This window comes from Papaver somniferum, chromosome 3 (genome assembly GCF_003573695.1).
Source record: "Papaver somniferum cultivar HN1 chromosome 3, ASM357369v1, whole genome shotgun sequence".
NCBI lineage: Eukaryota > Viridiplantae > Streptophyta > Magnoliopsida > Ranunculales > Papaveraceae > Papaver > Papaver somniferum.
This window is the reverse complement of record NC_039360.1, coordinates 131,545,792-131,617,880: the sequence shown is the minus strand read 5'-3', so window position 1 is coordinate 131,617,880 and position 72,089 is coordinate 131,545,792. Positions and strand designations below refer to the sequence as shown.

General features: G+C 37.7%; 3 protein-coding genes across 4 annotated transcripts; 2 read left to right on the top strand and 1 right to left on the bottom strand.

Moving 5' to 3' along the window:
* Positions 1-35,179: 35,179 nt before the first annotated feature.
* On the top strand, positions 35,180-41,438 carry LOC113357396 (ARM REPEAT PROTEIN INTERACTING WITH ABF2-like). Of its 2 annotated transcripts, XM_026600770.1 has the most exons (19): positions 35,180-35,580; positions 35,699-35,862; positions 36,476-36,648; positions 36,750-36,870; positions 36,952-37,026; positions 37,147-37,241; positions 37,421-37,496; positions 37,630-37,737; positions 38,177-38,305; positions 38,396-38,464; positions 38,653-38,712; positions 38,893-39,016; positions 39,113-39,252; positions 39,656-39,719; positions 39,889-39,968; positions 40,173-40,237; positions 40,322-40,439; positions 40,532-40,656; positions 41,064-41,438. In XM_026600770.1, the coding sequence occupies exons 1-19, from the start codon at positions 35,265-35,267 to the stop codon at positions 41,161-41,163; spliced, it is 2,202 nt and encodes a 733-aa protein (XP_026456555.1). In that variant the 5' UTR covers positions 35,180-35,264; the 3' UTR covers positions 41,164-41,438. The 2 variants fall into 2 exon arrangements, with proteins under 2 accessions (XP_026456555.1, XP_026456554.1); XM_026600769.1 differs by having other exon boundaries at positions 36,750-37,026.
* Positions 41,439-41,978: 540 nt separating this feature from the next.
* On the top strand, positions 41,979-43,098 carry LOC113361640 (2-hydroxyisoflavanone dehydratase-like; the record flags this gene model as incomplete). The annotated part of the gene is made up of 1 exon (XM_026604818.1): positions 41,979-43,098. A coding segment is annotated over one exon (1,005 nt), but the record flags the coding sequence as incomplete, so codon positions are not given.
* A 2,718-nt stretch (positions 43,099-45,816) lies between these two features.
* Positions 45,817-48,740, bottom strand: LOC113359994. Its single transcript, XM_026603548.1, has 5 exons — positions 48,335-48,740; positions 48,108-48,217; positions 47,104-48,040; positions 46,778-46,963; positions 45,817-46,682 (listed from the first exon to the last, which is right to left on the bottom strand). Exons 1-5 carry the CDS (start codon positions 48,738-48,740, stop codon positions 45,817-45,819), a joined length of 2,505 nt encoding a protein of 834 aa, XP_026459333.1.
* Positions 48,741-72,089: the final 23,349 nt, after the last annotated feature.

Genomic DNA, 72,089 nt, shown 5'->3' with positions numbered 1-72,089 from the left:
GTCTCTCCTTTCTTCTATTACGTTTTTTATGAGGTTTTGATCTAGATTCCTTTGTTGCAAGGAGGTTCGAAATCCTCTTTACTTGAACGATTTCCTGAAGAAAGGTTTCCTCGAGGAGCAAGACATGGACCTCTTGAGATTCGTTTCAGAGAGTCAGAATCACCTGGATTCCATTTTCTGAACTTAGATATCCCAAAATTACTTTCATTATTAGCAGAAGAGCTGATATTAGTAGTGTTGTTAGACAATTTATTATGAAAGATTTTATGCTTATGGAACTTTATTTAGGAATCACCCAGATTATTTCTTCCATAAGTTTTCTGGTTTTTTGCACCGTTTAATCTATTGTAGTCAGATTTTTTACTTCTTTAATTGCAAAGTTTAACAGTTTCTAAAGATCAACAATTTGTTTGTTTCTAGAATAACAATTCAGAGCAATATGATTTTTTTTCCGTAATGCGAGCATATTCTTAGTATACAAACTTTTGTTGTGTTATCTCTACTAACAACTTCTTTAGATGCTGGAAAACATTTCTTTCCAGACATCTTTTTGGAAGTAACTTTCTTAATGCTAGGTAATGACCACAAATTCAACGAGATTTTCAAACACATACTTCTTAGGTCTTACAGTGTTTTCCTGCTTTGATACCAATTAAAAACGCGTGGGGTACCAAAATACACAACCACTTTTTTCTTAGGCAATTTATATGGAAAAACTCAATACAACTCCGAGTTAAACTCAATCAAGGAATAATACCTAGAGTTATATCTCTCTCTCTCTCTCTCTTGCGATTAAAATGTTTACAGAATCAAATCCGTGAACCTAATCTCAAAGAGATTACTTGGACGGTACCTAAGAATAATGTCCAAAAATCAATCAAGTCATATCCAACAAACTAGGTCAGATGTATCTATTATGATTGATTAGTGTACGACCTATGATATTTCAATTATAAAGATAAACAATATAATGCGAAAAAGAAATAACGCACACCAGAAGTTTTGTTAACGAGGAAACAACAAACGCTGAAAAACCCCAGGACCTAGTCCAGATTGAACACCAAACTGTAGTAAGCCACTACACACACTATCCTTCTACCAATTAACTTTGTCCAAACCAGGATACTTCACGTCGTTTTTCAGGCGATAGCCTTTCCTCCCCTAAACGGTGGGAAGACTCTCTCATCAAATTTTGCAAATCTTGTTGTAGTGGCATATGCAGTGGAACACAACACGTCCCAAACAGAAAACATGACAATGATTCATGAGTAATAGGTTCAGAAATGCTTTATGAATGGAGTAAACAAAACCATTCAACGGATGCACAAGAACAATAATCTCGGTTCGATAACCACAATTCCAAAATAGTTTGCATACGAGTATGTGTACCGATCCGGTTCACGAATTAAACATATTTTCACATGATGTACATAAGAATATACGTACTTTTATGTGATGATACGATGCTACACAGATAATTAACTAATTATCTTCATGTAATAGTGATGTTGGTTAACTAAGTTAGCTTAAAGTGCCATGTACGTAGTGCTAAACATACAAACCACTAACTTTAGAAATAAGAAATTAAAAATAATTTTATTACTTCTCAATTTTCGTTACATCAAAAGGGAGAATGCAACTGACTATTTATAGCTAGGGAAAAGTGAGTCGGTAGAAGATTCTCGAATTCTTAAGGACCAAGATATACTAGTTGATCCTTATCTTGTCCGGTGAATGGGGGTGGAGAATTAACAGTAGTCTTCTCGAATATTTTTAGGCGGTAAATGGGGGGACATCCAATGACGTGGATACACAACACTCCCCCTTGGACCACCATTCTAAGACTATTGTCTCGTTAAAACCTTGCTGGTAAAATTCAGGAGAACTTTCTTGTTTAGTCCAGTAAACCCGACCCAGATTAATGGATAGCCCAGCGGGAAAACATATTTACTCGCTAGTCCAAAAAAGTTTTGAAAAGAGTAAAATTACTCTACTAACCCTAACATATAATATTATGTATATTAATACGTATGTAGTATGTAGTATACTAGTAATAATATGTAGTAGCTAGTAGCAACTAGTATACTAGTAGTAATATGTAGTATATTAGTAGTAATATGTAGTAACTAGTATACTAGTAACAACTAGTATACTAGTAGTAATATGTTATATATTGATACTACACATTAATATGTAGTATGTTATATATTGATACTACATATCAATATGTAGTATCAATATGTTATGTTCAATACTGTTATGTTATGTATTGATACTACATATTGATATGTAGTATGTTATATACGGATACTACGTATCAATATGTAGTATGTTATATATCGATATGTAGTATGTTATGTATTGATACTACATATCAAAAAATTGTTATGTATTGATACTACACGTTACTACTAGTACTAGTTACTAGTATAATATATACTAGTATATTACTAGTACTAGTAGTAATATGTTATGTATTGATACTACTACATATCAATATGTAGTATGTTATATATTGATACTACATATTGATATGTAGTATGTAGTATGTTATGTATTGATACTACATATTGATATGTAGTATGTTATATATTGATATGTAATATGTTTGATATGTACTATGTTATATATTGATACTACATATTGATATTATGTATTGATACTATATATCAAAAAATTGTTAAGTATTAATACTACATATGTTACTACTAGTATAGTAAAGTAGTTACCTAATTTACTAGTAATAATAAGATATTTTTGTTACTACTAGTAGAGTACATATTAATATGTAGTATCACCGTATTGATACTACTAGTATGTAGTAACATACTACTAGTAACATTTACATGAGTTGATACTAATTAGACCTGAAAGAGTGTTTTAGGCATTTAGAAAATACACTTTATAATCTCCACGAATTTTTTGGACTAGAGAGTAAATAATCTAGTCCAAAAACATGTTTTTGGACTAAGGAGTAAATCTTTTCCACGGGTGGACTAGCCATTAACTGGGTCATGAAAAAGTGGACTAAACAGTAATTCCTACAAAATTCAGTGGGACAAAATTCGGATGAAGGAAAAAGAGTACGTCCCTTGTAGCTTTAAAGTGAAGATAGTCTCCACGAATTTTCTCTGATCCCCTTGTGAAGGCTACGTCAGGAAAACCATTTAGGACAACGCCCGAGCTCCTACAATTTATAATGATGTCGACATAGATGGGCATGTTTCCGTGATAGATGGATATATATTTATTTAGATGGTGACCGCCGTTCTAAGATTGTTATCTCATTAAAAACCTCGTCAGGAAAATCCATTGGGACAAAAACCTGAACGTAGGAAAACATGAGTCCTCAGAACAGTGTTGAACCCGCAGATGTTGCCTCGTTAAAAACCTTGTCCGGAAAAACCCAGAGGAACAAAAAGCAAGACGAAGGAAAAAGAGTACATCATGTCGAACTACGGATTTCATTTGGCTCGCATGCCTCGTTAAAACCTTGACAAGGAAAACCCGGTGGGACAAAACCTTGACTAAGGAAAAAGAGTACACGATGTATGTCCAACACTCCCTATATTCATAGTATTCTATAGATTTTACTCCCCCTGTCGCCAGATAATACTGCATAAATATCACAAACCATCCTTTAATGTCTTCAGCGACTTATTTTGCTTGAGAAGCTTGGTCCAATTTTACCCTGTGCAATTTCTTAATGATCATCTGGTTGTTCCGGCCTTTATTCTCTACTAGCTTTGTCTGAACAATCATAAAAGATTGGAGGAAAACAAGTATCCTCTATTACCATACTAGTAGCTAGGAAAATGTTTAGCTGCCTTAACAAACCTGCCAAAAATCAAAACTTAAACAGTCTGATTAGATTTTCTCTGTGGGAGACATTCAACGATCTTTCATGCAAAAGATCAAGCTTAATGGTACCACGAAGATGAAAGAGTTTTCTTCGAACCAATGTCTTGATATTTGTGTTAGGTAGAACCAGGCTCACAAACCCAATATCAGCTATCTATAGCATATTTCAGCTAGTGAACCATTTACACATCTTTTGTGTATTGCAAACCACAGAGTGATGCATCTCTTTTGTTGAGATGTAAACCGATCAATCTTAAAAGTAAGAGATCGTGTAGCTGAAGTTGTGCCAACTTGTCCATTTAAATATGTCTAAACCTTTAAGGTTGAAAAAATTATGGACTTCCAGTTACAATGCTCAACCAACAGAATGAGACCATGTTTTACCGAGAATTCATCTCGAACTCCTGCTTTAAGCATTTTCGTGCTTTGGAGAACTCTTCGGGAGTTCCAATCAAATAGATGTTGTATAAATAAAATATAGTAAATGGCAAAATACATGGGCGTAGAGGATGGTTCACACATTCCTGGATAATGGCGTTCACTTAGACGTTTGGACACTCTCGTCTCTATTGAGCGAATGCATATGACATGGTAATTCTACTGATAGGGAAAACCTTCAGGAATTTGTATGCAATTATCTGTATCTAGTCTATCATACAGATTTGCAGTAACCACATCCACTAGATGCACGTCGAGTCCTTGAAGGACATCCAGACAAATACCAAAGAGGTAATTGCATCCATAATTGGGAATATGTTACAAATAGATCCATCTCATGTTTATGTGACAGATTTTGTGCCATTAGTTGATTTTTTGTATTCTCACAATGTGCACTCACCCAACTTTACATGTAACCACTAGGGGTTACATTATCGGATATTAGGAATGCAAACACCCGTGGCCAAGACTAGCTCACATTATCGAGTGTTCGGGATGCAATATTGTTATTCTGCCTTAATCTCTCTTTTCAAGTTAAACCAATCATTTATTTGATGACATTTGCTTATAGAGAGTGGTTTAACACCAACATCATCTATGACGATATCATTAGATACTTCGAGTATGTCATCAACAATCATTGTAATTGCGATCACAGATTTCTCAATTGCATGCATGCCTCATGGAGATCCCTTCATTTTGAAGTTCCAAAGCATTTGAAAAGATGTTCTCTTATCAGGAGAACTATATTCAGAAAAATCAGATCCACCTTTGATAGTCTCTTAAAGAGCTCTATCTTTTAATGATTGCACTTGGTTCTTTCCTTTTTAGGAGACATAGAATATTTTAAATCAATTAGTTTTCCACGCTCAAGGTGTGCTTCGAATAACACACTTGTTACTAGATACACAACTTCTCATGAAGAATCTTTATTTGCAATTTCTGAAGATATCAAATCTTCGGTATGTCTTACATTGCTGAAAACATCAAGATGAGATACGTCCTGGTTTATCTTTGTCCAAACCAGGATACTTCACGCCATTTTTCAGGCGATATCATTTCCTCCCATAAACGGTGGGAAGACTCTCTCATCAAATTTTGTAAATCTTGTTGTAGTGGCATATGCAGTGGAACATAACACGTCCCAAACAGAAAACATGACAATGGTTCATGAGTAATAGGTTCAAAAATGCTTTATGAATGGATTAAACAAAACCATTCAACGGATGCACAAGAACAATAAAATACTCACCATCAATGCCCAAAGCATCACTATAATGATACAACATCAACGACTGAATGCAAGAGTTTCTTTTAAAATCTATATGAGTATAGATACACAGTTACCACTCAGGTGAGATATTGAGTCATTTATGACTAACAGACCATACTTCTATCAACCTGGTTAGTATTTGTGGAAACACGTTGTCAAGGGGTGGCGCTTTACAACAAGCCACCTTATTACTCTCATTACGCTGGGACCAAGGTCCTGAAAGCGTATACAAGTGAGAGAACATCTTGATATGGACTGAGATCCATATTTGTCAATCATAGGAACTTTGTCGATAATTCCTTTGCAAAGGAGGGATATCCATCCACATCGATTTCAGTAGCTATTCTGAACATTATCGAAAGACAGTTTGTAATCAGCTAGTTAACGATCTTACATCATTCTCAAGAGAATGAGGATCTTTAATCCATTTGTACCAGATTTTGCGGATATTCTTCACCACGAGATATCAACGCAACTTTTATGGATGTGCTCCTCGTTATAAGATATATCAACTCATTATTCAAAGAGAATATGTACGTTATCTGATTAGATTGGCATACCTCAAAATAGAGGTTTTCGTCTATTCAATGGAACACTTTCAGACGAAACAATCGCTAGGATTCCATGGCATGCCTTGCAAGGACTTAAGTTTATCCCGAATTAAACAAGCGTGCTCTTGCTAAATATAGCAACAGAGTAATCTCCAACACCTCAGGCATTTCTCGGTGTAAGAATTTAGATGAGACATAATTGGTATAAACCATTATCGTCGACGATTCTCCCCCTGATCCTCAGGAGGGAATGTCTCATTTGCATAGGTACTGCTGCAAATTTAATTCACCAAACTCGTGATTTAGGTAGTAGGTCCAGGCGACGAGAAGGCATGATATTAACTCTAAATATCATTTAAAGAAATGCGACACTCATTATTGCTCAACATTTGTATATCTACGAGGCGCATTTAAAACATGCAGCTCTCGTTGTTGCTATAACAACATATACAAAGTAAAAATTAAGCACTATCTCTTTGAAGGTCGTCGGTGCATATAATAGGAGCATATTATGCATGACATAAAATTCGCGGAAGCACATAAGGCCACAAATATGCGGCTCTCCTTATTGCTCGGCGCAACATTTATATGATGCATATACCTTCTCTAAAATCAATCCAAACTAATTACCACGAAAATCAACGGTGAAACAAAAAAGAAAACATTCAAAAATATAATATACACGGTTCTTACATAACACCAACAAATATCTAATTTCATCTATCAGGATCGACGAAATATTAATCTATCAAAGTTGAAATATGAACACATTCTTTATACCTTAAAAGAATCTGTCTCGATATCAATTGTAGGTTGCTTCAAGGATCGTTGATAGATACTAGCTAACCTTGTTATCCCAGTGTCCATTTTTCATCATATTTTTACCTTAGGTGAAACGACTTTGAATTCTGGAGATTATTATAGAAAAAGAATATTAAAATTTTACTATCCCTCAGTATGCAACAATTTCTTGTTGTGCCAATATTAGAACCGTTAACACCACAAAACTCATTGGTGTACCAACAAATGTAATTTTACTCTCTGCGTTATCCAAAAGGACGCGGAAAAACCTTCTGTTGGTTGGATAAAGAGAAAAATAGCAAAAACGTTGCAAAACTCAAATATTTGGCTAAATTCGAAAATTGAATAATATCACAAGTATCAGTCGTTGCTATATGTACCGATTTTGGATATCTCTTCATATACCGCATAATTACCTGTGCTACAAATAGCACATATAAGACACGACAAGATGTCCAACTTTCTATTTAACAAGTCATAATTAAAATAGGAAACAAAGTTAGACAAAACAAGAATTTATGCATAAAACAACTTAACAATAGTTAAATAAAATATGAAAGCGTAGAAGAGAATTATCCATTTTCGTATCGCCAGCCCCACGTCGATTTCCAGAGAGAAATTTGTGTTGATAACGTTTTATGTGATGATACAATGCTACACAGTTAATTAACTAATTAGCTTCATGTAATAATGATGCTGCTTAACTAAGTTAGCTTAAAGTGCCATGTACGTAGTGCTAAACATACAGACCACTAACTATAAAAATAGAAAATTAAAAATGAGTTTATTACTTCTCAATTTTCGTTACATCAAAATGGAGAAGGCAACTGACTATTTATAGCAATGGAAAAGTGAGTTGGTAGAAGACTCTTCGAATTCTTAAGGACCAAGATATACTAGTTGATCCTTATCTTGTCCGGTGAATGGAGGTGGAGAATTAATCGTACTATTCTCGAATCTTCTTAAGCGGTAAATGGTGGGCTATCCAATGACATTGATACACAACACGTACCACAAATCTGTAAGTCGATATATAGCTACTCCATTACGTGTACTAGTACATGTAATACATGTTCATAATTATAACAGTTTCCCCAGTTTGTGTATAAAATTGTCTTGTATCCGAATATATAATAGTTCTATATTTCTCTCTCAATCTATTCGAAGCATTCCCGAATAACATTTATGACACATATCACTGTTCCAGGATATTTTCGAATGATAAAACTTGAATCATGATTTTGATTTGGAACAATTAATTGTCCTTAACCGAAATTCATCAAGTATGAACAAATTTACATTAAGCTTAGTCATTATATTTCGAGAACTAATTACCAAGATAAACTTGACTCGAAATTCTTGTTTATGCATGATAGTCTAATTAGTTATGCGGCATCGTCTCAAATGAAAGAAAAGTAAATATATCTTTAGAAATAGGTGGTCGAGTCTTCACATACCTTCTGTAAATGAAGTTCTCCAAATTCTTCGGTTGATCTTCGCCTTCAAACGATAGAACGCATGATAACTTCCATGATCCATTGTTTCTCAACTACATTTTTATGCTAGTCCGAGACTTGACTAATTGTGGACCAGAAATCAAGATATAGTTTTGACAACTAAATTTGATAACAAGCTTGAGATAACAACACTTGTGAATTCGACCGAGCAATGCTCTAACATGTATTGTGGTACCCCCGAGTAACTGCATGTGGTATATTTAATTGCATAACTATTTTTATGATCAATTTTCAGTTTGTCAAAGGTAAATCCAGTAAATAATGCATCGTTCTAGAACCCAAAAAATGATGTGTGTACAATATATATTGTTGAACTATTGAAATTTGTCATTTATTAGTCAAAGCACATGTGTGATGCACATGCTTGAATTCGACTCTTTTAACAACAACAAAATTGATAAAAATTGATTTCGTACATAGAAATTTGAGCATTCTTTTTTGTACTCACTATGTAGACAATTAAAAGAGCTTTACAAATATATTAATCTTACTAAACTCCAGTGTGTATTTTGAAATGTATCTGTTTTTTAACTATTATTTTTTTACTATTTTTCAAACAATAGCGTTTTTATGAATATTTAATATTGATTTAATGTACGTTTCTACCCTCGAGTACGTCGTAATTGATATTAATGACTATAATAGTAATATCAGTGTTACACCAATTACTTTGTCATTTTGTGAACAACCAACAATACCTCTTTCCTTATATTAGTTAGATGAAAGAACAAATGTGTTTTACTGTATTTCGTCAATAAGTCAGTGCCACCAGTGAAAATCAATCTGGAAATATTTTCGCCCCTTATGGCGGCATTACTTCTTTTTTTATGGGCCGATTCAAAGTGTAATAATTGGTTATAAAAGATCAGAGTACATTCAGTTCCTTAATGATAAGTATATATACCAAAAAAAAATTATATTTGAAAAATATGTTATACTGTACTGATACCAAATATTGTATTAGTTTGTGTATGTTTGAACTTTCAACAATTAAACATTTACTCACATAATAAATCAATTTTGTGGATTACAGTTTTATTTTTAATACCTTTACGGCATGGGATGTTCTGGTCGACTGGGACTTGTGGGGGGCATGGGGAAATGGGTCACCAAATCTTCATTCAATGTTGTATCACTTAGTTTTCTCCATCATCGTAATGGACTTGATTTCCAGAGCTTGCTGGACAGTCCGACTAGAAAACAAAAAGATACTTGCAGACTGCAGAATTATCTCTATAGAGATCCTAAGAAGATCCATGTGGATAATGATCAGAGTAGAAGTACACCTACATAACATTGAAGAACATGATCAAATTTAAGATAATGAAACCCACTTGAAGACTGTTATTAAGGAACATGTAATAATCATAGCATAAACCTGATATAAGATGCAATGACTAGGATATATGTAACCATGCATACTTGTGTATTGAAGTTCTTTGGTACGTACCTCGTGGTATTTATTTAAGAGCGACAAAGTCGTTTTTTAGGTAGGACATGGTAATTGGTCTTCCTAATCCTAAAAAATGAACGGGCAAAAAAAAAAAAAAAAAACTTTTCGGTCTTCCCTGAGCAGCCAATGATGTAAAATCTTCCACTTATAAAACAAATATAGATTTGTGCACAACATGAAAAAAATTCAGAGCATACATGATAGTTTGCTCCAACCTTATTCAAGCGTAAGGGAAAAAATGAGAGTCTATATGAATTCTTTGGCTTCTATCTTTTTTTCTTTTTTTTTTACGTTGTTATTTTGATTATTTTGGTTTTTTATGAATATATACTACCTTGGATTGTTATCTAGAATCATGAGGATGCGGAACCTCGGAATGAAATGTGTGACCTTGTATTTCCACATGTGTTAGAGCATAGCTCGGTCGAATCCATCAAGCGTTGATATGTCAAGTTTAGTTGTCATATTTTAGTGAATCAAAACTCATTTTAAGAGTCGCTTGATTATGTACTAGAGTCAACTTCGTATAAGTTAGCTTGAAAGTCTTAGGATACGAGACATTACAAGTATTACGAAGACTTGAAGAAGTGAAGAAGTAAGAAGCTACAACTCTACTTGGAATGATTACGTTGCTTTACCAAATATTGTGAGAAACGAGTATTAACTTCACACACCAAATAACTTTTCCCCAATTTTTCTTGGACCCACCTTAACGTTGTTGAGATTCTACTTATGTGTTGCTTAAACTCTACTTACCCGTTGCCGTAATAACAATAAAACCTATTGAAGCACCAGGTTGCATTAATTAATTTGTGCAACAACTTCATCCCTTGGAGTATTTGTAAATTCATTTGTTTTGTAACGAAAGAACGTCGTAGAGAAGCTTAAGGTTACTCCTATAGAGCGTGTCATAAGCGGATTTAAATAGTTGAATCTCACGTCTTCACTAACTGAGAGTTTAATGGATTATATTATTCATGCTTAAGCAAGGTCGACTTGGGCACCCAATTCCACCAATATGAGTAGAATAGTACAAATGCTCATGGACATCTTTTACATAACCTGAAGTTTATATTAGATAAGGATGTAGATTGTGTTTTTTACCCGTAAGATATTTGGTTGTTATACTAGTATTAACAGAAGTAATGTTTTATTTTACAACCTGAAGCATAGATGATATTGTACTCCCGTCGTTAAGGGAGAATGTAAATCCTAACATGTCTAATCGTTAGAAGAGCCAACAACGATTTCTGGAATATTTTATGTAGTTGATTATAAATCCATAAATTATCATGAGTAGGTGACTTTGAAATAAGTCAAACGTACGAAGCCGTAAGTTTCCAAAAATGAGATGCTGGTGTTTGTGCCAAGATATGGAAAACCAAAATGCCACTAGCAAATGGCCTGTGTAAGGTTGATAACCTTTAATTAAGGTTATCCCACCTTAATAAAAAAAAAAAGTCACCATAAGAGGTTGGTTGCAAATTATGTTGATAACCTAAAATACTTTCCTCACCTTGACCAGGGGAGAAAAACCGCCACCATAAGCTGGCACAAAATTATATCGACCAAATAAATGGTTCTCCATGAAGTTGGAAGAAGACAAACACCACCAATAGATTGGTGTAACCAATGTTGATAAATTAATATATTATCTGGTTCATTTTCCATCCTGATTGGAGAAGTTAAACTTCAACTAAATATCGATGTGAAACAATCTCATTTTTCTTTTCATACTGAGACATTTGAAATTGAGGTTTTGGATATTACACATGAGTGAAGCATACAGTTTCAGTAGCTACGAACAAATATTTCACACTTTCTTAAAAATGCCGATCGACACGTAAAGTTATATCAGTAGGGAAAGTCGTGCATCTCGGAATGGCCAAGTCGTTTGCTAAGACACGCTTAAAGCATGAACGAACATCTCATATACGCCTCATAAAAAGAGGATCCAACCACATTTATAATATGTAATGTTCTTGATGAGACTAATGATAATGCTCGCAAAAGACTACCAAAATATGATCAGCTTTCTCTAAGTTTATACCTCCTTATTAAAGACGAGGAGATGATAATATATTTGAGCGGCTAGTACTGGTATATTATAGAAATTTTATTAAACATCTATCCATAAGAGAAATGTGTGAAATCATATTTGGTTTTCGATGATTTAAAATGGTAGGTATGTACCCCTTTGCAGAGGAACATCGACATAGCGATTGGTATGTATATAATCCAAACTAAATTGGATTAAAATATCTCGAAAATCCCAAAATACGGGTTCCACTCACATCATAAAATTATGAAGCCTGAATATTGCGGTTAGTGTTTGAGATGAAGCGCAAATAGAGTAATATAATCGTTATAAGTACGATACGTGGGTTTCCTGCTGAACCTTTGGATTGGTACCAAGACTAAGTATTCTCCTGATATCAATATACATTTGTTTATGGGTGAAAACTATTTCTGCGATTTTGGTAATTTGGGGTATGTAGATGAGAAATGAATCTAAACACTAAAAAAGGCACTGCATGGGAGTGCTTGTGATTCGAGAAATCAATCTGTACAACTCTGGCCTAAACCAAGAAATGGCCGTTCCAGACTTGCTTCAGTCACAAAGTGAAGGAGATGGGGTTGATCTTAGGGAGGGAAGCGAAGAAGGTGTTGAGATTGTGAAGGTGTTGGCTGTGTATGACTTGTATCAGAAAGCTGAACTGGCTTGCAGAATGAAAGCTATCAGTTCTGGTGTTGGAATACGATTGTATCAACAGTTGGCTTCTGTCTCGTTATCATGTTCGGAAATAGGGAGGAGAACCTATTTATACAAGTGGAGTGATGGAGTAATCGAGTCGTGGTAATTGTTGCACGATCAGGTAAAGCCCACTTCTCCCATCATCACTAATCGTCCACGACTTCCTGACACGTTCTTATGATGTCGCGTTGTGCGCTGCACGCTGTAAACCGCCAGACCAATCCCCTAGTTTGTGACATGATTAATGTCTCGAGTATGTGGATCGTGGGACCCACAAAAATTAGCATGTGATGCTAGATTAAATAACTAAGTTATTTAGGAAGTCGATATTTATGAAATATTGTGTGTATTTTATGCATGTAATGCATCGAATATATTCAGCACGTATGAAGCATCGCTATTTTAAGGTTTAACAGAGTAAGTCACGATTAAGCGTCTTAAAATAACATCACGTCCGACCATCTTCGAGTGATCGTTTGGAGGCTGTACATGTAAGACCTGACTTAGACGATCACTCTGTGTGGAAGAGTGGTGGACGGTGATCGTGGTGATGCCTCACTGGTCGCCTAACTCCTGTCTTAGGCTGTCCGTCCAAGCTGACAAAGTTGGACGGACGAGATGATTTGCGACCCACATATGCGACCGTTGGATTAGGGTTTAGGAGGTGCTCAAACACCAACCTTTAGCTTGGTTGAATCCAAGCATGGGACGCGTTTCTGGCAAGACTGATTGGCTATGCGTGTAGACGGCATGCCAGTGTACACGTCCGTACCTCGTTGTCCCATGGATATGCGATCTAAGCCACTCAATTTTTCCGGTAAATTTGAGTGGTCGAGATCAGTCTGCAATAGAAAACCGCGCGACCATGCCTAGTTTGGGCGCACGAATCGAGAAACCTAGTCGTGGTTTGTCTTGTTCGGTCGGACATGGAGATAGATGGGTCCACAGTGATCATGTTGATACTCTCCGGACCTGCTTAGTCTATTCCTGGACCCTTCATCCAAGCTGGCGAAAACGGACGCTCGCGATCAATTTGCGACATGAACCCTAATTAGGGGTTCCGACCGGTTGCGTGCATGCTAGTTTGGCCGACCGAAATTGCACCCTACACTCCTCATCTGAAGAGGTCAATCGTGTGGGACCCACATTGGGCCAGTGGTGAACAATCCAATACATGTCTGGAGGTTATAGGTCTGATCTAAGCCATCCAATCATGCTGGTGAAGTTGGATGGTCGTGATCAATTTAAGACCTTTAGTGGAATTTCCTGCGACCCTTTGAACCTCACGCCGGCCGAACTTCGGGCAACTGTACATGATTATGTGGCTAGGTCAGGGGAGGATCGATTATACAGGCGTGAAGAGGGTCCGTCGATGTGCAGGACAACGCTTTTCCAACCGTCTATGGGACGATCTACGTCTTCCAACTATGCCGGTGAAGTTGGACGGACATGATGAATTTGAGACTGTCGTAGGCGGCCTTTGTTCGTACGACCCCTCCAAGCCGCTCCATACCAGCCAGGACATCCAACTTCAGGCTGGTGTTCGGTGGTAGTTTGGGAGGCATGGTAGGTATTTGACCAACCAGGGCATAAGCGGGCCCACTGGTGGTCATTAAGGTGGTAGCCTGCTCCTGTTGAGGATCGTCTAGGCTGGTTAAATCATGCGGCCAACTTGCGTGGTCGTGATTATTTCTGAGACTAAGATGGACAGTACAGATGCTCGATCGGGCTAGTATAGCACACCGAGAGATGTATGCTCAATCGGGCTAGTATAACACACCGAAAGTTGTAGCATGTACGAGTATTTCGTGCATGCCTCATTAGTGACACTTGGAGATTCGTGTTACTCTGCTGAGAGCAACACTCAATCGTCATGCCGCACCAATAATGAGAGTTCAGCCGGAACAACACAGGAAATACAAGGCTGGTCATGCATTAATTGATAATGCTATAAATTCACAGGGTATATGGGATTGTTGCCACATGATCCAACCGGGATGAATTTTGTGTATTTGATTCACAGAATACTGGGATTGTTGCCACATGATCCATTCTAGGTGAATTAGTAAAGTGAAGAAGTATTCATCACTTATCAGTGGTTTTATCCTTTGTAGGATGTCAGCGCATAAATTTGGTTTCACAATTTTAGCCCTGAACTAAAATCCACCATCTACATTAAGTCCCCTGCCTAGCACATAATGGTTGCACTATTGTGGGGTAGGCATGAGATGGTGACGTATACGTGTGAGAAAGACGAGAAAAAGAAAGCTTACCCGGAAGAATCTTTGACCGGCCACTAGAAATTCTCCATGTGAACCGCCAATACAAGCATGAAAATTTTGGTTGGGACCGATTTCCTTCCTTGGGCGTTCGAATCAAAAGAGGAATCCTTCTTCTATTTGTATTCTCCAATTATTTGTCTATAAATAGGGACCGACCCCTTTTCTTTCCTCACATATTTTTTTTTTGTTTAGTCAGCTCCCGTCCACGACCTTGCTGCCTCCCCCGCCGACGCTGCCATTAACGCCGCCGGACTTGCTGTCGCCGGACTTTGTTGCTGCTGTCGGACTTTGTTTCTGCCGCCGCACGTGTATGGGGTAGGTATTTCGTCCGTTCTTCCTTGCTCTCACGTTTTTTTTTTTGAAAGGTAAAACCCTAGTTTTTATGTATACCTCTTCGGATCTTGATGAAAACATCGCATCGTAGATGAAACTTCTTCGTATGATTAATTTCGATGAAGTTGATAGCAAAACCGCAAATATTGCTAGGATTACTTAGTAAAACAAGCTGTGAATCCATGAATATGTTGTTTTTGCTTCTTTTCCCATTGTTGCATGCAAAACCTAGCTTTTAGGCTATAGCTTGAAAAACCCTTGGCTTGAATTTCGTTGACACGATTCCCATGAATAAATAAAACTGTGTTATAATACGTGCAACTGAATGCGGGGCCCACCATATGCTCGGTTGAACGTGAGTCACACTATGTACGCCTGATTGAGCATCGACCCTATACCAGCTTCGTGACCTCGACCGGCCTTGCTTGCTGACGTGGCCTAATACCAGACTTGTGACCTTGATCGGCCTTGACCAATACCGTCTTGATGTGACCCAACACCAGCCTACTGACATGATATCAGTCTTGCTTGCGCGGCCCAATACCTGCTTGACTGACGTGATATCAGTCTTGCTTGCGTGATGGGATGTTAGCCTTGCGATCTCGACCAACACAAGCTTCGCGGACTTAACCAACACCTGCCTTGTTTCGTGACGTGGCCCAATACCGTCCTTGTTTGGACCCAATACCAGCATTGTTTGGACCCAATACCAGCATTGTTTGGACCCCAATACCAAACTTGCCTGCTTTTCCCAGCTTGGTATACTTTAACGTGAATGTGTGTCCTGCTCGGCCGGGATTATACATTCCATGATACCCGTTTTCGTATGAGTACTGACTCCCCTGCTTCTTATTTATTGTAGAATGAACAAAAGGGCTCCTGCTAAGATATCTTCTGGGGATAATGTTGATGCCAAGTCAGGGAGTGTTGACAGCTTCAAAAATATGCCGAACATAGATGATGAGTTGTTCACCGTGCCTTTTTTGAACATTAGAAAACATCCTTCTCACAAGATAGTCGTGCTATCTGGTTCAGAAAATATGGAAGATGATCCATCCACTTCTTCAGCACTTGTGATGAGATTCTGTCTTCGGAGAAATGAGTATCCACCTTCACCTATTGACTTCAAGATTTGTCATACCCCGCTGGGTCCTTATGAAGGATAGATGAGACGCATGCTGAATAATATGAGTATTAAGGCTAATTTGATCAAAGCGCAAATCCTTGATGCGGTCATGGCATCCGCCACTCTTCAAGTTAAGAAGGATGTTGCAGGCTTAATCACTTTCATTTCTTGGTGGCGTCCATCCACTCATACAACCATATGTACATGGGGAGAGATGACCATTGCTCTGGAAAGCGTGGTTGCATTGATGAACCTGCCTGTCGCTGGAAGCTTCTTTTATAAACTTTCCGATGCAGAACGTCGCGATTATAATGCTATACTTCGAAAGGCGGGAGAATTTGATGACCTGGAGAAGGAGAAGAAAGATACGAAATGCTTTTACACTTGGTGGGTGTCGGAGTGGTCTCCTGCAGACCCGAAACCATATCAGGAGCTGGAAGACGAGCTCAGCGTGATTGCATTTCTGTCTTTGTGGCTATCCAGAGACATATTTGACAACGGTTCTGGAAGGAAGACCATAAGAGGTGACCTCGTCATGTTTGCTATAAAGCTGGCAAAAGGTGAGGTCCTTCCCCTAGGTGCCTTGTTTCTTGGATCACTATATTCTCATCTGGACGCCTTAGCGACGGACATGCATGCTTCCAATGGGTATAAGAAAGTGGAGTCGCATATCCACATTGCTTTTCTTCAGGCGTTTTTGTGGGAACATTTCAAAATCTATGCTCCTGTTCCTGCAACTTCACTCAGCAGTTTTTATGGTGGTTCGAGAATACTTCGTTGCAGAAGAGACGTCCAAAAACCGGTGTGAAGCTTGTGGATGTCTTCGACAATGTATCCTCCATAAATTTTCGTCCATGGGGGCCGATACACCCTTCCATTGTTCAGTCAAAGACTTTTGTTACTGTTCCTGATGTTGTGTTGCGTACTGATGCCGAAACCGCGAGTCTTGGGGAACTTATTTACTTGCGAAGCTGCATTCCGGGATATATCCCATCTTTATTTGACGAAGCATTTATTGTGACTCCGTACAATATTGACGGGGCTGCTCGGCAAATGGGATTTGACCAGGGTGTTCCATTTCTTCATCCGTTGGAGGATCCAAAAGAACTTTTCCCGGACATTCTTAATGCTGACACATTTTCGTCAGTGCAGAGCCTTCCTTTCCTTCCTATCGGAAGAAATACGACGGTAACTAGCAAGTATAAGGAATTTTGAAGGACACAATTGTTAGCTTTCCAGGAGTTCTCGGAGGACGTTGTAACAGTTACCCGCGGCGAACCATCTTCTTAAACTTTTAAAAAGCATTTTCGGTTGAAGGCGCTCCCAGGTAAACGAACCAGAGCTGATGACTGCAGTCCCCAAGAAGGAGTGCGGTCTAAGAAGCAGGCATGTGGTTCGGTGATCCTAAATTCCTGCAATATGCAGGTATTTAAATTTCTTTCTGTTTGATCCCTTGGTTTCGTTCTTCCTGAGAAAATTTCACTAAAGGTAATCCTTTGTTGGTGATCAGGGAATCTCGAAAGAAAATGCTTTCGCAAGACTGGCTCGTAGTCATAACGAGAGGTCTGGCGATACTGGTCTTCATGAGAAATCTGGCGATGCTGGTCTTCATGAGAAGTCTGGAGATGCTTTTAAGGAGAGGTCTGGTGATACTGATCCTCTTCAAGATAATGACAAACATGGTGCAAGCTCGACTGAACGGAGTGGCTCCTCAAGTGGTAACCTTAGTGAGATTGTAGACGAGGTCGTGACGGAAATCAACATTCAGAGTGAAGTGGACATCCGGAGGAATGCAGGAGAGGCAACATCTGCTAATGCTCCCCTTAAAGATATTCCTGAGCAGGTTCCCATTGATAAGGCAGTCATGGTGACTTCTTCTGAAAGGCCTTTTGCAGCTGACAAGGTTCCTGATGAAGTATTGGCAAGGCAACCTGTTATTCCTGGGGTTATCTTCGATCCTCCCTTTGATACCCCTCATGCAGGTCATGTGTTGGTTGGGGGGTTTAGTGTGCCGGCTCAGTTCGAGGAGTTATACACGGTGATATGGAAGAAGCACGACCACATTGCTACCACTACGAAGCTCAAAAGTTGCCTTGCATTGGTCAATCGCGTCCAAGAAGCTTTATTCTCCATTCACGGGATGAGCGTCACGACCAGTCGCAGTGTTTCTGAGGAGGTGATTGAAGACTGTAAGTGCCACCGAGACGTGTTTGTGCAGTACGATTTCAACGCTCCTTGGTTCTTTAAAGGATTTTCTGAAATCCAAGAGCTTCAGAAACTGCAAGGCGAAGTTCCTTCTGTAGACTGTATTGCTCGCCAGGAAGAATAGGTTGAAAAATTGTCTAAGGAGTTGAAGTTGAAACAGGTCGCGCTCCAAAGGATGAAAGCCGCTCTTGCTCAGAAGGACGAGTTGGTGCTGAAGGACTTTCCTTGAAGGATTCGTACCACCTACTTGTGTTCTTTCTTTAGATGCTTTTTTTTTTGACTGATTGTGAGGATTTCCTTTCACAATTTGATTTCAGGTTTTGAACTAATAGGTGGTTGAATTTTGAATTGGTTTATGAACAATTGATTTTTTGAAAGAGATTATTCCAGAACTTGCTTCTTGGTTATGAATGATTATACATGTCATATGAAATTGCAAATATCGTGTGAAAAAGAAAACATGAAGGGAAACAAGTATGGTGTTTGATCATTGAATTTCTTTCTCCACAAGTGGGATGTCAAGTCCCCAGTAAATTCTAAAACTATCTTGTAAAATCGTTTGATAGAACTTACTTGCTCTTTAGAACCTCATTTGCATGAAACTGAATATTCCTGAGCAATCTCTTCAAGGAAGCCATACACATTAATTTCTAGAGAGGGAAGGCAACTCTTCTGAATTAATCTTCTCCTGAACAATGCGCTTCAAGGCGTTGCATTCACTGGTAGGGTGATGAAGGAATCCATAATAATGGCAATATCTCGGATCTATCAGTTCTTGATCAGTCGGTTGACGCCATACAAGAGGCAGTTGTACCTCTCCGTCTCCCACCCATGCCTCCAACAGCTCCAGGATCTTCTTCATTGGGAACAGGAAATGAGGATACCTTGAGTCCATCCTTTCTTGCGTTAGTGGACGTCGTGACGTTTCTCTGTGGATTTGATGTGGAGCACGCTTTGGAGACGGAGTTGGAAAACCAGTGTGTGTCATCATATCCGCGGCTCGCTTGACTGGGTGACGGAATACGGAAGGCGTCATAATATTATTGCTGGGTGAATGAGTTGAACGCTCCCATCCTCTGCACTCACGTGTTCCTTGATTGATTTCTCCCTCCTCGAGCATTTCTTCACTTGGCTGAAAGGTCGTTGTGGATTGGGCAGTCTTCTGAGCTTCGGCAAGAGTCTTGAGGTACAAATCTTCCAGCAAGGCTCCATAAGCGGAAGGCTCCCTTTATTTATCCGGCAGATGTGGCATCCCGGACAAGTCTTTTCTTCTACGGAGTTGTCTCGAGTCTCTGTCGCCATCTGGACCATCTTGCTCGTCTCTCCTGAGTCCCCTGTGGCTACGCTCTCTCTCTCTGCACCTCCGCTGGTAAAGGCATGACTTCTAGATAAGGATTCAGCGTTTCTTGCACCGTCTGGGTAAATGCCCGCTGATTCTTCTTGTAATTGGGCTGCTATATCGTTCAAAAGGAGAAATGTTTCGCTCTGCCTTCTAGCGATACCAGCTTGATTTTCCAGGACATCCTCAAGCATTCTAGCCACACTTCCCATGATATCTGAATCATTTATGGTTTCCGAAGAATCTAACGGGTGAAGATACATCGTGAGATGAAAATCGAGATGAAAACCGAAAAACGAATAGGTTAATGATTGAATCGAAACCAAGATCTATCCCTAAAATCGAGAAGGTTGGAATGAATATTGGGAATTCAATTTTGCAACCGAGAGATTAATCTCCCACTGTGGTCGCCAACTGTTTATGGGTGAAAACTATTTCTGTCGGTTATGGTAAAATCTAAACCCTAAACAAATGCACTGCACGGGAGTGCTTGTGATTCGAGAAATCATTATGTACAACTCTGGCCTAAACCAAGAAATGGATGTTCCAGACTTGCTTCGGTCACAAAGTGAAGGATATGGGGTTGATCTTAGGGAGGGAAGCGAAGAAGGTGTTGAGATTGTGAAGGTGTTGGCTGTGTATGACTTGTATTAGAAAGCTGAACTGGCTTGCAGAATGAAAGCTATCAGTTCTGATGTTGGAATACGATTGTATCAACAGTTGGCTTCTGTCTCGTTATCATGTTCGGAAATAGGGAGGAGAACCTATTTATACAAGTCATTGCGCCTAACCTACGTTTCTCATGGGAAGTGGAGGAAGTGGAGTGATGGAGTAGTAGAGTCGTGGTAATTGTCGCACGATCACTCACCGTCCATGACTTCCTGACACGTTCTTATGATGACGCGTTGTGCGCTGCACGCTGACACGTTCTTATGATGGCGCCAGACCAATACCCCAGTAAGTATCCCCCAGTTTGTGACATGATTAATGTCTCGAGTGTGTCGATCGTGGGACCCACAAAAGGTAGCATGTGATGCTAGATTAAATAACTAAGTTATTTAGGGGTCGATATTTATGAAATATCGTGTGTATTCTATGCATGTAATGCATCGAATATATTCAGCACGTATGAAGCATCGCTATTTTAAGGATTAACTGAGTAAGTCACGATTAAGCGTCTTAAATTAGCATCATGTCAAACCATATTCGAGTTATCGTTTGGAGGCTGTACAGGTAAGCCCTGACTTGGCCGATCACTCTTTGTAGAAGAGTGGTGGACGGTGATCGTGGTGATGCCTTACTGGTCGCCTAACTCCTATCTTAGGCTGTCCGTCCAAGCTGGCGAAGTTGGACGGACGAGATGACTTGCGACCCACATCTGCGATCGTTGGATTAGGGTTTAGGAGGTGCTCAACCACCAACCTTTAGCTTGGTCGAATCCAACCATGGGACGCGTTTTTGGCAGGACCGATTGGTCATGCGTGTAGGCGGCATTCCGGTGTACACGTGCGTACCTCGCTGTCCCATGGATATGCGATCTAAGCCACTCAATTTGTCCGGTAAAGTTGAGTGGTCGAGATCAGTTTGCAACAGAAAACCGCGTGACCATGCCTAGTTTGGGGGCACGAATCGAGAAACCTATCCATGGTTTGTCTTGGTCGGACATGGAGATAGATGGGTCCACATTGATCATGTTGATACTCTCCGGACCTGCTTAGTCTATTCCTGGACCCTTCATCCAAGCTGGCGAAAACAGACGCTCGCGATCAATTTGCGACATATGCATATCGCAAACCCTAATTAGGGTTTCCGGCTGGTTGCGTGCATGCTAGTTTGGCCGACCGAAATTGCACCCTACACTCCTCATCTGGAGAGGTCGATCGTGTGGGACCCACATTGGGCCAGTGGTGAATAAGCCAATACCTGTCTGGCGGTTATAGGTCTGATCTAAGCCATCCAATCATGCTGGTGAAGTTGGATGGTCGTGATCAATTTAAGACCTTTAGTGGAATTTCCTGCGATCCTTTGAACCTCACGGCGGCCGAACTTCAGGCAACTGTACGTGATTATGTGGCTAGGTCAGGGGAGGATCGATTATGCAGGCGTGAATGGGGCCCGCTGGTGTGCAGGACAACGCTTGTCCAACCGTCCATGGGACGATCTACGCCGTCCAACTATGCCGGTGAAGTTGGACGGACGTGATGAATTTGAGACTGCCGTAGGCGGCCTTTGTTCGTACGACTCCTCCAAGCCGCTCCATACCATCCTGGACATCCAACTTCAGGCTGGTGTTCGGTGGTAGTTTGGGAGGCATGATAGGTATTCGACCAACCAGGGCATAAGCGGCCCACTTGTGGCCATTAAGGTGGTAGCCTGCTCCTGCTGAGGATCGTCTAGGCTGGATAAATCATGCGGCCAACTTGCGTGGTCGTGATTATTTCTGAGACTGAGATGGACAGTCCAGATGCTCGATCGGGCTAGTATAACTGATGAGTGCCAAATAATGTATATATTTATCCCTTTTTGTTGGCATTTAACTCATCTTTTGTGCAGTAATTCTACATTTTATCCCATATTCTGTATTTTCATTGTTTTCAAGAATAAATATTTTTCTTACTTAATTTTGCATTTTTAGGTAATAAATAAAGTCTGGATGACTTGCGGAGCGGAAAAGAGCTGAAGAGTGGTGAAAAGCCGGAAGAAATTACGCAAGGAAGCCGCAAAGAATGGAGCGCACGTCCAAAAAGCTAGGAATGGGCTCAAGAAGGAAGAATTGTTCTTAAAGAAGATATGGGCTTGGCATACCCAAGGCCCAAAACCCTTACCCAAACCCATTTTCTATAACCAAAACCGCCTCCATCTTCAGCCGTCGGATTGGATCCATCTCATCATCCGATGGTCGCTCCTTCATCGCGCATCAAAATCTGAAGCTCCTATCAAACACCATAGGGCCTAAATTCCAAGCCTTCAGATTAGATTGTAGTTGAATCCAACGATCGCTTCTTTGCCTGCGCATCAAACCCAGATACTTCCGCTTAACACTACAACACCTAACTCCATCTGGCGCCGTTAGTTTCGTTGTATATCTGCATCCAACGGTCGCTGCCAGCATCTTCACTTTTATCCGTTAGATCAATCTTCATCTCCACACCCCACGGCTAAGCATCGCAAGACATCGAAATCTGATGAGCCCGCCTCACACTAGAACAACCTAACGCTATACCCATCAAACCAAACAGACCTTACCCAAATTCTCATCTTCCTCCTTCGAGCAGTCGAGCTCTGCTCCTGCCATGTCCGCCACCTTACCCTGCCCCGCTCAACCACCACCTCAACCACCACCATCTCCTCTCAAATCAACCAAACACCATAACCCATCTCCACTACCATCATTACAACCTATCTAGCCACCTAATTTCCCATTTTTATACACGTTTTTCTCAAAACCCTAACGTGTGAAAAATTGGTAAATTAGGTGAGTTAGGAGAGCAATTGGAGGCGTGGGAAGCATCAGAAGACCGTAAGGAAGCATGGGTGAGAGCTATCAAGAGTTTGCAGTGATTAGGTAAACCTAATTTCTATTTCTTATAAACCCTAATTTCATAATTTGGGGATAATTGGGGGAACATGATTGTACGTCTAATTGAAGCATGGGTTGGTTGATTGGGTTGTTATCAGAAGGTTAGGTGAACCAATTTTGGGTTTAATTGTATTTTTTACAAACCCTAATTTTGCTATTAATTGGGGATTTTTTTGGGATTTCCATTGTATGTATAAATAGATACTGTGGGTGTGATGTAAAAAACCAATGCTGGGTTAGCCAGCTTCACTCTTGTAGAGAACTGGACTAGCCAGTTTCTCATTTGTTTCATGTTTACACTGTTGTTTCATATGTTTATCATGTTTTTTATTTGCTCACCATATGTGTGTTGTTTGAATTATCTTGTATGATGAATGTTAATGTTGTTTATATGTTGAGCATGAGCTAAATTATTGCAGCTGAGGTTTAGATGAAACCTCAGTGCACTGTCTGATAGTGGAATGCTAGGTTAGAGCCTTAGGATGCATTGTTTTGATTGAGCAATGGGAGAAATTAGTGCTCATAGCAAGCTAATTCTCTTTCCATTCCATTTGTATGCTTAGGATGCATTGTTTTGATTGAGCAATGGGAGAAATTAGTGCTCATAGCAAGCTAATTCTCTTTCCATTCCATTTGTATGCTTAAGATCCTAATTTCAACCTAGAATTGCATTGTTTGGCTAGGACACAAAGGTGGATTCTAAGCCTTGGCTTAGCCACAAATCCTTTACAATCACTTATAAATTCAATTCTGTTTTGCCCCCTGCTCAGCTAAATTTCTTAGCTATCTTGCTGTTTATTTCTTGTATTTTGAAGCTTGCTGTGCACTGAAATCAGTGCACTGCCTTCCCTGCCCTTGGCTTATAGCCTTGGTTCCTTGTTGTTTTACCATCTCTGTTTCACTGTCACTGCAACCTTGTGACCTTGCATTTAGTTTTGCATCAATTATCAGCATAGTGAAACTTCAACTATACACCCTAAGTCCCTGTGGAGATGACCTGTTCTTGCACATACACACTACAATGACAACTGTGCACTTGCAGTTTAACATGTAGGCCTTCTTATCCTTTGTCTTATTTTCTTACTCCTTTAAATGCCTACCAAGTTTTTTGGCGCCGTTGCCGGGGACTTGGCATTGTGTGGTTGCTGTTTTTCCTTGCTTTCTTTTGCTGCTATTCACTTGCATATCTTGCATTTAGTATAATCATTTAGTGTAAGCATTTATCTCATCATAACTTGCATTCATTACTGCATATTCATCTTTGCATTGCATACTCATTGCATCTTGCTGTCCTGATTGCATATCATATTTGCATATTAGTCATCTTTACATTCTTCCAGTCAATCTTGCATTACAGTTCTTGTTCACTGCCTTTCTTTGATGTCCTTGACATTTTTGTTGAGTGACCAGGTATTGTGACCTTGCTGTGAGGCTGAGAACAAACCTCTGGTGCTGTTGTGCTGCTGTGAAGCCCAAATAGAGCTGCTGCTGCCAAGCCTGCAACATTGCCCCTGTTCAGCTACTGCTTGTGGTGCTGCTGAACTTGTGGTGCTGCTGTTGCTGCTGAGCTACTTCTCCTGCTGCTGCTCCTGGTCCTGCTGCTGTGCCTCAGCTGTTGCTGCTGTGCAAAGGCAAGCTGCTGCTACCTCCTGCTGGTGCCAGGCCAAATCTGCTGCAACCCCTGCTGCAACCCCTGCTGCCTAGTGCTAAATTGAGCCATCAAGCCCAACTGGGCCTGCTGAAGTTGCTGCCAAGCTTAACAAGTTGAGCCAAGCCCAACTGGGCCTGAACAAAGACAAAAGCTTAGGATGATCCAAAGCCCAACTGGGCTTTTGCAACCAAACTGAGCAGCTGGGCTGTGCTTCAAAGGTAAGCCTAAACCCATTAAGAGAACCCAACCTGTGGGCTTCCATTTTTAATTTGTGGGCTTGTAATAATTTTTGTTTTTCTTTATTTTTTATTTGGGCTTGTAATAATTTTTCTTTTTCTTTCTTTTATGGGCTTGTAATTATTTATTGTTTTTTTATTTTCTTTTGTGGGGTGTGATAATTTATGCTAGGCTAAGTTTAAAAAAAATAATATAAAAAATAAATAAAATAAAAAAAAATTGCTCCTTATTTCAAAAAAAAACCAAAATTTTCTCCCTCTTTAAAACCAAAATTTTCCATAAAAAACCAAATGTTTTCATTCCCATCAAAACCAAAATTTTCCCAAAAATCCAAACCCATTAAAAACCAAATTTTTGAAAACCCATTAAAACCAAATAGTGGGCTTTGTGTCTTTTCAATATGGGCCAACCTCGTGCTCTCCATGAATACATGTATCCATCAATAAAAATTCCATTATCATGTATTGTATTACCTCAAACCAATAACCCTTTTAAAATAAATGCAAGCATGATACAAATACTTCCTATATTTCGAGGGTTCGATTCTGAGAACCCCTATACTCATGTAAGAGAGTTTGAACAAATTTGTCGGACTATGCAACCTGATCATATGTCGGAAGACTCTCTGAAATTGCGTTTGTTTACATTTTCTTTAAAGGAAAGGGCCAAAACATGGTTTTACGGTTTGAGACCACAATCAATCAACACTTGGGACCAACTCACAGATCTATTTTTCAAAAAATTCTTTCCACATCATAGGACCATCGCTATTCGTCAAAGTATCAATTGTTTTGTCCAATTGGATGAGGAAACTGTTTTTCACTATTTCGAACGTTTTAATGATTTGTTGAGCGAATGTCCGCACCATGGATTTGAGAAGTGGAGACTTGTCGTCATCCTCTATGAGGGACTAGACTTTAAATCTCGAACCATGGTTGAGTCTATGTGTAATGGTGAGTTTATTGATAAATCTGTGGATGATGCATGGAATTTTTTAGCCGAGATTGCAGAGAAAACCCATCAATGGGAATCCGTTAGGGAAATAGGAACAACACCACATGATATGAGTCACCCCCATGAATTAGAGTTTTATTCTTGTAATAGCTCCGACCTTAGGATTGAAAATTATCCTAGATTGCAAAATCCCTATCATGATGATGATGATGATTATGATGTTATGTTAGAAGAACATGTCTATACTGAAAATGTTATGAAACCTTTGGGTTCAAATACATTAGGCTTCTCTGCCCCGACCTTAATGCATGATATTTCTTCTAGTATTCCATGTGATGTTTCCCCTGATTTGCCGATGCATGAGAATAAATCTGTTGATGATGTTGATAATTCTGATTGTGATCTTGCCAATTTGATTGATGATTGTGAGCATGATGTGACATGTGTAGATGAGTTAGAAGATTTTGATTTGATTGATAATGATATGCCTATTCTTCTACCTAAGTCACAATCTGATGGCCTTCCACCCAACCTAGATTTGGTTTGTACCAATATTGTAAAACCAATTTTTCTGAGAATGCCCAACCTAGGTTTGGAACTGTGTGCTTCCCAAGTCCTCTTGGACTATTTTGCTTCTAAGTATAATACATTTGAGGAACCACAGTTGGAATTAGCATGTTTGCCCGTCCCTAGCACAGTTCACTTTGAGCTAGACCTTGTACATGATGAACCCCCAAAACTGCGAGATTTTGTTTCCAAAATTTTATCCGTTGAAAAATCCAGGTTTGGGGGTAGCTCATTTTGTTTCACAGTTTCACTTGCGTTTATTTCCTGTTATATTTGTGTGAAGCTGTTGAAACCTCTACACTTTGTCTTTTGGGTTGATCCTCAACTCTTTAGATTGTTAGTGTATGGTGAATTTTTGTATATAATCCAGTAGATAAAATTTCTTAAAAACCTTTTTGTTCCTTTTGTATATATTTTGCTAATCCAATATGCTCTCGGCTGACATATGTTGGATTCTTGCCTTGAATAACGGAGTTCTAATATTGCTTTCGCCGAAATCGGGTATTCTCTTTCCTTTTTCTCTAACTCAACATGATCCTCTTCATATGTTGTATTATAATTCTTTCCATATTTTTAAACATTGAGGACAATGTTTAGTTTAGGTTTGGGGGTATAGAGTAGATACCATGATAACATGCTATAATTGAAAACGAACTCCTTCTCTTTTGAAAAAATCGAAAAAACTCAAAAAAAATTAAAAAAATGAAAAATCATAAAAATGGAGCTCATTTACCTTGAAATGTTGACTCTTGTGCAAATATGTATTTTTATTAGGAGTCTTAGTCTAGATATTTAGGCACCCTGATTCTAGCACAATTCACATAGTGATAAGAAATTTGCACGCGCACGATCTACCAATACATGTATGGCCTCGATCTTCAAGGTGTTTGATAGGAAGTTACGATTGCCAATCACTTTAGAATACTGAACGAAACTTGACTAGCTTGTTCTTTGGTTGGTTGGGATAGAAGGTGGAGGTTACATTAAGAAAGACAACCATCGAATTTAACTGGGTGCATCAAAAAGGGCTACCTCTTGCAAAGTGTCATGTAATCTTTTGTTTCCTTTTGTATATGTATCAAAAGTGTTTCCTTGTTCTAAAAAAAAAAAACGATGTATATATTCAAAAAAAAAAAAATATCAAAAAAATACAAAAAAAAAAAAATCAAGTATTTATCAATTCCATCCTCTCTTGTTCCAAAAATAAAAGAGAGTAGTCAATGTAAATAAGAGTCATGTAAAGAGTCATTTTGTTGTTTTTTGTAATAAGCAAGGAGGGTGTATGCCATTGATGTACAACGCGAGTAATTGTGAAATACCTCCAACTCATTCACAATTCTCGTAAAGTCCGGACAGCTAGCTAGATTTCGACCTTGGTTCTTAGCCTGAGAAACTATCTCTTGGTGATTAGTAGTCATAACTTCAGATCTTTCTTTACACATGTGTAGATACACTTTACACTCTTATCACATGTCTTTATTTGTTATCAGTGCGATTGTGCCTTCGATAGCTAGATTGACATCTCCATTTTGCTGTGAGCTAAACTGACTTGCACATGTCACATTTGATGGAATCTTAGCTTATATTTTGACCTAGAACTTTGTAGGTACGTTCTAAGCAAACCTTCACGAGACTTCAACTCGTCCACTAGGGACACTTAGTGGTTTAAAAGGCTTAGTGCATACGCTAAATGCATTCGAGAGACCAGCGACAGTGGTATAGTTAGGATTTCCTTAGTTTTGTTTTACTTGAGGACAAGTAAAATTCAGGTTTGGGGGTATTTGATGAGTGCCAAATAATGTATATATTTATCCCTTTTTGTTGGCATTTAACTCATCTTTTGTGCAGTAATTCTACATTTTATCCCATATTCTGTATTTTTCATTGTTTTCAAGTAATAAATATTTTTCTTACTTATTTTGCATTTTTAGGTAATAAATAAAGTCTGGATGACTTGCGGAGCGGAAAAGAGCTGAAGAGTGGTGAAAAGCCGGAAGAAATTACGCAAGGAAGCCGCAAAGAATGGAGCGCACGTCCAAAAAGCTAGGAATGGGCTCAAGAAGGAAGAATTGTTCTTAAAGAAGATATGGGCTTGGCATACCCAAGGCCCAAAACCCTTACCCAAACCCATTTTCTATAACCAAAACCGCCTCCATCTTCAGCCGTCGGATTGGATCCATCTCATCATCCGATGGTCGCTCCTTCATCGCGCATCAAAATCTGAAGCTCCTATCAAACACCATAGGGCCTAAATTCCAAGCCTTCAGATTAGATTGTAGTTGAATCCAACGATCGCTTCTTTGCCTGCGCATCAAACCCAGATACTTCCGCTTAACACTACAACACCTAACTCCATCTGGCGCCGTTAGTTTCGTTGTATATCTGCATCCAACGGTCGCTGCCAGCATCTTCACTTTTATCCGTTAGATCAATCTTCATCTCCACACCCCACGGCTAAGCATCACAAGACATCGAAATCTGATGAGCCCGCCTCACACTAGAACAACCTAACCCTATACCCATCAAACCAAACAGACCTTACCCAAATTCTCATCTTCCTCCTTCGAGCAGTCGAGCTCTGCTCCTGCCATGTCCGCCACCTTACCCTGCCCCGCTCAACCACCACCTCAACCACCACCATCTCCTCTCAAATCAACCAAACACCATAACCCATCTCCATTACCATCATTACAACCTATCTAGCCACCTAATTTCCCATTTTTATACACGTTTTTCTCAAAACCCTAACGTGTGAAAAATTGGTAAATTAGGTGAGTTAGGAGAGCAATTGGAGGCGTGGGAAGCATCAGAAGACCGTAAGGAAGCATGGGTGAGAGCTATCAAGAGTTTGCAGTGATTAGGTAAACCTAATTTCTATTTCTTATAAACCCTAATTTCATAATTTGGGGATAATTGGGGGAACATGATTGTACGTCTAATTGAAGCATGGGTTGGTTGATTGGGTTGTTATCAGAAGGTTAGGTGAACCAATTTTGGGTTTAATTGTATTTTTTACAAACCCTAATTTTGCTATTAATTGGGGATTTTTTTGGGATTTCCATTGTATGTATAAATAGATACTGGGGTGTGATGTAAAAAACCAATGCTGGGTTAGCCAGCTTCACTCTTGTAGAGAACTGGACTAGCCAGTTTCTCATTTGTTTCATGTTTACACTGTTGTTTCATATGTTTATCATGTTTTTTATTGCTCACCATATGTGTGTTGTTTGAATTATCTTGTATGATGAATGTTAATGTTGTTTATATGTTGAGCATGAGCTAAATTATTGCAGCTGAGGTTTAGATGAAACCTCAGTGCACTGTCTGATAGTGGAATGCTAGGTTAGAGCCTTAGGATGCATTGTTTTGATTGAGCAATGGGAGAAATTAGTGCTCATAGCAAGCTAATTCTCTTTCCATTCCATTTGTATGCTTAGGATGCATTGTTTTGATTGAGCAATGGGAGAAATTAGTGCTCATAGCAAGCTAATTCTCTTTCCATTCCATTTGTATGCTTAAGATCCTAATTTCAACCTAGAATTGCATTGTTTGGCTAGGACACAAAGGTGGATTCTAAGCCTTGGCTTAGCCACAAATCCTTTACAATCACTTATAAATTCAATTCTGTTTTGCCCCCTGCTCAGCTAAATTTCTTAGCTATCTTGCTGTTTATTTCTTGTATTTTGAAGCTTGTTGTGCACTGAAATCAGTGCACTGCCTTCCCTGCCCTTGGCTCATAGCCTTGGTTCCTTGTTGTTTTACCATCTCTGTTTCACTGTCACTGCAACCTTGTGACCTTGCATTTAGTTTTGCATCAATTATCAGCATAGTGAAACTTCAACTATACACCCCAAGTCCCTGTGGAGATGACCTGTTCTTGCACATACACACTACAATGACAACTGTGCACTTGCAGTTTAACATGTAGGCCTTCTTATCCTTTGTCTTATTTTCTTACTCCTTTAAATGCCTACCAATAACACACCGAGAGATGTATGCTCAATCGGGCTAGTATAACACACCGAGAGTTGTAGCTTGTATGGGTATTTCGTGCATGCCTCATTAGTGACACTTGGAGATTCGTGTTACTCTGCTGAGAGCAGCACTCAGTTGTCATGTCGCACCAATAATGAGAGTTCAGCAAGAACAACACAGGAAATACAAGGCTGGTCATGCATTAATTGATAATGCTATAAATTCACAGGGTATATGGGATTGTTGCCACATGCTCCAACCTGTATGAATTTTGTGTATTTGATTCACAGAATACTGGGATTTTTGCCACATGCTCCATTCTAGGTGAATTAGTAAAGTGAAGAAGTATTCATCACTTATCAGTGGCTTTATCCTTTGCAGGATGGCAGCGCATAAATTTGGTTTTACAATTTTAGCCCTGAACTAAAATCCACCATCTACAATATTATAGCGTGGTAGTCCCTGAAGGACTCGTATAACATCTAGTTATAACGACTGATTGGTCTTATATATGAATCCTAAAGGGATTTGAGTTTCTAACTCAGGAAGCCATATGACCCATGAACTAAGTCGGGATTAAACTTGGTCATAATCACCAATCATACATGAGAAGTTTTGAACAATCTTTTGCATTTTTATCATTCTCGGTACAAGATCAAAATCCGGATGAGTTGATGATATTGCATTTAGGTTTTTCGAAGAATCATATTATAATGATAAAATCCACAGTTGAACAGAACTGTGAGATCTCGTTGAAAATAGAGGTTAAATTCTGAGAACATGATAACATAAGACTTATCTGTATATAGTAGAGTATTTAATTTTTGATACTCACGGACTTATTTTATTTCAAAATTTCAACATTATTATGATCCCCTAGAGTTTGAGATAATCAATCTTTCACACACGTAGACATATTACCCTATGGTTCGGAAGTACCATTAATGCTTTCAAGAAGTCTTTTCATCGTTATGCTAGAAGTTAAAACGACAATTTGAAACTGGTATGCAACAAATATATGATCTTGCGAGGTGTACAATGTTGATTATGCACCGGGAGCATGATTTAGTAGTGAATCCACTATAGTAAAAAAGTTTTGTAGAAGATGTATAATGTTTGTATCACCAGCCGGTTTGCAGAAGTTTTACTTCAGAGGGAGTAACTATGCAGGATTTACATGGACATAAAAGCATTGTACTTTTTTTTTGTCATGGTTTTATCCAATTGAGTTTTCCTTGTTAAAGATTTAGTGAGGCATGTGATTCAAATGTTATTTGGAATTTGAAATGTTGTACTTCTTTTCCTTCCCTCTGGATTTTTCCAGGAAAGTTTAGCGAGGCAATACAAGCGTGTCCAATTTATGGTTGTACTATTTTCCCTTCGTTACCAGGTTTTTTTCCGTTTTTGGTCTTCCTAACAAGGATTTGGTGAGCCAACCAGTTTATAAAAGTTACAAAGTGAATGCTTGAAGAGATGTTCAGAGATATTACTTGAAGACCAACATTCTTTTTTTTAACAAAGACGGCTAGTGTATGGGATCTACTCGAAGTCCCTAATAATAAATGATAGTTTTAGAATGCATTATGGAAGTTTATAATTAAATCACTAAAGCATCCGCATTCAAGAAGTTGTTTACAAGATTGAAATGAGGCAACTCAAATATTTATCAAGCTAAATATATTATAAAAACTGTAAAGAGTGAGAAAAATTTCTAATCTGCATTTGTTCCCCTTCACTGCAACTTTTCCCATTGGATTTTCCTAACAAGGTTTTAATGAGGTAGTTCTATCAGTTCCAACACATAATGCGCTCTTTCTCCTTCGCTATGGTTTCCCATCGGGTTTTGCTAAGAAAGGTTTTACCGAGACATTGTTTTACATAGTGGATATCTAGGACGAGTATCATAAAATGCTTAAGGAGAAGAACCGCCACTCCACTAACCCAACACTAATTAACCCCTTACTCCCCATTTAGTAGGTGGTAATTTTATAACTCTTGTAACCCCTATATTCATGAACACACATAATCTTAACAAAGCTTCTCTTATGTTTTCTACCACACTGCTTTTTTTTAGTGTTCTTCTTTCTTTCATTATATGGGTAAAGTTTTCATTTATCAAATGTTTTTGCAAGTATTATCATGTGGGCGTTAGAGCATTGAGAGGCTCACATTAATATAGCGTAGTTAGTTTGATCCGATCGAGGACTCGAAGATGAAATAAACTTAATTTGCTTCGATTAACCACTACGACTCACCAAGATTCAAGATTCAACCTAAAAAGCATGGTCTTTTCCCTTGATTCAATTTATCATTCAAGGGTTGCTTGAGTGTGATATTGGATAAAGTTTGTCGCGCTTAATAGTTGGACGCACACAAATATCCGTTTGTACCCAATCATTCAACGCAACAAAATAAGTCATCAAATTTGATTTTATGAGTTAAAGTGTAACAACTCATTGGACGCATCAAATATAAACCATCATATTTGATTTTCGTGAGTTAAAATCTAACGACTCATCTATAATTGTGCGCATCAAACTTGAATTACCATAGTGGCTAGGGTCTCATTCGATCCGACGTCGGGCGCACCAAACTTGAATCACCATCGTAACTAAGGTTTGATTCAATCTTACGTTTCGTCAACTTAAATCGTGAATTTGGAGATCCACCATAGTTAGAGCAGGGACTATGAGATAGATTGTTTTAGAGCCTATCTCTTTCAAGATGAAAGAAACTCCAGGTGATGGCGTGAAAAATTTACCGTACGATACATATAATAATCTATACGACAAACAGTTGGCCGCTAGGAGCAAAAATTTGAAAGTCCCTAAATTCAGGAAAGCAAATATATATTTCTTTCGGGAATTATTTAATCAGTCGGTTCGACAATTGGTAGAGTACAATTTTGTATTATGATGCATGCCAATTTGTCAAGAGTTTAGTGATCAATAAGATATGTTTCATATATATATATATATATACATATATATATATTTAATGTAATGTTTTTTTATTATGTTTAATTTGATAATTAAATAAATATATAAATACGACAAGTTGTTAACCGTTTATATATCAGAAATCAAAATACGACAAACTAAAATTTGTTAAAAAAAAAAACAAAACGAACGACAAACTGTGGGTTTTTATTTCAACTTCATACGATAAAACCAAGTACCTGTTTTTCATATATTTATTTCACACGACAAACTTTTTACTGTGTAGTGGAGGCTTTCGCTACCTGTATCACCGAAACGAGGCTTTGATTGAGTTTCGGGTGATCAAGTCTTTTATTTTGAAAGAGGCTTCTCAACCCTATAACCCTGAGTCCAATTTTATGTACACTATTTAACGAGTGTTTAAGTAAACTTCAGTTTTCACCATTGATCCAATTTAGGGAGTTATGTAATGAGGATTAAAGTTCTAGACATGGATGGCAATGAAGTCATCAGTTGATTAATCAAAAAAAAAATGAACACTTCGGAAGAATGTGCACATAATTGTACTTCATAGCTCCTGCCCTCGGTGTTAAACCTCTAATCGATGGAAGAAGTCCCTAAGAGCAAGTCTTATGGTGGAAGAATTCCATATTCCATCTTCCACGCCATCTCAGCATTTGGAATAGTTCATGAAAGTAAAATATAGTGGTGAAATCGTAAAAACGCTAATCAAAATAGTATTTTACGCTAATAAGAATAGCGTCAAAAAAATGCTATTCAGAACTTTAATTCTCATTACATTAATCTAATGGCTGAGAATGCGCAATTAGATTTTCAACTGCTCATTTTAAATTTATGGGTAAAAAAAGCGCTATTCTGAATAGCGCTTTACGCTATTTAGATTAGCGTTGGGCGTTATTTTTATTGGCGTTTTCCGTCTTCTATCATGCTATCCTGAACAACGTTTTATGCTAATCTGATTATCGTTTCCATGGATTCCGCGGACCATCTCACGAAATCATGGAACATCGCTTGGAAAAACTGTGGAAGACCCCCAACTTGGAAGCCACTAGACTTGACATTCCACAATTGAAATAGGTTGGATTCCAGTTCCACTGTAAGACTTGCTCTAACAACACAAGTCCCAAAATGTAATTAGTTTTTTTTTTTAATACTAATGTAAAAATTGCTATTATGTACACTAATACGCGCCGATACACCATCGATATATTTTTCGTCGAAGTTTTGTCGGACCCCGAAGAATCTTCCGTATTTACTAAAGTATCCCTCTTCTTGAATGTACTAAAATATCCCTCTTCTCCTTGAAAGCTTCTCTCTTTTCAGTTCTAGTTTCTCTCTCATCTTCTTCATTTGTCTCTGCACTACTCTCTCTCTCCATCTCTCACTGGAATTCTCTCTGTGTGTCTATGGAGCAAAAAAGAAAACCAGAAGCGCATAGCCTTAAAACCAGAGTACAAGAGAGAAAAGGATTGAAGAGAAAATTAGAAGCAGCAGCAGCAGGAGATAAAGAAGAAGAACATAAAGTGAGAGAGATCTCCTCTTCCCCTTCTCCTTCCCCTCTTCCTTGTTCAGATTCTTTTGCTACTCAAATTAATCATCAGAACCTAACAATTGAAGTCGCTACTCAAGTTGATATACTCAATTCTACTTTCTCATGGAATGAATCTCACCGAGCCTCTGCTAAACGTGCTACTCATGTCCTTGCTGAACTAGCCAAAAATGGTAAAATTTCAAATTTCAAATTTTCAGATCTCTCTTCTTTTTTTTTTTTGCAATTTTTGAACTAGTTTCTGAGATTTTTAGGAATTTTATTTTTGTTGATTTTGTTGATTTGTGGCAGAAGAAGTGGTGAATATAATTGTAGATGGTGGTGCTGTAACGGCTTTAGTGAAACATCTACAAGCTCCTCCTTTCATTTCAGATGATGATGAATCAGCTCCTAAGCCTTTTGAACACGAAGTTGAGAAAGGAAGTGCTTTTGCTCTTGGACTACTAGCTGTCAAGGTAATAATAATTTTTATTATTTTCATTTTGCACGGTGTCATTTTCTTGTTTTGCTTTTCTAGTTGACATTAGCTTCATTTTGGTGGGATGTTTGGAGGTATGACCACAAATTAGGCGGATTATGGTTTGAATTTGTTCAATTTGTACTGTAGACTGTGTAGGGATGGCAACAGTTATAAATTTTCTATGATGATTTGACATGGAATTGGTACTATCGAGCACCATTAATATCCATGCTCTACTAGAAAATCACCATGTATCATGTTAGAATTTCCGCGTAGACGTAAAAGAGTAATTAAGAAAGAGTTCGGATTTTACTAACTAGTAAAACACAATCTCAACATAATACAAAGCTAAGCTTGTAGAGGATAAGCTCTTATTCGTGATCAAGGTAATAATTTGAATATGAATTTTGACAGCTTGTTGCTTGAAACCTTTGACATATATTTTTTTTGCAATAGAAAATAATAAAAGTTTGAACCTTGATTTAGATATGTATTTCGAGGTGATTCTCAAATGTTTTAATTGAATGTTAATGAACTTAAAATGACATACCTGGTGTTATATGTATTACTTTCAACTCATATACTTCCACTTGCTTTTCTGTTAACAGCCAGAGCACCAACAACTGATAGTCGATGCTGGTGCTTTGTCTCATCTAGTTGACCTCTTAAAGAGGCAGACACATGGTTCTAACTCTCGGGCTGTAAATAGTGTTATTAGGAGAGCGGCTGATGCGATTACCAACCTTGCTCACGAGAATAGTAATATCAAGACACGTGTCAGGTTTGCTTGCTGTACTTGCTGAATTACCTCCTGATCTGAGTTGCATATTCACCCTTTTTCCTTCTCTCTAATGTGCTGTATATTGTGGGATTACTTTTCAGGCTTGAGGGGGGAATTCCACCTCTTGTTGAGTTGCTTGAGTTCACTGATACGAAGGTACAGAGAGCGGCTGCTGGGGCCCTGCGAACCTTAGCATTTAAAAATGATGAAAATAAAAATCAGGTTGGCTGCCTTGTACATTATTTTCTTCATTACGGGAATCTGTTCGAGTTTGCTCTGATGCTTTGTTTCCTGACCTTACAGATTGTTGAATGCAATGCGCTCCCCACCCTCATTTTAATGCTTAGGTCTGAGGATGCCGCAATACATTATGAGGCGGTAGGTTTAACCATAAAACTGTTAAATCAACTGGCTGAGAGACTTGCATCCTTGTGATCTTTGCTGTTTGTAATTCACATTATAACCTATAGCCCCCAATCAATTTCACACATCTATCAGGTTGGTGTTATCGGGAATCTGGTTCACTCGTCCCCAAACATAAAGAAAGATGTGCTTCAGGCTGGAGCTTTACAACCGGTTATCGGATTACTTAGGTACACTCAATTATTTACACTTACCATTCTAGCAGTGCCTTCCCAGTTATGTTTTCCAGCAAGCAAACACATTGCATTTATCACATCATGCTTTTGTGGCAACTGGAAGTTTTCCTTCTCCTCACGTGAACAGACTTGTACTTCGTTCTATTTTCATAAGTTTGTGTCCTGGATGGCAGTTCTCTTTGCTCGGAGAGCCAAAGGGAGGCAGCTCTGCTACTAGGGCAATTTGCTGCGACTGATTCTGATTGCAAGGTGAGTTATATATATTTTGTACTTCTATATATTGTTTTTGGGTTGATTACATACAGGTTCCTTGTTAACATGGTAAAGAAGAGTCTGCCTCCCAGGTACTAATTGGTAAATTGACTTAATGTGGTTTTTGCAGGTGCATATTGTACAGAGAGGTGCTGTCCGACCTTTAATTGAAATGCTCCAATCCCCAGATTTACAGCTTAGGGAGATGGCAGCCTTTGCATTGGGAAGACTGGCACAGGTTATATAATTATGCACCTCTCATGTTTTAACTTGTTAGCTGATAAGATTGTGTGGTCATAATAAGATTGTCCATATTGGTGATTGCGTTTTCATTTGGTTTCCCCTTGTTCTCAAGCATCTCTGGACACTTACTATGGGATCCATGCATGGTCTGGTACACAAGATAATACATGCTTATTGTCCTCGAAACATGATAACTAATTATTACAGAATAGCGAAGTGAGAATTGAAACGGCATCTTTTATATACTATGCAGCATAGAGAAGAAAACCCCCTCTTAATGGGTTCCTTTAGGAAGCTCCCTTGCCTTTTCACTATTGCAGCTATGTTGACTACACATTCAAATCGGTTCAAGATGTCTGGCACACATGAAGTGTGATTTTCAGAAAAATCACAAATTCCAACCATCTTACTTACATTCAGTTTGTGATTTTCAGGACACACACAACCAAGCTGGTATTGCCCACAATGGTGGTCTTCAGCCACTATTGAAGCTGCTTGACTCAAAAAATGGGTCTCTGCAGCACAATGCTGCGTTTGCTCTTTATGGTCTTGCGGACAATGAGGTCTACAGTTGCCTCCTTTAATTTGTGAATAAATTTGTTTGTTTAATATGATTGTTAGCTGACCTATTTTACACTCTTTTCCTCTTGTAGGATAATGTTTCTGATTTTATCAAGGTTGGAGGTATTCAAAAGCTGCAAGATGGAGAATTCATCGTTCAGGTAATTTTCTTTCTTTCTTCGTTTCCGTTTTTAATTGACTGATAGGATTTAGATGGTCTATCCTGACGATGATGGTATTACATTAGCATGACTAAGATAATTTGTCGATGATTGTTTCAACCTTCAGTTTTTGGAAGTCCGGCAGGGTTTATTGAAACAAGCATTATTAATAGTTTTATGTATCACAGGCAACCAAAGATTGTGTAGCAAAGACATTAAAGAGACTAGAGGAGAAGGTCCATGGAAGAGTAAGTGTTGTCTTTGTCACCATTTACATCTCTGATAAAAAGCCTGTGCCTGTGGATTTCAGATATCAATTTTGTACGTTAATCGGCTGACATGCTAGTTACTTACTCTCCCTGTATTTACTCCTGTTCTTACACTCCCTAATCAACTTACTATTAGATGATTTTTCTTTTTGCTGCCAGGTATTGAGCCATCTGTTATATCTTATGCGCGTAGGAGAGAAGGTTATTCAGAGACGAGTTTCTCTGGCCCTTGCCCATCTTTGTTCGCCTGATGATCAAAGGACAATATTCATTGATAACAATGGTGAGCACTGGTTATTGCATCTTCGTGGATTTTGTTAGTTAACTGCTTCTCTTAGTGCATGAAGTGGAGCTGATTGCTCTACAAATGTGTATGCAGGACTGGAGTCACTTGTAGGGCTTCTTGGGTCTGCAAATGTAAAGCAGCAGCTGGATGGTTCTGCAGCCTTGTACAAGTTGGCTAACAAAGCCTCGTCCCTTTCTCCAATGGATGCAGCTCCTCCATCTCCAACACCTCAGGTGACTAACAGTTCTTGGGCTAGGTCTCCCTTTTTGGGCATCCCATGTCAAATGTCATGTATATTTGTGTTGTTCAGTCTCTCAGATTGTTAGAAGGACATCTTTATGAGATTTTTTGTATCTTTAAGTTCCAAAAGTTGGGACCCTTTGTCATTTTAGTTCTATTAACAGAGCTCTTTCCCTTAACATTTCTCAGAGCCAATCTGGTCTAGTGCAACTGCTGGCAGTATAAATAATAAGTACTGCGGTGTCCTGGCTCGCATCTTTCTCGTGGCTGCATCTTTCTTTTTCTGTCTGAAGCCGTTTTCACATGTTCTGCAAGAACTGTTTATTCTAAGTAGATCTGGCTTGTTCCTGAGATACATATTTGGGTGCCAATGACATCGATTAATTTTTGTTGCAGGTGTATTTAGGCGAGCAATATGTTAATAGTGCTACACTCTCTGACGTCACTTTTTTAGTCGAAGGTAGATTGTTCTTGTTCTGGACTATTATTTCAGTTTATATTTATTTTTCACACCTCAGTGTCCAGGAAATCCTCAAAATTCACTCCTGTCGCTTAAAAAACATCATAAGTTTCATTCAAAGGAAGTTCAAGATGAAGGCTCAAAACATGCGATCCCTCTTTCTTTTCAGGTAGACGGTTCTACGCTCACAGAATTGCTCTGCTTGCTTCCTCAGACGCATTCCGTGCAATGTTTGATGGTGGTTATCGGGTGAGCTTGGTTGCGTCTTACAACTTTATTTTGAGTAGTGTGTGTGATGTTGTCATGAAAATAAAAGCACAATACAACTATTTTTTCTATTTAATTTTTATGTTGTTGTCAAGTAGTCCAAGTTCTGAGGTTGGATGTCCTGGAATTTGTTTGCATGGGCTTGAATTAGTGGCAAGTGAATGATAGAATTTGGAAATGTCACAGGAGAAGGACGCCAGGGATATAGAGATTCCTAATATAAGATGGGAAGTGTTTGAGTTGATGATGAGGTTAGCATTTCACTAGATTATTTTCCCTTGTCCTTTACTAAATAAAAGTACTGGAATATAATGCATCTGAGTTTTGCCTTGCAGATTCATATACACAGGATCAGTTGATGTTACATTAGATATAGCGCAAGATCTCCTCAGAGCTGCAGATCAGTATCTTCTGGAGGGGCTTAAGCGTCTTTGTGAATATGCAATTGCACAGGTGAGTCGAGAAGTTTAGTTTGAGAAATGGTATACACAGTGTGCTTTTCAGAAGATTAATTTGGATGATTTTTGTCGATATTTGTTTTTCAGGATGTGTCTTTGGAAAACGTCTCAACCATGTACGAACTATCAGAAAACTTCCATGCAATGTCATTACGGGACATATGCATCCTTTTCATCCTGGAGCACTTCGAAAAATTGAGTGAGAGGCCAGGGTATGCTCTCTCTCCCTGTCTCACACACACATAAAACAAACGTGCACTCACACAGTCATTCAGCGACAGAAATTCTAGGATTAGACTAGCTATAGCTCTTTAACGGTACAGCTACTGTTGTGTATGCAATACTTAGCTAGGCGCAAAAGTCAAAATTTTGTCTGTGTTTCTAAAGGTTTATCACAATAACATCCAGCCCAAAAAAGATCAGGGATGGTGGCTGTATAGAGAAGAATAGTGTTATTAAGTATACAGTATGATAAATAAACCTTATAGGTATTGTTTATTAATCACGAGATGTTTTACAACATTTCCTTCTCACAACAGTAGCTGTACATGCAGGCATGCCAATAGGTTATTGGTTTTTGATACGTGTGCTAGTTAAACTCACCTGTTTGTACATGCAGGCATGCTCATCTCATCCAATGTATAATCCCGGAGATCCGCAACTACTTCACTAGAGCACTTACAAAATCGAACCACCAGCGCAATAGCAACCATTTATAAGATCACTTCTCATCTGTAAGACCAGTTCTTGTTCCTGACCCGTGGATCCCTAATTGTTAACACATGTTGTTGGTGAACATTGTACAGTAGCAGAAAAAATATTCACTTAGTCCTCTCTCTCTCTAGAGCTGAACAATGCTATATTGGCAGAACTTTCGGATGAATCAGCGTCTGTGTTATTTGTTTTGTAATCTTGTAATATCGCTGGTTCGTTTCAACTTTTGTTTTTCATAATATTGAGAAGTATGCAGAAAATGAAAGATGCTTGCCAGATATAACATGAACTATAGATGTAGAAACAAATTCTAGATCTGTCAGGTCCCTGAGCACAATGTAATAAGAAACAAGTTAGCATTGGAGGAAAGTAGAAATGAGTCTGATCAGCGAGTGACACTGTTTCACTTTTGTAGTCCCAAGAGTGCCATGGGTAGGCTCTTTCAGTGTCCATGGCGGAAGTATTTGAAGTGCCCAGACATCAGCAGCTAATACTACAATAAAGATCATTCGTGAATTGAAGAAATTTTATGGTGTGGACACATTTCCAAAGAGTGTTGACCTCTTGGAAAGCTCGATTGCCAATTTTTATCTTTTCAAGAAAAGAAAAAGAGGTGCAAGGATATTTTGTTTCCTCACTGCGGGACACAGATAATCCCACGATTCCTGCCCAACTACACTGGCAATTAGCACATGGCAGTGTAGTTGATGACGAAGGTGATGAGGTAAAATCGATTGGCTTATCATATAAGACTAAAGTTGTCTATAAATATGAATGTTCTTCTCATCTGCAAATTCGAAACACTTTCGATCATTAACCCCATGGCTTCTCTGATCAAGAGATCGCCTCAGAGCTTCTTCCCCTCCTCCGTGTTTATAAAAACGGTCGTGTGGAGCGTTTAATCGAGTCCCAAATAGTCCCACCGTCACTGAAAGACGGAAAAACTGGTGTTTCGTCCAAAGACATCACAATCTCTACCAACCCATCCATTTCTGCTAGAATCTACATTCCCAGTAGTAAACTCACTACTACTGAAAAGCTTGCTCTTCTCATTTACTTCCATGGCGGAGGTTTCTGCATTGAATCTGCCTTCTCGCTTTTTCAGCAGCGTTACTTAAATGCTGTAGTTTCTCAAGCTAATGTAGTTGCTGTTTCAGTTGATTACAGATTAGCTCCTGAACACCCACTTCCTGTTGCTTATGAAGATTGTTGGACTTCTCTACAGTGGGTACTTTCTCATACTAAACACCATCATGATGAACAACCACAGCAAGACAGTATTACCCACGGTTTTGAGGTGGAACCGTGGCTGAAAAACAACGTTAATTTCGATAGGGTATTTTTGGGTGGTGACAGTGCTGGTGCAAACATTGCTCACAATATAGCTATGAGAGCTGGTGCAAATGGATTAAGTGTCATTCGAGGTATGTTTCTGGTTCATCCATATTTTTGGGGGTCTGAACGGATCGGATCGGAAAAAGATATGGATGGAGGTGCTAAGGACATGGTAGAGAGGATATGGTTATTTGTCAATCCTTCGGCTAAGGATGGCATTGATGATCCGATGTTTAACCCATTTGCGAATGGTGCACCGAGTTTATCAGGTCTTGGATGTAAACGAGTGTTGGTCTGTGTTGCTGAAAATGATGTACTGAAAGAGAGAGGTAAGTTTTATTGCGAGAAATTGAAGAAGAATGGATGGGAAGGTGAGGATGTCGAGTTGTTCGAGAGTGCTGAGGAAGGGCATGGTTTTTATGTGTTTGCCCCTGATACTCAGAATGCTCAACTACTTTTCAAATGTTTAGCTTCATTTCTTAGCAAGTAGATTAAGCTCTTTGCTAAGTTTATTCAAAATAAATAAATCAAGCATTTTGTTAAGTTTATGTAGGCTAAGTAAGAGCATAAGCTTCAGAAATTTCTCATGAGAGTCCAACTACAAACATCAAGAAACCCCCAGAAATTTCAGAAACCCCAAATCTTGATAATCCTTCCAGCTTCAGAAAAAAACATAAGCATCAACAACAACATACTGAACTTGCTTAGCACTAAAGATCCTCAGCACTCCAATTCCTCCTCCCAACCCACTGATTTTTGCCAGCACCAACAAAACCAAGAAAATGCCTTGCTAAATTCTCCATAGCAGGTCTCATATCAGGAAATCACGAACAACAAAAACCCTCATTATCCCGCAAACCCCCATTCGAAATACATCAAAATCCCAAACAAGAATTCAGCTAAAAACATCAATAAACTCTCCAAAATTATGAACCTGCTAAATATTGATAATCCTCCCAACTTGAAAAGAAACAAATAAAGCCAAATATTGATGGTACACCCATTGGTGTATGATTTCTGGTCTTGGCATTACTGTTGTTTGTATCCATATACCGAAGAAATTAGTGATTATGATTCTTACATCTGGTTCTTGATCATTCTTAGCTTCATAACTTAGTAATATTCCCTTCCATGCATATTTCTTGAAAATCTTGGGCTTCTCTGAGAATGAGATTTTCTCCCAATTTCTCCCTTCTATCTTCTTTGTTCTTGCGCCTAAGCAAGACGCGAAAATACATAATTCACCCACTAACAAATCAAGTTTCTGAAAAACCAGAATATGAATCTGGCAAAACTATCTATAACATTATAAATAAACTCCACGGCATCATATGTTATGGTTCAGTACCTAAACAATGATCAAAATAACGAAAACTAACGGATGAACAAGGTATGAGACGAGAAAAGGGAGAGTTAAGAGAAAGTTTGAGAAGAATTAGGGAGGCAGAGAGTTGCAGAGAAGACTTGAGAATAATTATGTTTGCTTAAATTGAAGAATAACAAGACGTACATACTTATAGCTGCCAATTACTTGGCTTGCAAGTCTGCGCTCTAGTTGCACTTAATAACTAACTTAACAAAACAACTAATTAAGGAAAGTCTAAATAAGGAAAACAATGTAAAGAGGTGTTGGTATCACAACATCCCATCCTGCTTGAAAAAAAGACTTGTCCTCAAGTCTGAAACTCTGGAAAGTGCAGCAAAATTTCATCAGCATCTTCCCAAGTTGCATCTGCAGTAGCACGACCTTTCCACTTGATGAGCCATTTTGTGCCAGCAGCATTACCCTTCTTGTACATCTTACGATCCAAAATTGATTCAGGTTCCCACTTCTCATAATCGACTGTAACAGGTAGTTCAGGCTGTATAATGTCAGATACGCCAAGCTTGAGTTTCAAGAGTGAAACATGAAACACAGGATGAATTCTACTGGTAGGAGGTAAGCCCAATCTATAAGCTACAGTCCCGATCTTTTATAAGACTTTAAATGGTCCATAAAATTTGGGTGAAAGCTTTGAAAAAGATGAGGTTGCTGCAGTTGTCTGACGATAAGGTTGGAGTCTGAGAAAAACCAAATCCCCAACTGAAAAACTCCTTTTGGTTCTATGTGCATCAGCATAAACTTTCATTCTTGACTGAGCGTCTTGTAAATTGGACTTCAAAATCAGCAAAACTTGATCACGAGCTTGCAAGACTATATCCACAGCGTGGACAGTAGTAGAGTCAGAAATATATGTTGAAACAACTGTAGGAGGAAGCCTGCTATAAACAGCCTGATAAGGACTCATTTTGATTACGGTATGAAAGCTAGTATTATAGCACCACTCAGTCCAAGGTAACCATTGTAGCCAATCACTAGGCTTAATCCCAGCAAAACAGCGTAAGTAACACTCTAAAGTTCTATTTGTAACTTCAGTCAAACCATCAGATTGAGGATGATAAGCAGAACTTCTACAAAGTTGAGTATGCTGAAGTGAAAAGAAAGCTTCCCAAAATTGGCTCATGAAAATTGAATCCCTGTCACTAGTGATACTCTTAGGCATGCCATGTAATCGAACTATTTCTCGAACAAAAAATTCAGCCACAGTATCAGCTGAATAAGGATGTGTAAGAGCCACAAAATGTGCATATCTGGACAAACGATCCACTACAACTAGAATAGATGTTCTTCGATTAGATGGTGGAAGACCATCTATGAAATCCATAGATATATCCAACCAAATATCAGTAGGTATGGATAAAGGATGTAGCTATCCTGGAGGAGAAATGGATTCAACCTTGTAGCGTTGACAAATATCACAAGAAGCTATGTAATCTTTAACTGTCTTCTTCATGCCTGACCAATAAATTTTTTGTTGAAGGCGCTTATAAGTACGCAAATACCCAGCATGTCCACCAGTTGGAGTTGAATGAAATTCATCCAAAAGTTTAGAGCACCACGAAGATGTAGAAGTTACTACAATTATGTTCTTATAGCGAAGAACTCCATCAGTATAAGTGTAATGTGGCAGACAATCTTGTTGCTCACGTAACTTTGCAATTATAAGACTCAAATTAGTGTCATTATGGCATTCTTGGACAATATCAATAATCCCAGTGAATACTGGTGTAGTAATTGCCATTAATTGACAATCATTAACACGAGATAATGCATCAGCCACCATATTTAAAGCTCCAGATCGGTAAATGATTTCATAATCATAACCTAGTAGTTTGGACAACCACTTTTGTTGTTCCATTGAAGAGATACGCTGCTCTAAGAAGTACTTAAGGCTCCTATGATCAGTGTAAATCTTAAAATGTCGACCAAGTAAGTAAGGTCGTCATTTATTGACTGCATTAACTATATCCAACATCTCCTTGTCATAAACTGAAAGATTAAGATTCTTTCCTGAAAGTGATTTGTTGTAGTAAGCAACATTCCTCTTATCCTGTATTAACACTGCTCCAAGACCATTGACAGATGCATCACATTCCAAACTGAATTCTTTGGTGAAATCTGGTAGTGCTAAAACTGGTGTACTAGTTAAAGCTTTCTTGAGGTTGTTAAAAGCTGTAGTCGCATCAGGAGTCCATACAAAGGAATCCAACTTGAGTAATTGTGTAAGTGGAGCACTAATCTTACTGTAATCCTTAACAAACTTACGATAATATCCAGCCAATCCCAAAAATCCTCTCAAAGCTTTCACTGTGGTCGGAATAGGACAGTTTGTTATGCATGATATCTTATCAGAGTCAACAGATACACCTTCAGAAGAAACCATATGACCCAAGTAACTTATTGTCTTCTTAGCAAATTCACACTTCTGCTGATTGAGAAATATCTGATGTGCACGTAAAGCTTCAAACACCAAGTTTACATGTTGAATATGTTCAGATTCAGACTCGATGTAGATAAGTATGTCATCAAAAAATACCAATACAAATTTTCGAAGAAAAGGACGAAGAATTTCATTCATCAGACTCTGAAAAGTTGCAGGAGCATTGGACAACCCAAATGGCATCACCAGGAATTTGTAATGACCATCATTTGTGCAAAAAGCTGTTTTATGTATATCATCTGGATGCACACGAATCTGATGATAACCAGATCGCATATCAATCTTAGAAAATATTACTGCACCATGTAATTCATCAAGAAGTTCATCCACAATTGGAAATCTATCCTTGACAGTAACCTTATTAAGAGCTCTATAATCCACACACATACGCCAAGAGCCATTTTTTTTTTGCGAACTAAGAGTACAGTAGATGAAAAAGGACTAGAACTAGTTCTAATCAAACCTGTATCTATGAGTTCCTTAACAATTTTCTCAATATCCTCTTTCTGAAAATAAGGATATCTATATGGCCTAACATTCACTGGTGTGGAGTTAGGCAGTAAAGGAATACGATGATCATACTTTTTCTGAGGTGGTAAGTCAGTTGGTGAAGTAAACAAATCAGAAAACCGTAGAAGTAAATCTGAAACTGCAGTGTTTACCTGAGAGGTAGTCTCGGAAATAGTTGAAGGCGTCACCAATTAAAGTAGAAATCCATGTTGAGTGTTCTGAAAAAAAAATTCTGCATTGGAAAGCTATCAAGTAATAGAATTGAAGCTGGCTTATTACCCACTAAAGCATATTCTTGATCATCGGAAGTAAACTTCATGTGTAATTTCTCAAAATCCCAAGAGATATTACCCAAAGTTCTTAACCATGCTACACCAAGCACTGCCTCACAACCACTTAATTCTAATAAGAAAAACTCAGTAGTGAACTGATAATCTTGTAACTTTAGAGAAATATCAGAACAAAGTCCTTGAGTTTTTAGAATTCCTCCATTACCAACCAGAACATTCATATCATCATTAACTGACTTAGGTAAAACACCACATCTCTTAGCAATTGTAGGATGCAATAAATTATGAGTTGAACCCGAATCAAGCAAAATAGTAATTGGTTGACCTGCAATGTAGCCTGTAACACGCATAGTGGTAGGGAATGAAGATCCAGTAAAAGCATGAAGTGAAATTTTGGGTTCATAATGCATCTGATTTGCAGCTGCAGGAGTAATCATCTCTTCTGTGTCAGATGTTGTTGGCTCTTTCTCTCCTTCAATATGAATTTCTGGAGTCATCTCTAGAATTAATAATATAGAGTTTAATTGTTTTGCACAAATATGACCATCCTTATATTGTTCATCACAACACAGACCTTGTTCACGTCTATGTCGTTGTTCTTCTAAAGATAGACGTTTAACTCCAGATGGAATTGTAGGTTTCTTAAAAGGTGCATTAGCTTGATCAGATGAAGTAGATGACTGTATGTATAGATTTGACCTCGCAACAGATTTGTAAAAAGAAGAGTTTGAAAGTAACACATCTTCTTGTTTTATAGCTTTCCTAAAAGCTGCAACTAGCGTTGGTGGTTCAAATACCTCAATAATAGATCGAATGTCCTTCTTGAGAGGACGGATAAAGAGATCAATGACATAATCATCTGGTAAATCAGTAACAAAGTTAATAAGTTGCTCAAATTCTTTAATGTGATCTCGTACCGAACCTTGCTGAGAAATTGTTGACAATGCCAAACGTTGGTTAGCAATTTTTTTTATCAGCAAAACGTTCACGAACCAGTGTGCAAAAATCTATCCATGAAGGATTAGTGAGCTTGTTCTGAACCCAGCGAAACCAAGAATTGGCTTCTCCCTTAAAATAAGAAGTAGCAATGTCAATCTTTAAACCTTCAGTTGTATGATGAAGACGAAAATACTGATCAGCTTAAAATATCCAACCAGCTGGGTCTGTCCCTTCAAAAGTAGGAAACTTCAAATTATTAGGTATAGGAGAACCTAATATACCATTGCCGCCACCTGAACCACTACTTCCAGGCATACCAGGATGACCATGGTTAACATTGTTTCCATTATTTCCGTCAAAACCACCAAATACAGGAGGTGTATTGAGAGGAAAACGTGCCTGAAGAAGAGATGTTACATCACGAGTAATAGTAGCAGCAATAGTTTTGATATTTTGCGTGTTCTGCTGCATCACCGTAACCATCTCTTTTTTATGATTATCTAAAATATCTTGCAAACTTGTATTATGTAAAGTTTGCGTTCTTTTCATCAGTGCATCCAAGATAGCAGCTCTGGATTGATCGTCATTATCTGAAGTATCAATGACTGTTTGCATAAAATCTGTAACTGTTGTGTTCAAAGTGTTCACCACAGTTGTAAGCTGGTGAACTTCGTCTGTAAGAGTCATGGCGCAAGCGGAAACTAAAAAAAATATTTAGGGTTTTGTTTTGAGAAGGATCTAATCTGCTCTGGTAACAGATGTTATGGTTCAGTACCTAAACAATGATCAAAATAACGAAAACTAACAGATGAACAAGGTATGAGACGAGAAAAGGGAGAGTTAAGAGAAAGTTTGAGAAGAATTAGGGAGGCAGAGAGTTGCAGAGAAGACTTGAGAATAATTATGTTTGCTTAAATTGAAGAATAACAAGACGTACATACTTATAGCTGCCAATTACTTGGCTTGCAAGTCTGCGCAGCAATTCTAGTTGCACTTAATAACTAACTTAACAAAACAACTAATTAAGGAAAATCTAAATAAGGAAAACAATGTAAAGAGGTGTTGCTATCACAACATCATATGACAGATAAGACATTTCAGCCATTGCTACGATAGGCCAGTACACAAGACGAAACAAATAACGGAAGAAATCAGAGGGAAAGACTATAGCCAGGGAGGGAAAAGCTATAGCCAGGAAAAAAGGAAAAGTAAAAGCAGGAAAAAAACAAAAAACAGAAGGAAGGCCGACATTTTTGTTTGGGGGCGGGAGAGAGTTTTGTTCTTACGGGCCTGTAATTTATATAAAAGTTTCCAAAGTTAAAACTATAAATCCCAAGCTCAGTGGGCTTTACAGTTCTAGTCCTCAAAAAAAAAAATTAGTCTAGTTTTTTTCTTTTTTCTGAAGCAATTTTAGTATAGCTATATTAAAAAGAAGATTACAACCAAAACTTGGATGAACACACATAACAACAAATCCTACATGATCCATTAAAAAAAACATAAACAAGGCACAAAAACCTGGAACCAAGTTCAAATCCCTACCGAAAGAAGAAGATAAAAATACGAACTTATTTCCTAACTAATCTATAATATGCAATATCAGAAATTCCATTCGCTACATGTTCTCAGGTCTTGAAGCATCGTACTACCTGATTACGAGCTAAGAAAACACCTTGCTTAGCAAACAAATATGCTGAAAAGTTGATTCACGAAAGACATGTTTGAATTTAATGGACTGGATACTAGTACACATCCTCTTTCATATGGTATAAACAATCGAAGGAAAACTTTGATTCACAACAGCAGAAATAGTTGAAGAAGAGTCTGATTGAAGAATAACCTAAAGCTTGTTGTTAGTAACAACCCATTCCAAAGCACATATAACCGCGATTACTTCAACGATAGAATTTGTAGCAATGTCAATACCCTGAGATTCATCCGTAATGAACTCCACAAAATGGACTCTGACCACAAACCCATATCCAGACATACCAGGATTACCCCTTGATGCACTATCACAACATAGCAGAGTCGTATGCAAATCAGGCAGCTTAAAGAAAACTTCAATAACTCTAATTTCACATACTTTCTTGCAGGTTATACCAAAGTTTTTCAATATGCACAGGTCATAAGTAGAATCCCCCATCTCCCATTTTATTTTGATTTCACAATCATCAATGACTTGAGTAATCTTCCTTTTCGTCTTTTTACTGTCACGCTTATAGTTGTCAAAGAAGATTCTATTTATAGTAAACCATAGCTCAACCATGAAAGAGTAGGATACAACGCTCCATAATCTTTTAACCACACGAATTATAGTTTTACTTAAAGATATGAGATCCTCAAAAGAAAGAGGATTTAGAAAAAAAAAATACCTCTTATCCAACCCCATAAGATCTAACTATGGTACAATGCCACAAAAGATGGTCAATAGTATCTTGGTCATCGTGTACATAACATCTAGAAGCAATATTGAAACACTTCTTATTTAGATTCTCATCATTTGTACAAACATCCCATGTAATTTTCCAAATATTACTTGTTGTTCTTGGATGAACACAAGGAAGCCAAATTTTCTTATATGTGTATATATATTATTTTTTTTGCTGAATCACATGTTTTTTGTTAAATTCACATGCAAAAATTATTACAAGCCAAAAAGCACATATTCAAGCCTAAAACAATAAGAAGAAAAAAACAAATCAAATCTGATTTTGTTCACTAATAGAGTTTGTAATAAGCTACTCCTGGCATCTCAATACGTTTTAAAAATTGAGGTCTTCCCATATGAATACTCTTCACTCCAGCGCCCGATGTTGCTCCTCTTTTTGCTAATATATTTGCAAAAAAAATTATCTCTCCAAAAAAGTGAACAAGTTTAATCTCTTTAAGATTCTGGATCATTTGTTGCCATCTTGCTTTAATGTACCAAGGTAGTACTCCTCCGCTGAAGTGCTCAATGATTGATTTGTAATCTGACTAAATAATTATCTTACTGCAATTTAGTGAGACATCCCATTCAATTGCACACATGAGAGCATATTCCATTGCAATACAATTTGTTGCTACACCTACTCCACTAGTTAAAGTACAAATTAACTGACATTGACTATTTCTAGCGATAACACCCAGTCCAGCATTTCCAAAAGATATCCCAGCACAGCAAAATAAAGTGTACCCATCCTCAGGAGCTTTCTAGAAACATTCTTTAATACAGTTATACTTAATGCTTTTGTCTTCAAGCCTAAAAAAAGAGATTACCCGTAAATCATATTCTTGTCCCCATTTATTTCCTTTCATTCTGTAGATCCCTTCTTGCACAAGCCTTTTTATTGTGTGTTTGAAACTATTACAGTGAGACTTCACTTCCTCAATTAATTGCTTATTCTTTGAAATCATAATTCCCTCATAGTCATCCATCTTTTTTTTTTGATGAAAGGACTTTATCGTTTGCAGCTTTACAAATATCATCAAATGAACAAGGATTTCTGAAACCAAAAATTGTACCTAACCAAGACCAAATTTCCTTACTAAAACTAAAATGCCATAATGTATGATTCATACTGGTCTTCAGTACAGATGCGACATCTAGAAGCCATTTCAAAACCCATTTTCCTCATTTCCTCATCATCCGCATAAACCCCCTACAGAAGTTTACAAATATTGCTAGCAATACTGGGATAAAAAAAAGGTTTCTTATACAATCTCAACTTAGGTTGAATTAATAATATTTTATTAATAACATTTGAAACTGAAAAAAATACCAGAACTATAACCACTCCAGACTAGATTGTCAACACCATAATGAATGAGAACAGATCAGACGCAAAATTTTTTTGCAGCATATCAGCACGAATATCCCAAATGTTATCCACAATAACATCATTAACTTTTCAAATGTAAATGATGCATGCTATAGTCATTATCGGGAAAACTTTTGATAACTAGGGAATCAAGAATCCATGTATCATGCCAAAACGGAAATCTTCTTACCATACCCAATCAACCATTTTGCATGACCAACCATGTCAGGATTGACCTATCTAGTTCTAGGACAAAACTGAGGATCGTCTAAAATAAGAAATCTAATTCTCATACTTATATTTATATTCGGCTAAGAAGAAAGAACCTAATCTTCATGAAAAGTTTGGGTTTTCCACAACAGTTTCATAAAAGATCTATATTAATACCTAAACCACCTTCACCCATTTGGAAACAAACTTTTTCCCAAGCCAAAGTGAAAACTTTGTTATCTTCAGAAATTTTAGACTAGAGAAAATTTCTAATAATTCTGTCTTGAAATGCAAGAAATTTAGCAATCTAACAAGCCAATCTCTTTTGCAGATATTCCACAATAGACCAAAGATGGTTAGATTGGACTCTACCATTCATGAGCATGACACCATGATATTTATTAGGTAGAGAGGATAATTACACCCACATTGTACTAGAAATTAATATAATTACACCCACATTGTACTAGAAATTAATATCTTCAGTGAATTAGATGTACCATCCACAAAGTATTTTCTTTTATATGTGCAAACAATCTGACCAGAAGAAGCTTGATAATCACAGAAGAGTTGTTTAAGATTTGTCAGAATTTTGGAATCCCTATTACAAAAGACAAATTTATTGAAAAGGAGAGGGTACCAAATATAAATTGACTTTTGCATTCGGCAACCTTTATGGGAAAAACCTAATACATTTGCAAGTAGATCTAATTAAAAGATCCCTGAACAACATGTATATGTAGAGTTTTCTATTATCTCCTCCGTAATCAATATTTCTTGGACAACAAAGTATATAAACCTGATTTTGTAGAAGAGTTCTTGGACGATATTACAAAACAATATCCAAGATCAATTAGTCGTATTTAAATCAAGAGGATACGGATTCTGCCAGTATGAAACTTGTTCCCTATCTTTCAAGATACGAATTCAACAAGAACAAGTCTCGTTGTTGATCACAAACAATAAGGACTTAAACTATCTAGATTGAATTTGTATTACTTGTGATATTCATATTATAAAGATAAAACAATATAATGGGGAAAAGTAAAAACACAAGACACCACAAGTTTCTTAACGAGGAAAACTGCACCCGCAGAAAACCCTGGGACTTCGTCCAGCTTTGAGCACCAAACTGTATTAAGCCACTACAGATGCTAGCCTACTATTAGACTTCAGATTGGAATTTAGTCGAAACCAAATTAAGCCTCCAATAAAATCAACTTTTGTCGTGCTTCTTGCGTCTCTTGAACCTCGCAACGCTCTACGCAATTGATTCCCTTAGATGACGTCCTTTACAACTTAAGAGTTGCTTCAACCTAAGTGAATACTTTTGATACTAATTGTCCTCTTATAGATAAGCCTATTTGATTTCCCTTTAGATCAAGGCTTGGATTTCTGTTTGCAGTATACAAAGCTAGCAAAACCCAAGAATCCGGAACTCTTACCCTCAGTTAGCCTTGGAGATCTCTAACCACCTATCATCTTAAACCGATCAAAGATGAAGAGTTTTAGATATGTATCTTAAGAAATCACAAATTCTGAGACAAAAAGAACTTTGTGATTTCTATCTATCTCCTTCCTGTTTGGAGATTGACGAAAATATCAACAATCAATAAAAACAAAATCAGGATACACAACTATCAAGGTAAAGATAGTATTACATGGCTTCACGAATCCATAAGTGAAGTCTTTAAAATGTAAACCTAATTATATTTTTTAGATGAAACCTAGGTCAATAGAAGACGACTCTAGCAAGCAACTAGGACATAAAAGTGTCAAGGATTGGATTTTTCCAGTTGTTTGAGTCGCAGTGCTCGGTTAAACCAACAAGTGTTGCCATCTCAAGTTTTTTTTTAATGTTGGATGATCAAAATTATATTTTGATTTATAGTATACTAAGTCAAGTCTCGGACTAGGTTAGAATTTGGTAGTTGAGTATCAGACATCACCCTTTAAAGACTGAAGATGGAAGACGATATTTGGAGAACTTCTGTATCAGGTATGTGAAGTCTGAACCATTCTATTTTACTCACTATGTTACCATTATATCTATTGATACGATGTCGTATGACTTCAGTATATTTACAAAAAAGAAGTTTCAAGTCAAACTTGTCTTGTTAAAAATCTCGAAATATGATTTTAGCAAAGATGTTCAACGTTCCTTAACAATATTATAGTTAGAAGCAATTTATTATTTGAATTAAGTTGCGCATCAATCGAAAATTTCCCATGAAAATGATTTTATCACATGAAAATGTTCCAAACATCATATGATAAAAATATTAAATTATCTGATATTTCTGGTCAGGATAGGTTGGCGAACTGATAGGTGTCTAAAACGCCTAATTTTATATCTAGTATTTATGCTTTCCTTGCTAAGTTTTCTTGTAAATTATGTATCTTATGTTTGTTTTTGAGTATTTATGTACTTTGGAGTCATTTGGAACAAAAGAAGAAGAACAAGGCAAAAAGATGCAAACGCTGTTGGAGGCGAACTACTTCTCATGGTTTGTTTTATTTCTTCATCTATGTCTGAAAAGTATGTCGGCTTTAGTGATGCAATTTCTGTCTGAAAAGCATGACAGCTTTAGTGATGAATAGACATTGAAGAGGAGAAGTGGATATGAGAAGTAAAAGACGACTATTGTTGGTGGGAGAATTCGAGAAGAGCAGAAGCGGCATTCACATGCGAGCAATGGTTGGAGCCAACTAAAGTTATGCAGCAAAGGAGGTGGAAGAATTCGAAGACGAGCAAATGCCGTTGGGAGCTCGGCCAAGGATAATGGGCTACTGTGGAGTCACTAAATGCTATCATTTGGTGGCCCGAATCTGATTACTGGGTGCCTCAGTCTGGGGTTCTTAGAGCTGGGGCGTTTATATCCAACTTCATTTCCTACACAAGACCAAAAAAATTCAGAGAAGAAATGATTTCTCTTATCATTAGTTTTTATTTGTCTCTCTGCCTGAGAATGAGATGGCGGCTTCATTAGTTTTCATGGAGAAGAAGATTGTGAAATATTCAGAGAAGAGGGATGAAGAAGATTATGCTGGTATTGAAATTGAAGATGATTTTCAAGGGTTTAGATCTGTTTTTATCAGGAAGAAATGATGAAGAACAAGTGATGTTGTTTCCATGGTTGAATTATATGTGGTCGAGTGGAAACCAAATCTGATTGGGGAACAAGTTGAGCTCGATTTCAAGGATTAGAATAGGGGTTTCAATGGATTCAAGTCTACAACAGGTATGGATGATTTTCAAGGGTTTTGATTGTGGTGTGTATGAAATTGAAGTTAGGGTTTAAGCTGGATTTGAGACTGATGATGGGTAGCTTGGAGTTGAATTCGAAATAGAGTTGGGTGTATCTGTTGCCAGAATTGGTTAGATAAGGAATCTGTTGTTGAATCTGGGATGAATTTGAAAAGGATTTTTAATGAGATGGAGATGATGATTTCTTGTGATTCAGTTGATGGAAGAAATGGTGAGGTTTGGAGTCCAAGGGTATGTTCAAGGAATTGGACATGAAGAGAATCAGTTGTTGTCACTTAGTTTGGGTTTTATTGTAGTTCATTGAGATGATGGCGATGCTGCTTCAAGGAACTGGAATGAGCTGAGCTGTAGAGGATGGTACTGCAATGTGCAAGTGGTTTCTGAGCTTACACTTTGCCAGGAAATGAAGTAGCTGATGTCGCTGCCTTGGGTACTGTTGATTTGCAGCTGCGCAAGGAGGCTGTTACAGGGTGATTATGAACTGTTGGTACTTGGTAGAGGTTGCAGCAATAATGAGTATTGGAATCAAGATGGGTACAAGACTAGTGGTAGTTCAGGTTAAAGTGCTAGGTGGTGAAAACAAGAGGTGAGCACTGCTTGTTTTGGCAGTGACAATGGCAGGAATGGATTAATGATGCCTGTGACGATGATAAACGATGATGCAGCGGTGGTTGCTGTTATGGTGAAGATTGGTGCTGGGAGTGATCGAGGAGAACCTGAGTATTGCACTGATGGGAGAAGAAGATGATGCAGTTGGAGAGTAACGAATCAGTGGTACTGCTGCCATTGATTTTCGAGGTTGAGCTGGGTTCTTGGGACTGTTGAGAATGGAGATTGGGTTTGGCAGTGATAACGAGTAGTAATCGCTGGAAGGAGTGTGGTGGCTGTGTCGCAGAAGTTACAACATTGGAGTAACGAGTTCAGGTCAAGTGTTGGTCTGGTGCTGTGGCTTGACTTGTAGTTAGCAGAATGAAGAACAACACAGAGAGGTGAATGTATGTACAGCTGAGGTTATTGGTTGGTTTCGACAGGTTGCAGAGAAATACAATGAGGCAGTGAAGAGTCCTTGGCTGAGTCATGATGAATGTGAATGTATGTCTGCAGGGTTCGGAGTGCTAAGATGGTGCTGGTTGTATGCGAGGCTGAAATGGCTTGGTTGTCTAGGCATAGCTGAATTGGTTGTTGCTGTGCGTGAAAAGAGAATGAGAAGGAAACTGAAGAATGGGTTGCTGTTCAGTGATGATGTTTTGGTGTTGTTCTGAAATGGAATTGTACTATGAACTGAAGAATGGGTTGCTATGGATGTGAGAGTGGATGCTGCTGTTGATGTAGAGAAGATGAATTTGTGCTAATATGGAGCCTGTAGTGATTGAATACTAGCTCAGGGAGAAGATTTGAGTGATTGAATATCTGAATGAAGATTAGAAGTATGTTGGAAACCACAAATGTGCAGCTACAATCAGGCAGCTAAGCAGTAATGCAGGGCCATCTTGGCTGGATTGAGTTATGAAGCACAATCATTGTGCAACACACAGCTTTGGCCAGTGCAACAGCCTTGGCCTAGACTCTACCAGTTAGCTCATTCAGCCCAGTTAGCTTATCTGGATAGCTGACTCTGACTTGATTCAGCTGACTCGGTTTGACTCGGTGTTTGACCGAGTTGACCGGTGACCGGGCGGACTTTGCCGGTCACCTGAGACACTTTTCCGGCCATTTCCGTCGACGATTTGGCAGAATTTTTACATGGGTTTTTCTCACTTTTGGGCCACGTGGATTTTCATCTAATGGACTTTGAAGACTTGGACCTAATTTTTGAACTAGAGGAGCTATAAAAGAGAAAACTTCTACAACTTATGAATCACGTATTATTCTTGGAGCTTTGGAGATAGCCGCAACTAGGGTTTGGTTTCGTATTTATTTTTCATCTTCTTTATTTGATTATTGATTATGATGAACTCCATAGCTATGAGTAGCTAAATCTAATATTATTGGTTAAGAATGTAGTCCTATATCTACAACTTGTGCTTGATTAATGTATTAGTTTTCTCTCTTGATTATCGTTCAAATCTCTATTGTTTTAATAATCACATGATTGATGTATTGTGATAGGATATAGATGTTTGGTTAGTTAAGTGGCCAATTAATTGAACTTGCATCCTTGTCCATAGCTATTTTAGGGTTTTTCATCAAGTGATAACCCTAAATACAAGAGCATGATAAGATTACGGTTTGTAGTGATACACTCTTGTAATCATATGTAGAGTTTGACCATTGTCCGAATTGTCATGTGCAATGTATGACAATTGCATTGATTAGCCTATTTCTAAAACTTAATGCTCCTGGGAATTAAACTTAATTAGCGCAAGGCGTTAGGTTATTCTTTAGGTAGAATTCACATACGCAGCTCTAATGTGTATGTTGATGAACTTAGGAAATTAATAGAATATCTTGCTCTCTTGATACTCTAGGCTTTTGATAATAAAAGAGATTAAATTGTAATTCTAATCATGTATGCAAGTACTCGTTTAAGATAAAAGATGAACTCCTTGACCAATATCTTTCTCTCATTGATTACATTCTACTATTTACTTTTATTGCTTACATAAAAATCAGAAATCCCCCCAATTGGTTACTTTGAGAAATTGAATACATAATAACTACAATTGCCTCTCTGTGGAAACGAACTCTTTCTTATCATATACTTTAGGAAAGTGAAATTATTTTTGACGTATACGACTGTGATCACGAATCATTCGCAAACCATAGATATATGAGTTAAAGAAATACATGAAGGTTGGAGAACTAGTCCGCAAACAACGATTTCAGTTAGGAACAATTCATGAACCTGGTTCAAGAACCGTTGTGAACTAATTACTTGAAGTTGGTATTATATGCTAGCAGTTGGCAAACCCGGTTGACAAACCATGGAAAACTGAGTTTGGTAGTTTCTTAGAATCGTATCTAGATGACAACGATCTGAGAATTTTCATCACAATGTCCCTTTCAGGAATGGTCTTACCCAATGCAAAAGATGCATTAACAATTCCAGACACTTTGTGGTTAAACTCATCAAATGTTTCTTCATCTGTCGTACGAAGGTTTTCCCAATCAGAATTTAGGTTTTGAAGCCTAGCTTCTTTCTCACTGGTATTTCCTTCAAATACGGTTTCTAAGATATCCCAGGCTTCTTTAGACTTAGTGCACGTAGTCACATGGTGCTGAAGATCTAGGGTAATGGCATGTACGATAGCATTTAAGCCGTCAGAATTTTGCTTTGCAGCAAGGATTTCTTCTGGACTATATCTACTAATATCCTTAGGTATAGATACATCGCCTTCTGTATTAACCGGAGGATCATAGCCATTAACAACACGTACCCATGTCTGAAAAGCACGAGCTTGAAGAAAAGAACGCATAGCAATTTTCCACCATAGGTAGTTTGAGCCATCGAAAACTGGTGGTACGTTTATGGAGATAAAATTCCTGTCCATAGAGTCAGATCGCTACAAACACAGACTTGTAAGGTCTTTAAACGTGTTTGTATGCTCTGATACCAATTGAAAAAGTGAGGGTCTAACAACCACACCAAAACATTTCGATTAGCAATCTGTATGGACTAACTCCAATATACTTTTAATAGAATCAACTAGACAGTCAGACTCAATCTTAATAAAAATATATGAAAGAGTTATATCTCTTTTTCTCGATTCAATACTTATTCAAGCAAATAGAAATCTGCGAGTCTAACTGAATACAAGAGAATCACTTGAACGGTACCAAAGACCAATGTTCAAGGATCAATCAATTTTCAATCAACAGCCAAAGGTTGGATTTCCCAATTGATTGATTCAACGCACAACCTGTGATATTTTAATTATATAACAAAATATAATGCGAAAAAGAAATAACACATACACCAGAAGTTTTGTTAACGAGGAAACCGCAAATGCAGAAAAACCCCACGACCTAGTACAGATTGAACACACACTGCATTAAGCCGCTACAAACACTAGCCTACTACAAACTAACTTCGGTCTGGACTATAGTTGAACCCCAATCAATCTCACACTGATCCAAGGTACAGTTCCGCTCCTTACGTCTCTGATCCCAGCAGGATACTACGCACTTGATTCCCTTAGCTGATCTCACCCACAACTAGGATTTGCTACGACCCAAAGTCGAAGACTTTAATCAACAAATTTGTATCACACATAAAAGTCTACGGTAATAGATAAATCTGTCTCTCACAGAAATACCTACAAGTTTTTGTTCCGTCTTTTGATAAATCAAGGTGAACATGAACCAATTGATAAACCAGACTTATATTCCCGATGAACAGCCTGGTATTGTCAATCACCTCATAATAATCTTAATCGACTAGCGAAAGAAGATATTGTGGAATCACAAACGATGAGACGAAGATGTTTGTGACTTCTTTTATATCTTGCCTATCGGAGAAATCAATCTCAAGCCAATCTTACGATTGTACTTAGTACGATAGAAACAACAAGATCAGATCACATAACTACAAGAAAAGTAGTATCGGTCTGGCTTCACAGTCCCAATGAAGTCTTCAAGTCGTTAACCTACAGGGTCTCGGTAGAAACCTAAGGTTAAAGGAGAATCAACTAGTATCACATAGGAGGTGTGGGGATTAGGTTTTCCAGTTGCTAGAGTTCCCCCTTATATAGTCTTTCAAATCAGGGTTTGCAATCAATGTTAGCTTAGTAACAAAGCATTTAATATTCACCGTTAGATGAAAAACTGATTAGATTCAAGCTGATATCTTTCAACCGTTAGATCAGAACTTAGCTTGTTACACAAAAATTAAATGCACGTTTATCTAGGTTCGTGTAACCGTATCCAAACATGTACATCTAGTTGGTTCAACAGTAGTTAACCAAATGGTTATCCATATGAGCACTTTCATATCAACCATATTCTTCTTTACCACAACTAGTTCAAATGACTCAAATGAACTAGTTAGAGAGTTGTTCAATTGCTTAGTTCTTTATAATAGACACAATTGAAACAAAAACGATTTGATTCACTCGAATCGATTCATGAACTTTATACCCACGGTTTGCAAACTTGCATTCCTTAGTTTATATAAGTTTAAGTTCACGAATAATCGTTTTTAGAAAATAACCAACTTAAGTTCGCGAACTGGTACGCGGACTTAAGTACCCGAAATAAGTTTGTTTCCAATTCACAAACTCCAGCAGAAATTCTCGGGATGAAAACCTCTGACAGTACGCGATAGGGTACGCGGACTCTAGTTCCGGTTTTCCTGAGAATCAAAGTACGCATACTTTGGTTCAAGGAATAAGGGCTTATACATGTATGAGTTACCACACAATGCTTATATCCAACCATGGTTATATAATATAAACTCTCATTTCAATCATTGAAACATTCTTAGAGGACGTTATATAGTTGTTGTTCACACACCATTTTTCGTCAAAGCCATTTTCAAGTGATTGAAACTTAACATGACTTTACTCATTAGTAAAGATGAACTTGGCCAAAACGAAAGCTTACCAACATATAATTCGAGAAATAGATAAGCGAGATAATTTCTGCTCGAAATAGCAAATGTGTATAATCAAAGACTATATATCAAAACGAATCTTGCCTCAAGATAGGAGATAAAGTAGATAGACTTTTGAGTGATAGATAAGTTTAAGTCTCCACATACCTTTTAGTCGATGAAGTTCCACCAGTTCCTTGAGTAGTCCTTCGTCTTGTATGATGATTGCCATGGAGTCTTGAGCTCCACTACACTTTCTATCCTAGTCCGAGACTTAGCTAATAATAGACTAGAAATCAAGACTTATAGTTTTGATCACTAACATTGATAAACATGCTTGAGATAACAACGCATGCGAGTTCGACCGAGAAGTGCTCTAACAGACTTCACTTTGGGGATTCGTGAATCTAGGTACGACTATCTTTACCTTGATAGTTCGTGTATCATGATCTTGCTTTTCTGTTATCGAGGTTTTCGTAATCTCTTGCATGATAGATAGTAATCGCAAAGTTCTCCCCGTCTCATACTTTGTGATTCCTAAAGATAGATATTTGAAAACTAATCTTAATTGACCTTTTGAAGATTTTTCTTGAGACGTGGTTAAGAATCTAGACTGCTCTTTGGGAGTCGTAAGTTCCGAATTTGTGAGGTTTGCTAGTTTTTTCTATTGCAGACAGATTTCCTCACCTTTATCTTTGATCTAAACGAAAATCAAATAGGCTTATTTTTTGAGGCAGATTGGTATCAAAAGTCTTCACTGAGGTTGAAGCAACTCTCATGATGTAAAGGACGTCAGCTAAGGGATCAATTGCGCAGATACTTGTAAGGTTCTAGAGACGTAAGGATCGTGAATGTAACTGAATCGCTTGGAGGATGGATTTGGTCTCAACTACATTCCAGTCCAAAGTCTGAAGCGTTTTAAAATAGGGGTCCCGGGATTTTTCTGCTATTGTGGTTTCCTCGTCAACAAAACTTTTGGTCTCTTGTGTTTTTCCTTCTCCACATTATATTGTATATCTTTATAATCGGATTGACGCAAGTTGCACGTATTCAAACTTAGTAGATACGTCCATCTTATTGTGATTGATTATTAGACTTGTTTCTCGTAGAATTCGTATCTTGAAAGATAGATAACAAGTTTAATTACTTAGTAGAATTACGATTGGATTATTTGGATGCGGCCAGATGGATCCTGGATATTTATTTTCAAGATCGACTAAGTACTCTTCTTAACAGTCAGGTTCACGGACTTTTGTCTATATACGCATACTGATTGAGAAAAGGTTAGATATATAAACTTTATATCCATATTGTCAAGGATGATCATTCAGTTGGTCTACTTATAATTGTATTAGGTTTTGTCCATACAAGTATCCCTGCGTTTTCACCTTCTATCAAATATACAAAAATAAGTTCTTCATCAAAAAAGAAAAAAAAAGTGTTTGAAATTAGAGAGGAAGATAATCTTCCTGACAGAGATTTCAATGGTGTGTTGACACAGTTCAGTAATCACACTAGCCTAGCTAAAAACATTAGTTGAAACACTTGCCACATTAACAAGTTAATAACTATTAGAGATTAATATTGGCGAATCTCGTATTAATTTAAAACAATAGTTGTACTTTTTGCCAACAAGAGGCGTTCCAGTTCCCGACCCTAAATTGTACTCCCTCCGTCTAAGTTTTATAAGCAGAATTTTCAAATATTTTAGATTAAGAAAAAAGGTTTCATAAATTTTTAAAATTTTCCTAAATTGTCCCTAGCATATTCCCAGTAACTAGACACAATAATCTTAGAATAAGGAAAAATATAGGTTTCATAAATTTTTATACTTTTCCTAAATTGTCCCTAGCATATTCCCAGTAACTAGACACAATAATCTTAGAATAAGGAAAAATATAGGTTTCATAAATTTTTATACTTTTCCTAAATTGTCTCTAGCATATTCCCATTAACTAGACACAATAAACTATTTTTTTGATGATACCCATACATTATTAATAGGAGTCAAAAATAAATTTGAATCTTTGAAACATGAACTCCCTTTATCTAGTAGGATAAATAAAAAACTTTTCTCCACTTATATAACTTGGACGAATGGAGTATATTGTAGTGAAAACTACAGCCAAACCCATTTTACATATTTCTTCCATTGTGAAACCCATACTTGGAAAAATTCATGCGCACACCCATTCTCTGGGATAAAATTTCTCCCACACCCAGAATTTCTAAAATTATACTTCTTGACGCGCCGCAAAATTTCTTCTTCAATTTCTTCTCTTCTTCTTCTCTACTGTGACTTTCTTCTCTATTGATTCTTAGGTTACGGAAATATGGTTGAAGCTGCTGCTGAATCTGGTGATGGTTGAAGAGAATATTTGTTAATAAGAGAGAAAAGCAGAAATGGAGATGAAGAGATTGATAAGAAAACGAAACGAAGAAAAACAGAGAAACTTCCCAGTTTGTCTTCTTTATTCCAATTCGAACCCTAACTTTGTCCAAATTTCCTCTAATTTTCATTAAGCCCAATCTAAATCTCAATCTCCAAACCCTCAATTTTCAATTTCATAACCTAATCTTTTTCTCAATCCAATGTTCCTGAATCATTTCACTTGAAAATATCGGGATTAAGTGATTGAAGAAGAAGCCCTAATTGTTGGGGCCTCCTAAATTCTTTGTGATTACATCAATGGGTTTTCTCCACAGAGGTATTTTCAATGGTATTTATGGTTTAATTTTCATTTTCCGTTCACAAAACGATATATTTCATAGTAAATTAGGGATTTGGATTCAGAAAATGAGTTTCATGGGGTTATACATAGGAAGATATTCGAAATTGGGTCGACTTCGTCTTCAAACAATTCATCCTCGAATGATTTGGCAGTAAAGAGTCCATCATTGTGTTCAGGAATTAAAAAACATGAAGGTTTTGGGAGTGAATGTGAGTTCTTGAAAGCACACCCCTTGTGTGCTTCTGGTGGTTATTTCGATTATATTACATTTTTCTACAGTGATTGTCAGAATTTTCATGTGTTTCGGTACATGGTACTTGCATTATGGCTTGGGGCATTGTTTTATCTGTTAGGTAATACCGCAGCTGATTACTTCTGTTGTTCGTTAGCTAAGTTTTCGAAATTATTGAAATTGCCACCGACTGTTGCGGGTGTAACATTGCTTCCATTAGGTAATGGTGCACCTGATGTGTTTGCTAGTATAGCTGCATTTGTTGGGACGGATGGTGGTGAAGTTGGGTTGAATAGTGTTTGGGTGGAGCTGTTTTTGTTACTTATATTGTTGTTGGGACGTTATCACTTTGTGCTGCGGAGAAGAGGGTGGGGATTGATAGGAAGTGCTTTATTAGTGCATCAACAACGTCATCATAAGCAGCTGGTAATCGATTTTCCGGAGCCAGACGATACTCTACTGAAAGTACTTTTGCTGGTAAAGTAGTTTCCTTGTATTTGCAGTAGTCATGAACTCATGATATATAGTCCAAGATGTACTGCAAAGAATGAACCCACCACCATGGTAATATATTATGACACGAAGCTTATTTGTTGTGGATAAATCTTGATGAATTGTGGGTATGAATATACGAACCAAGTATTGTGTTGAGCATTGAGAAGTATGTCTTTGGAATTTGGATCATCTGTTTTATTAGTAATTTGAACTGGGAGATTGTGTTTGAATGTAGATGTGCGTTTGTGAATGGAATGTTTCATCACCTTGGCCCAATACCAGATGGGTTTGTTGTGCGCGTTACGTGCATTTGGAAGAAAATGGGGGTGTGAATAGTGATGCATAACAGGTTATGCATCTACCAAATTTGTTGCATAATTTGTTGTGCACTCCCGAAAATGGTCGCATAACACGTTATGCAATTTATTTTTTTTGCATAACTTGTTATGCAGTCCAAAAACGGTTGCATAACACGTTATGCAACAACTTTTTTGTTAGTATTGAAACCAACAAAAAATAAGGTTGCATAACTTGTCATGCACCTACAATAATATCTACATAACATGTTATGCAGTAGTGAAAATGGATGCATAACCTTTTATGCATCCGAAAATATGGCTGCATAATGCATTATGCATCGAGAAAATAGATGGATAACCTAATATGCATCCGTAAATATGGATGTATAATGCATTATGCATCAATTTTTTTATGGACGCACTAAAATCAAGCAAAACAATGGTTACATAACTTGTTATAGATGAATAACTTTGTTATCCAAATGCATAATTTATTATGCAGTGGAGAAAATGGTTGCATAATTCGTTATGCGTCTGCAGAATGTGTTATGCATCTTTTTTGGTGGCTGCATAATAGTTATATATCAAATTTTCAAAAAAAATGCCTAAAATGATGATCACCTCCGATTTTTTCGTGAAAAACAAAAATTTGATATTCTTGTTTGTACTCGTTGCGTAGCTCTCTTAAAAATATTTCCAACGATATAAAATTTGTAAAATTCCAAGGCGTGGATTTTTAGATATGTTATATCCAAGTTGCGTTGCCAATTATACCCTGATACATAACCCGTCATGCGGATGGATAATCCATCAGGCAGACATTTTTAATAATTTCAAATAATTATGGGTGTCACGGTATCTTAAGTTAATTGTGGGCCTGACAATAAGAATATTATTCTTTTTGGGTATGCGCCTAATTTTCCCTATATTGTATCGAATATATGAACGATTTTTTGGGGACCATTGTTCTTTTGGGGGGACCTTGGTTTTATTTTGGGTAAAAACATTAGAAGTAAACCTAGGTCACCCCATATCTAGATAATTAATTAATACCTAAACTACCCCCATATTTAATTTTAGGTTCTGATTAGTGAAATGCTTAGTGAAATTATTTTGTTAAAAATAATTAGTGAGATTAAATTAAAATATTGGTTTTTTATTAGATGAGTAGAATTATTGAGAGAGTATAGTTAGAGAAGATGAAGGAGAAAAACATGGAAAATAAAAAAAAATCCAATTCACTAACTTTGAGTATTCAAGTGATGAAAACTCATCTGATTCTTCATCTCCATCTCCATCCTCTCCTAGAATATTTGTTAACCTTCAAAATGATCCGGATTTGGCTTATTTCTTAGATGGTGATTGTATTCTTCCCCAAAATGAAACTCAAGATGAAAATGATGAATTTTATCAACCACAACCTGAAGAAGAGTATTTGGGTGTCCAGGTATGCTCCAAACTTAGATTATGTATGTTCAATTGGTCAGAAATTTCCTAAAAATGTAAATTTCTGAACTGAATTTTGGGCAGTTCGGTTACTTTATATGATGAACAAGTAACCGAACTCATCTGAAGCTGCAGTTCGGTTGCCATGTGAGATGAATAAGTAACCGAACTCGATTGAAGGTGTAGTTCGGTTGCATTGTCCAAACACGCAGGTTACCGAACTCCATAGTAATGGAAGTTCTGACATACAACGTTATGTTCGGTTGATTCCCAACTAACCGAACTTTACATACAAATAAGTGTATAAGGTTCGGTTGGTTCGCAAACTGCATGTAGCAACTACCTAACCGAACTAGGTGTAATAAGTTCGGTTGTTTCGCAAACTTGAACCTAACAGCATAACCAACCGAACCTAACAAACAAAAAAAATCTGAAGTTCCAGTGTCTAATTCGGTTATCTACATAAAATACTAAGTAACCGAACATCAAGTTCGGTTTTCCTATAAACTTTATATGTTACCGAACTTTGTTCCTTTTGTTTGTTCGGTTGCTTTGCAACTTTGTTAACCAACGAACGCGTAGTTCGGTTTTCCCGATAAAATTATCATGTAACCGAACTTATTTGTAATTGCATTGATGTTGTTATATTTCTTGTAGATGGAATCTCCACCTATACCAATTCATGATCAACCTTCTCTGATTGGTATGTTGTTCGAAGATACATCTCATCACTATGCTAATGAGTTAGAATTTGAGTTGTGTTGAATCCAAAATCTTAATTTAAGCATGACTGTAACAACAACAACATAAGACCAAATCATGAAATTCATTTACTAATCCACATAACTAAATGTTGGAAGCAAACATAAGAAAACAAACTACCAAATCCGCAAAACAAAAGTCTTGCAAACATAAGGAAACAAACTACCAAATCCGCAATAAAAAAGTCTTCCAAACAAAAGAAAACAAAGTACTAATTGTTGGAATCACTCATTTACCACGACCACTACGAGAAACTTTTCTATTCTTGCGTTTAGGAGCTTTAGGTCGTCCTTCGTCACTAGGAGTGTCATCTCCACTGCTTTGTTGTTGAACCATCCGACTTGAACCTTCCCCTTCTCGGCGACTCCTCTTCGACGGCATGGTCTGACTTGGATCAACCTGGCTTGTATCGATAAGGTTGGGATTAAAAACATTAGTTAATTGGTTGCAGAGGTCTGTTTGTTCTCGAGTGTCCATCGGCTCTCCACTCCGGATTTTTGCCATCATTTTCTTCAACAATTTACCACTTGCCTTCACCTTTTCTCATGAAAAACATAAGTAACTATCATTTTTCAATACTTATAACACTTTGAAAAAAAAAATAAGAGTAAATATCTTACCGCCGAATTCCACAAGATCAATGCCTCATCACCACACATAGGAGTATGCTTCATAATCTTCTGAGACTCTTTCTCCATTGCCGTCGCTTTTGCTTTATCAACACAGGCTTGTTGGACACTGTTTATTACACGAGGATGAGAAATATGTTCATACCATTCCATATATCCATCGTCAGCGGCATTTGGATCATCAAACGAATCTTGTATCTCTTCGACTGGAACAAGATAATTCCCAAAGTTCTTCCAGTGGTCCACTGATGGAGCAGGATCGTATTTAGGGATGAAAATCTTCTCGCTGTTTTTAGTTCCGACCTTCTTTAACTTGAAGTTGATGTTTTCCACTTTTGGGACACTTTGGACACAAGAAAGTTGTCTAAGTACTCTTCGAGGATTATACATTTTTCAACCCCCAGGATGAAACAACGGACCATTATAACCCTCAACAAGTGAGGAATTAATAACATCAACATCCTCCTCGTCTTCATCTGATGCAATGTTGTAAGGATGGAAAACCACATCTTCCACTGTTAGCTTATCCAATGTCTCCCTCAACTCCAACACCTTTTTCTCCTTATTCTTTTCCTGTGAGTTCAAAAATTCATATTTACCAGCTGTAGGATTCCCATAAGGCCAAGGAGTGTGAGCATGAGACAATTGCAGTTTAGGAAAGTGGTCGTACACCCAAACCTATGAGAAGAGGAAAAAAATATTACATTCGCAATATGATTAGTAACAATACAAAATCATTCACTTATATATTCAAACACGCAAACGATAATTTAACGGGGTACCTGAACAAGGGTGTATAAGCCTCCAAAATGTAGACTCTTAAGCCTCGAAGCTTTTCTGAGTTCCGCTTGAACGAATGAAAGAACCGCAATGCCCCAAGAGTACTTGTTCACCTCATTCAAGGGGTCCAATAGTTGTAGGTAATGAGCATTTACCACGTGGCCTGAAGTGTCAGGGAAGAAGATGGTTCCAAGTTGATATAACAAATAAGCAGTCACATGGTGCTTAGTCTTCTCCTCTGTCATCACCAACTTTCCTTTAGCAACCAAATCTTTGTCCCTGAAAACTCATCAAACAAGGTTTTGAGCTTGATCTTTTTCAACTTCTTCTTGTACGTGCGGTCTTCCTCAAACTCATTATACTCACATTGTGCCTTTTTATCGCTCCATCCTAGACACCTTTCGACTAGTTTTTCAAGAACTTCATAACTCATCGAGGGATCGTAGCCATCTCGAACACTTGTTCCCATAATTGGTAGGGTTGTGATTCTAAAGCAATCATCCGGAGTTATTGTCATCTCACCAAAAGGTAGATGAAAGGTATCCGTCTCTGGATAAGCCCTCTCGGAAAATGCAGAAACAATGACAGCATCAAATTTTTGGTGCGCATGTCGTATCCCGTTCCAGAGTACACAATCAAATACCGCCAATCGGACCTCATCACACTCATTTTCTATATTCCATACCTTGTTTTTTTGACGTTTCAAAACACGAACAACATTTTTATGATCCTAAAAAAACATCATATCTTATATACTAATATATATAGAAAAGAACAATATATGTCAAAATATAATAAAATGACTGAGAAATCAAAATATTGATGGTTAAGATTGAACCATACCTTTGTCGCAAAGATCTTGGCAGCCCATGAGTTTTTGTAGCCCATCAATACCTCCCCGCCATCTCTTGAGTACCATATGTTGGATTCTTTGGCGACAAACACAAATCCTTATGAGGAATGTATGAATATCTAGCACAAGGCTTTTTAGGCGTCTTTCTAGGTCTTTTTGCCACTATGTCTGCTTGTTCCTCTTCTTCTTCCTCTTCATCCGAGTCCTCCCCTGATTCATCATCATCCCTGTCTCCGTCTTCCTCATATTTTTCACCCTCATCATCGCCACCCTCATTTCCTCCTCCTTGAGCTAGTTCATCTTCTCCACTTTGATTATTTTATTGACTGCTCATCTCTTCCACGATCTCTTCATTAACTTGTTGGATTACGTTGTCAACATTATCTCTATTGACACCATCTTGGATGACAACACCCGGTAATGACCCACCTCCATACTTAGCATTTTTGGTTCCACGCTTATCGGCACCTAAGTGTTTTGGGGCTTTAGGCGTGGGAGTTCTCCAATCTTCCCGTAATGGTTGGTTGGATTTCTTACCTTTGCCACTAAACAAAAAAACAAAAGAAAAAAAGAATAATTCACGAAAAAAAAAACTCAAGAAAAAAAAAATCGTGTTCCAGGGTAGAGTTCGGTTACTCAATTATTTTTTTCGAGAAAACCGAACTCCACATATATATGTAAATAGCCAAGAGTTCGGTTTGTCAAAGTTTTTTGCGAACAAACCGAACATATTGGAACAAGTTCGGTTATATGGGTACTAAACATATAGGGAAAAAAAGAACAGTTCGGTTACATGGCCAATTGTTTTTTTTTTGTAATAAGGGTACAGTTCGGTTACATGGAAGTTTTAAACATTTATGCGAAACAACAGAACAAAGGTGCTAGAGTTCGGTAGTGTGGGTACAAGAAATTTTGGGAAAAATCAAACAGTTCGGTTATATGGAATTTTTTCCTAATTTTGGTAATAAGGGTACAGTTCGGTTACATGGCAGTTTTAAACATTTATGCGAAACAACCGAACAAAGGTGCTAGAGTTCGGTAGTGTGGGTACTGGAAATTTTGGGAAAAATCAAACAGTCCCGTTACATGGATTTTTTCCTATTTCTATAGTTCGGTTACATGGCAGTTCAATAATTTTTTTGCGAAACAACCGAACTCACGAGTTCGGTTACGTAGTTTTCAATCCTATAAAATCGAACTGTTCTTCGTGTTCTTCGTTTCATGGAGTTCGGTTAAGAAACTAGGGAAACAATAAAGGACGCTCTAACCGAACTAAACACTGTAACTTCAATTTGAACCCTATTTTGATGATTTCTAATCAATTGAATCGATGAAAATCAAATTAAAAGAAATGGTTTTCTCGGGAAATACCTGCGAATTGGTCCCATGGAAGAATCAGGCTTCTTACTGCGTCTATTATACTGGATTATAGATTCACTTGGCTCTTCCACTTCTTTATGAATCTGAAAATCACTTGGCTGATTTGCTAGATGTCCTAACAGGGGGCCTGTTCCTGGGAGTCTTTTGGTTTTCTTTCGAAGAACCATTCTTATAGTCGATTGATTAATCAACGATGAAAATTTTATGAATCGACGATTAATCGATAAAGATGACGTTGAAATGGGGAAGAAGAGAAGCACAAGAGGGAGAATAGTTTTATCCTCAAAACTGTTTTTTAGGGTTTGAATTAGGATTAGTTTAGGTTTTGTTTTAGATTAAATTAGAGGCAGTTATTAAGTTAGGGTTAATTTTAATTAGGGTAAGGGCCAAATTAGTAATCTCATGATTTTAGGACATCCCTTAAAATTGTAGGGTAGGTGGCCTAATAGGACCATGGTCCCCCCAAAAAAACCATGGTCCCTAAAAAATCATTCGAATATATTGTATCGGAAATGTGAAAACTACAGGGAGACCCATTCTCCCAGACTTTTCCACTTTGAAACCTACACTCAGAAAAACACAGGCGCGCACCCATTTTTTGGAAGAAAATTATTCTCAAACCCATAATTTCTGAAATTCTTCTTCGGTCTTTTTTTTTCTTTCTTCTTCATCTTCTATTTATTTTCTTCTTCCTCTACATGTGTAAATCGAGAACACAAAGAGGATGAAATTCAGAGATGAATCTGAGATGGAGACGATGATGCTACGACAATTGAATCTGGTTAGGGTTTACTGTGAGATTGAGTAATTGATTCACATAGATGAGGAAAGGGTTTGTTGTGGTTATGTTGGTCGAAGAAATTAGGTTTTTGTTCTGTGATTTTGAGAGAATAATGATGTTACAGACAATAAGGAAGAACGGGTTTGTATCAATTCGTGAAGGCAGTAAGATTGAAGAGGGTTTTGATGGAATTGATGATGGAAGAAGTCAGTGGTGCTGAGTTGAAGTCCGGTGATGGAGTTGGAATCAAGCTTATTAAGGATTATTCTCCCACTGTATAATCGATGCTGGTTATGATGGTGAGATTGAGAATTACAGAGAATTACAGATAAGTTCTCAGGTTAGAATGTCAATTGAAATTAGGTCTCCAAGTTTAGAGAGAATTGTGAATTTGTTGGCTTGAGTTAGTGGTAATTTTGATTGTAAACTCTTTGAATTAGTGATTCAGAACTTGATTTGAGTTGTGCAGTTGGTGGTTATCAACAGAGAAGTCGGGATTGGTGCTGTAGTTCAATGTCGAACAGGTGGCTGAGATGGTTTCAATTGGTGATGTGACTATGGTCTAATTGCATGAAAGAATATGGAATTTGTTTCATGAAAGTGGATGCATAACCTGTTATGCATCCGAAAACATGACTGCATAATGCATTATGCATCGAGAAAATTGTTGCATAATCTTTTATGCATCGAGAAAATGGATGCATAACCTGATATGCATAATTTAAATATGATTTCATAACGCATTATGCATCAATTTTTTCTGTACGAACTAAAATCAACCAAAACAATGATTACATAACTTGTTATAGATGCATAACTTTGTTATGCAGATACAT

What these genes read in the sequence shown, in the direction of transcription:
- LOC113357396 (XM_026600769.1), top strand. Translation starts at nt 35,265, where the DNA reads ATGGAGCAAAAAAGAAAACCAGAAGCGCATAGCCTTAAAACCAGAGTA. An exon ending in TGCTGAACTAGCCAAAAATG is followed by an intron (nt 35,581 to 35,698) that starts GTAAAATTTCAA and finishes GATTTGTGGCAG; the next exon opens with AAGAAGTGGTGAATATAATT. An exon ending in AGGAGAAGGTCCATGGAAGA is followed by an intron (nt 38,713 to 38,892) that starts GTAAGTGTTGTC and finishes TTTTGCTGCCAG; the next exon opens with GTATTGAGCCATCTGTTATA.
- LOC113359994 (XM_026603548.1), bottom strand. Translation starts at nt 48,740, where the DNA reads ATGACTCTTACAGACGAAGTTCACCAGCTTACAACTGTGGTGAACACT. An exon ending in TGGTTCAGGTGGCGGCAATG is followed by an intron (nt 48,218 to 48,334) that starts GTATATTAGGTT and finishes ATACAACTGAAG; the next exon opens with GTTTAAAGATTGACATTGCT. An exon ending in TAAGGAACTCATAGATACAG is followed by an intron (nt 46,683 to 46,777) that starts GTTTGATTAGAA and finishes TGGATTATAGAG; the next exon opens with CTCTTAATAAGGTTACTGTC.